The sequence below is a fragment of the Alexandromys fortis genome, unplaced genomic scaffold (assembly GCF_014885135.2).
Source record: "Alexandromys fortis isolate MF-2015 unplaced genomic scaffold, M_Fortis_MF-2015_v1.1 scaffold_20, whole genome shotgun sequence".
Lineage (NCBI taxonomy): Eukaryota > Metazoa > Chordata > Mammalia > Rodentia > Cricetidae > Alexandromys > Alexandromys fortis.
The window spans coordinates 6698973-6770359 of NW_026067903.1; the positions used below are offsets into that span (position 1 = coordinate 6698973).

Here is a 71387-nt window from a genome sequence, read left to right on the forward strand (position 1 = left end):
GGTCTTAAGACATTTATAGGGCAAGGATACAGTAGATAACAACCCTGCATATGGGTTATGCCTGGGGGCCATGCAGTTGGGTTGACTATTACAGCAGAACATCTCAGTAGACGTATGGGCAAGAGTTTAGGGGTAGAGGGGTTCGATGGTCACAACCTACCTTCAGATAGCTCGGGAAGTGTGCATGTGTAGATGGAAGAGAGAGCACTGAGCCAACAGTGTGATAAATATTACCTCACTGAACTCTTTGGGTTTGCCGTGGCTTCAATATAATTGGGATATCCCCTAAGTCTCCATGTATGTATTAATCCACAGTGGGAAGGAGAAAAAGGGTGGGGACTCCCTCTGACTTTGGTGTTCAGAGGTGGGCCCACTTGGGAAGTGATTAGGATTAGAGATCATGAGAGTGATCCCATGAAGTCCTATGGCTTTATTAGAGGACACATATATGTATGCTTCTTTCATTTTGTCTGCATCTATGAGCGAGCATGTGGTCTGTGCGCATGTGCACGTGCGGTTGGGGAGCCCAGAAGATAATCCCAGCTGCCGTTCCTCAGGTGCTATCCACCTTGTTGTTTTAAGTCAGGGTCTCTCAGTGGACTGGAACTCAGCACGCAGGCTAGGCTGGCTGGCTGTGTATGTCTCCTCAGTACCAGGGTGTTAAGTACGCCACCACGTATGGCTTTTGTTGGTCTGAATGTAGGTTCTGCACATTAAACTCATGTCCTTCCAATTACAAGGCCAGTGCTTTAGCAACTGAACTACCTTCCCAGACTTTCATGTTGTTTTAGCCAGGGTTTCACCATGCAGCTCAGGCTGGCTTAGAACCAGTGACTTTCCTGAGGGCTGTCTGTATGTCCTGAGGGCTGGGATACCAGGTAGACTATGGGACTGCATCACGCTTGGCTCACCTGTCTCAGGCAGAAAGGGCTCTACCAGTAAGGACACCACAAGCAGTCCCTCTACTGTGGATCAAATCCGTGAGCCAGAAGTGAAAGCGATCCCTTTTTCCTTCTGCTGGGATTACTGACGTGTCACCATGCCTGGCAAACCTTTGTCCTTCGTAAGTTACTGGCAACAGGTAAGGGACTCACAAGGAGCTGATGGTCTCTAAGAACAGTCCTTGCTCTTTCAACATAAAACCTTTAAGACTTTTTTTTTTTTTTAATGTACATTGCTGGTTTGCCTGTATGTGTGAGGGTGTCAGATCCCCTGGAACTAGAATTATAGACAGTTGTGAGTTTCCATGTGGGTGCTGGGAATTGAACCCGGGTCCTTTGAAAGAACAGCCAGTGCTCTCCACCACTGAGTTCTCTCTCCAGCCCCCGAAATCTTTTCCATTCATTTGTAGTTTCTTATAAAGAGGAAGCTTAGTTTCACTGAGACAGGACTTATTGTCACCAAGGATGACCTTGAATCAAACCTAGGCTTCCAGCATGCCAAACACCCCGCCAATGAGCCACGCCCTTAGAGCCATCTTTTCCTTTGCCATCTGAAAAATTTCCAAGTTAAAGCTGAGCAGAGGAGGCCGTGGCAGATGGCATTGGCACCGCTGTTGGTGGCAGCCCCCCTTTCAGCCCCCCCCCTTCACCTGGCGTCACCTGTCCACATGCTGCAACAAATGGTGACTGTTTCTACCCTTTGTGGTTTGAGTGTGTGTGCCTACTCACCCAGCACCTCACTTTGTGCCGGGTCACCTGCACCCATGCAGCAGCATGCTAAACTAATAAAACAAAAAAAAAAAAAAAGGGGGGGGGAAGCCCAGCACACAGCACACGGGAGCACAGCACACGGTGACCTTTTCAGGGTTTATTTCATCGGCTAGTGTTCATTCTCCACCTAGACACAGACAATTAGAAGACAACCAGCTGCTTTCCCATCATCAATCCATTGCTCTGTATGGATAACCGGGAGATTCCTTCCCAACGCTTTTTATTTTTTTAATAAGAAGCTATAAATAAATAAAGCTTTAAAGCTCCCGGGTTCAAGTCAAACAGTTCCAGTTCAGACGTGACACCTGGACAGTTCCGTGGTCCCCGCTTCCCACTCCAGGAGGGGCGGTGGTTGGGCTGCAGGGTGCCTCGGCTTGCTTGCTGCGTGTGCATGGCCTCTCAGCCCCAGGGGATAGGCAGAGTCCTTGGAGCCAGAGGGACAGGGAAGCACCCTGTTCTGAGATGCTATGAGTACCAGGAAGCTGAGCCCCAAAGCTGGTGGCCTGAGCCTTAGGCAGGGTGGACAGTCGAGGGACTGAGGCTTCCTCAGCCTGGCGCTGGCCTGAGATGGGAGGGACTAGTTTTCAAATGCAGCAGAGAGAAATGACCAGTGCTTCCGTGTGAGTCGGGATGGCAGGGCGTTAAGTTAAAAAATATTCCAATATGTATAGAACAGATCCTATATTTGAGCCATGTACACAGGAAGTTGTGAAGAGGGGCCATACGGAGCTAGGGTACTTCCTGACAGTAACCAATGTGACCTGTGAAAGACCTCAGGGTTCCCCAAATATGCCCCCACGCTCCTCTCAGAAGTATATTTGCTCTAGTGACCTTGACCTCCAAACTCATCTTGCAACCTACCTCCTCGGTGTGACCATTCACCATGAGCAGGCCCTGGACTGGGCTGGACAGTGCCCAACAGAACTTATCCTGCCTAAGGACTCCAAGCCTGGTGTTTAAGCATAGACCCTATTCCACACACGTGTGAAGATTAAGCCATCGCTCTGGGCAGCAGCTATACCTGCCAACATCTGAAATATTGCTAGGCTACATATGGCCCACACTCTTTCGTCTGTGCTGAACCACCCCTTCTTAGCCTGAGTGCTGAGTGAAGCGGACACAGGGAGTAGGCCCCCGTCCTGCCTCAGGGTCAGCTCGCAACCCCCGTCTGCATGCATACGGACTATAAAAGCCACAACCCCTCTACTTAATGGGGGGCATCCCAGGGCCTCTAGAACACACAAGGGACACGGCACTAGGCAAGTTCTGAAAAACAGATATGCAACATGGCTTCTAGTAGGGCCACTGGCTGGCCCACGGGGCTGCTGGAAATAGCCTGGCAGAAAGATGCAGGAAGAGCCAGGTAGGGAGGGTTGTGCATACAGGCCCCAGGAAGGACCATTCAGAGCTGTTCCTTCGACCCTTAGTGGAGAAAGGGAAAGTCCCCATCCTGGCCATCCAGTATCAACTCAGGCTGGTGTGGCCCTGTATCCCACCCAGCCAACGGATGCTTTAATGCATGGGACCAAAGAATTGCTGGCACGGTGGGAACAGTGGCACAGGAGCCGTTGTATAAGTGTCCCAGTGATAGGGCTGGGGGCAGTGGATCAGAAAGCATAGGGATTTGTGTGTGAGGGGGACGACTCTTGATGTCCCTTTTCTGCCTGAGCCTGGCTCCCTCAAAGCCAGTATGGACTGTGACTTTTGATCATGGCCCAGACAGTACAGGGGCCAGGTGCCAGACTTGAGTCTTCTCTGCAACAGCTGCGCCGACCCCGACCATGACAGCAGCCTTGATGGGTAAGAAGGGGAGACTCCAGGTCTGAGGACTGACGCCTCAGAGGTACGCTTGGGTTCTCAAGGAAGAGGCTCCCCACCATTCTGGGTTATTAGGGTCCCCAGAGGCCAAGGAGCTTCAGAGGAACTATTAGGAACCAGTCATATGTTCCTAGAGGGGCTGGGTCAGTGGGGCCAGTGCGTGCATAGTAGGTGTGGGACTCTCGGCTGAACAGACATGTCCCCTCAACAGTCTTCGCTCAAAATCAGTTTGAAGTGTGACACGGGGGCCGGGAGAGCAGGGAGGCCACCTGCCTCAGAGGTCCTACCCTGCCCGTCAAGGTCTGGGGTATACACTACTAGCACGCTTCCCTCTCCACCAAACAGCAAGAACTGTCGGCCCCATTTCTTTCCCCGTTAAATCTTGCCCATCACTCTCCGCCCTTGCTCCCACTACCACTTCTCGATGATATGGCTCATGTAGTCCTCGGTGGGCACGCGGCCTGGCTCTTCTGCGTCCTCCCGCGGCAGCGCCTCCTTGGAGCGATGCAGGAGGCGCTCCTCGCGATTGCGCAGGCGCTGCTCCCTGCGCTCCAGCTGTCTTTTGTACTGGTAGCGCTGCTGGAAGAGGTCCTTGGCATAGTCATACAGCTGCATGTCCAGGTCGTTGAGCTCCTCGATGTGCCGGATGGTGTCCTCATCCACCTCCACTCCGCCCGCCCGCGTGCTGTTGTACTGCATGAAGGGCCGGATGAACTTGAGGTTGAACGTCCGCTCAAAAAGGTACTGCGTCTTGCGCTGGAACTCTGTGAGGCCGAAGAAGGCCATCCCACGCAGGTTCTTCTTGGCACTCTCCAGCAGCAGCTGGGCTCGCTTGCTCTCGGGGATGAAGGACAGGTTGTAGCAGCCCACCAGGCTGAGGTCGGCCAGCATGCGCACCTGCCGGTTGTTGGCCAGGTTGTAGGGGCAATCCATGAACTCCTGCAGCGTACAGCCTGACCAGTCTGTGCCCTCGTAGCAGGGCGGCAGCTCCTCTGGGGTTGGTGTGCGCCCGTCACACATGTGCAGTGAGGTCTTCCACGTGGCTCCGCGCTGTACATGTCGCCACTCACTCAGGTAGCGGGATACTGGGTCTCGCAGCAGGGTGATGTAATAGAACTTCCTACAATGAAAACGGGGGAAAAAGATCAGTACTCTGGGAGGAAGAGGGGATAGAGCTGTGCCTGTTGCTGCCACTGTGGCTCTTCAGCATGGACCCTGGGGCAAGCGACACCGCCGATTCTAGTCGCAGCACAAGTTCTCAGCCCTACCATTCATTTCTGAGTAGAAAACCCTAGGTATGAGGGAACGAACTTGCCAAGAGCGTGCCTTCTAAGTGGGGCTGCGGAATGATGCCCTGTAGTGCCTGCCTTCAGGTCCCTCTTGCCCCAGTCCCCAGTGGGTGCCAACGTACACCCTGAAGGTTACAGGAGTGATAATTCTGACAAAAGAGGGCTGGCCCCTTACTATCTGTAGAGTGCAGAGGAAGCCTCTACAGTAGCTCCTGGTCCTCCACGGTCCTGTGCCCTGGAAGGCTCCCAGGATGGAGAACATTCTGGATGCTTGGGTTGCACAAGCCATAGGGGGGAGGGAACGGCTGTTTCTCTCAGTGGGTCAGATGGTGGCTGCACCCCTCGAAGACTGGAACTGAATGAGGCACACACAGCCTGTGCCTGGGACCTGTATACCTTGTTGCCCTCTTGTGTGGTGGCCTCTGCCCCTTGCAAGCCTTCTGTGTCCTTGGTGTCAGATGCCCATCAGTACTGAACAGATGGTAGCTCCAGGGCCAGGCCATGGCAGGTCGACAGGAGTGCCTTCTTCCTGGATGAGCCCTGTGCCACCTCCACCCCACCCCAAGAATCTGCCATGGCCCATCCCATGGCTCATGTCACTCTGACTTCAGATGCAAGCCAGGCACTTTGAAAAGTCCCACCATCCCCTCTAGGGTCCTGTAAAGTGTGACACCTCCTATCTGCACGGTCACCCGGCTTACTGTACAGATTGGCCTCAGAGGCCGGGTTTTCCCACAGATTGTTTTCAAAAATAAAGTCAGTCCTACCGTTAGAGAGATGATGGATCAGTGGTTAAAGGCATTTGCTGTTCTTCCAGAGGACCCAAGTTCAGTCCTCAGGACTTACTCCTGTGAGGTGGCTCACAACTGCCAGGAACCCCAACTCCAAGAGTTCAGAGAGCCTTTCCTGGCGTTCTCAGTTACCCCCACACAGGCACACATATATACCCCACACAGGCACACATATATACCGAGACACATGCATACAAATAAATAACAAAATAACAAAACAAATGTTAAGAGAAACTGCAGAAACTGTCTTTAGTGATAGGTGCTTATGTTGGAAGCATTGTAAGTGATTTCCCTGTAGTGATATGGTATACTTGGAAATTCAAGGCAGAGGCTAGAGCTGCTGTGTTCTGGGGTGGAGGCCCAGGTGTTTACAGTGGTCCTAAGACACCATCCTTATGGGATGCCCTAAGGGCAGCAAGGGTTTAAGTCTCACTACTATGAATTATTTCTCATAGACATGATACAAGTTCTTATGTGTCCCAGACACTTCAGAAAAAGAAAAGGAACAGGGGCAACAGAGATGGCTCAGTGGTTAAAAAGTTCTTGCTGTTCTTGTGGAGGACCTGGTCAGTTCCCAACACACATGTCCTGACTCACTCTGGCATCAGTGGGACACCCACACATAAACATAACCTCTATTTAAAAAGAAAACAGGAATTCGAAGCCAGTCAGAAAACAGAGAGCGTTCCAGGACCTCCAGAGTTGTTACACAGAGAAACCTGTCTTGAAAAACCAAAAAAGAGGTAGTGGTGGTGAGTGGGCTAGAGATGGCTCAGTGGTTATGAGCATTTACTGCTATTCCAGAGGACTTGAATTCAGTTCCCAGCACCCACATCAGGTGGCTCACAAACTGTCTCTTGTATCTGGCCTTCAACACACACACACACACACACCCCTCACTTGCTCCCTTGAAGGAAACCACATGTCCTGCTGAGTCCAGCATCTGGATGATGGCTGGCTTTGTCACACAGAGAGCCTTAGGGGTGGGGTGTATACAGAAGCAGCTCTGTTCTCAGGGACTCACCCACAAATTGTGCTCTCTCAGGGTGGCTGACCACTTGACATGTGCTCTCGTGAGCACAGTGTAAACCACTGTCCTACCCTATAAGGTGCCCATGGCACACTGACCTCGAGGGCATATCCCTGGATATATACTCCACACAGGGACAAGTCTAGGGCTCATGGTAGTCAGCAGAATGGGGCATGTGGTGGTCACGCAGTAGGAGACCTTCCTAAACCTGTAGCTGCAAGCGTGAGCCACAGCCGGGCCCCCAGGCAGTAACTGGCAGTGATAATGTGCCCTGGAGCCCTCTGGGAAAACACACCTCTGCAGTTAAGTGTTGCAATTGATATCTCCAGACCGTGTTCCACTTTCTTCTTCTACTTCTGGGAAAGTTGGTCTGTTCCCACTAGTCTAGGTCATTCTAGGCAGCTAACACAGCCTAGGGCCCTGGGGTGGGGTGGAAAGGTGAGGGACAAGGAGACTGTGAGGTGGCTCCTTTCTTCCTTTGTAGCCCCGCCCACACCATGCTGGGTGGAACCATCATAGATTGCAAAGTGTGTTCAGTACCTGTCAACCAGAGGGGTGGCCCAGGACTGGACTCTATCTCACCTCCCCTCGTCTTCACGTTGCCAGCTTTCTGGTCCCGCTTGGGATCTGGTAGGGGTGAGGGCTGGTGGGATTGAAGAGGACGAGGGAAATGGCAAGCTTTAACATTAGTATGATTGACAAGCTTACTTAGGAAATATCAGGGGACACCAGAATAAGAACACAGAACAGGAACCCCGCCTGATCTGAGACAACAGCGCTAAACCCACCCTGCTGACTTCTGCTTGTGTGAACATGCCTGCCACTTCCTCTTTTCTGGAAGCAGCATCTTCTCCCTTGCACAGTGACCACCACCCACACCTGCCTAGACAGCAGGTCTCAGCTTCAGCCAAACGCGATCGGCTCGGGAAAATCACCTCCAGAAAAACTGTGAGGGAGATGGCCCTCAAATGGTCATTTAGATACGATTATAACAATCGCTATCTATCTCTGTATAGACCATGCAATACCTCTGACCAAGGCTGGGTCTCTAGCTAGCTAGTACAGAGTTCTCTAGCCTGGGGAGGTAGCAGTCCCCAACAGGGCGGTGCATCTTAGAGGACTGTGGACCTGTAGTTTCAACTTTAGGAGAGCCTGCTGCAGTGAAGATCAGAGGCCAAGGCAAGGCCAGAGCAGAGTATCTTCCTAGTTTGTAGACAAAGTAGGAGGGCTGGGAGACACTCAGAGAGCCCATCGCTTGCTGTGCAATCACGAGGATTCAAGCTTGGGTCCCTAGCACCTACACTAAGAAGCCAAGCTTGGCAGCATACATCTATGAGCCCAGCACTTGGGTTACAGGGGACGGGAGAGAGACAGGTGTGTGTCCCAGGGCTCAGGAGGTTGAGCTGAAGGGATGGCTAGTTCCGTGAGAGGTCCTATCTCAAAATGTGAGCTGGAGTATCCCAGAGGAAGACATTCTGGTGTCCGACTTGGCCTCCATAAGCACCCACGCACTGAGAACCTGGAGACCCACACACACCATGGGTGTGGTGGGCAGGGATCAGACAGAGGTGAGAGAGGCTCAGTCAGGAAGATAAAACTTACAGGTAAGGCAGGCCTCAAAGGACTCTCGCCTAGGGATAATAATTCCGGTCCTTCAGACTGCAATTCCCTACCGGCCCTGGCATTACCACTTAGAGTCTTATTAAGTGGCTTGGCTGGCCTGGAACTTGTTTAGGAGACTCAGACTCTACCAAATGCTGGGGTTAACGCTGTGCACCATCATGCCTGGCTTACTTAAGTATCTAATCATGGCTGGGTTAATCTTTTTTTTGAGACATACAGTCATCTTAACGCTAATTTTTATTTTTTAATTTTGTGGGGACTGGTTTGGTGGGCCCCCCAATCATGTACCATCAGGGCAAGGAAGGCAACTGTTTTTGGAGCCTCTTAAGTAAAAATTAGAGGAGAGGAGGAGGGATGGCAAGATGTCTTGGTGGGTAAAGTTGTTCACTGACCTCTACATGTGTCCTCTGGCATATACACACACAGATTCACACAGACACACACACATGAGGGGAGATGGCTTGTAAGCACAAATATGAGAGAACCTGAGTTCAGATACGAAGGCACTGATATAAAACTAGTTGTGGCAGCATGTGCCTGTAATCTCAGTGCTGGGAAGCCTGAGAGGAAGATCACTGGGGTGGGGGGAAATGCTGGTTAGCCTAGTCTACCTAAACTGGTGAGCTCCAGGTTCAGTGAGAGACCGTCCCAAAAAAGAGACCAGAGAGTGATTGGACGCTTGTTGTCAACATTCCCTTCCCTTCAATCCCCATGCAAAACCACAGGAGGCCTTTGGGGCTGGGCCCCTGCTCTGGACCCAGCTACCCCACTAAAAATCAGTGGACACCAGGAGAAATCAGGAGAGAAAGTGAACATATTTTCCAAGCAGGCCTGGTCAAAGGGCATGATAAAAAGTTCCCAGAGGTGGAGATGTGGCTCAGTAGATAAACTCCTTGCCATGCAGGTATGAGGACTCTGGAACACCAAACTCCACTAAGGAAAGTCATAGGTCAGGCCACCCATTACCCAGCACTTGAGAGATGGATGACGGAGATCCCCGAGGTAGGCTGGCTAGCTAAATCAGCTAATCCGTGAGCTCTGGGTTCAACTGAGGCTGTCTTAACAGATGAAGACGAGAGATCAGTGAGGATACCTGATGCCTACCTGAGGCTTCCACACACACTGTGCACACAAGCAAGCATATACACACAACCAAGTTTCACACTCACACAAAACTAACAAGGTTCTCTTTGCCTTAATCTTAAAAGAAAAGTAACCCAAAGGGGATCATTCAAAGCCAGACTCAGTTACATGACACTTTCCCTGTTAGCCCTGAGGGGACAGAGCAAACCAGGATCCGATCCCAAATGAGTTCAGGTGACTCTAACAATACTTATAAATGACTGGGGACTGGTCTCAGAGGCAGGGGGCCGACCTTGCCAGAGCAAAGTCCTCTGCTGACAACCCAAGGAACAACAGCCCCAACGTGTTCTTAATCTACTTAAAAGAGGTAGACGAGGCTGCGAGAAACCGGAGAAGGGGGGAGTAAATTAGGTAACAGCTTCGGGAAAACTCACTATTTTTACATTTCTAAATGAATACTGAAATCTTGACTCAGATTTCAATGCAGAGATGGCAGTCACTCGCCTTCATGCCTTATTTACATATAAATCCCAGAACTACTAACCTAACCAGTTCAGTAGTCACAAGCTCCTCCCTCAATAGACTGCCCTCCCTCTCCTGTGTAACTCCTCTAGTTAGTATAATCCTGCTCCTCTCATCTACAGAAAAGCCCAGACTCCCTACTGAGCTAAGGATGGCCTTGAACAGCTCTTCAAAAAGCTGAGCAAGGGGGTCTTAGTGAGGTAAGGGATTTTTCCCTAATAGTTTATTACAAATATTTTCAAACTTAGGTAACTTTACAGGTCAGTACAATCTGGTAAACCTGATAATTATACTCTTCTTTTTCCTCCCTCCCTCCCAATTTATTTTACTTTTTGAAACAGGGTCTCACACTGTAGCTTCTGGGTGGCTTCAGATTCACGGTGGTCCTCCCATCCTAGCCTCCTAAGTGCTTAGATCACAGACAAGCAACCATGCCCAGATAGATGGGGTCTACTATACAGTCCTGGTTGGCCTTAAGCCCCAAATTCTCTGCAGTGCTAGAATTAAAGGTGTATGACACCTCACTGGCTTCTTTAAAAAACAATTATCTTTTGACAATTTCATCATGTATATAACACATTTTGCCATCTTCACTCCTCTCTAATCCCTGAATTTCTTCTTCCCACTTCCTCCCACTGTTTCCACGCATTTTTCTGTGACCTACTAGGCACAAGCACAATTAGTTTAATCGGGCGGGGTGGCTTGCATGAGTACGGGTGTGGCCCACCGACCAGGGCTACACCGTGAGGAATATGACCCCCCCTTCCAAAACAGGTTCATCAGAGCAGGGCGGGGGGAGGCTTCATGGCCCTCCCACCCATGCTGGAATGTTGGGAGCGCAGGCTTGAGCTGAGTTCATGGTGCAGTGGCCAGGCCACGTTCAGAAGACGGTGTTTCACATTGCTCCTCTCCATCCTCTAGCTCTTAGATGTTTTCAGCACCTCCCTGTTCCCGGTTTCTTTATATTTCTGAGTTGTTTGTCATGCATTAGAGGCTGAACATCCCAAATCTGAAGACCGGGCATGCTTCAAAATCTGAAACAGTATTGACATGACACCACACATCCATCCGACTCAATGTTACAAATACAGCATTCAGTTACCTCCGTATTACATGTACACAGAGGGTAATGTTTGCCCTCGGACCCATGGCCAACATACTTCATTAATGTTATTATTTATTTATTAATAAAATCAGAAAAAGATCTCCCACAAAATTCAATATCCCAGGCATTTGGATAGAAGATCCTCAACCTGTAAGTAAACAGCTGAGTCAATGTCACAATTGGGGGATGAGGTGTTGGGGCGCAAAGGCCTCAGAGAGAAAAGGCATTACAAGATCTGCCTTCCTTTGTCCTTTGTGAGAACACAGCTTGGGCCGGTCAGAAAACTGCTTGGCATGCAAGCAGAGGCCTTGAGTGTGATCTCTAGAAATCATATAGAAAGCCTGGCATGCAGGCTGCCATGAGGGCTCAGTGAGTACACACACTTCTGCCAAACCTGACCTCCTGGGCTTGATCCCCAGAACCCACATGGCGGAAGGAGAGAACCGACTCTAGCAAATGGTCCATTGACATCCACGGTGCACTGTGGCGTGCCTGCATGCACTTCCCAACATGTATGTTATGTTAAAAAGGCTGGGGCCCAGAACCAGGGATACAGAAACAGGTAAACCTCTGAGGTGTGATGGGTAGCAGTCTAGTCTGCTTGGTGAGTTCCACTCCAGTGAGAGACCCCGTCCCCCTGTCTAAAAAACCCAAGGTGGACAACTCTTTAAGAATCATACCTGAGCTTGACTTCTGGCTTCTACATGCAGTATACATGTGTACCCATACACCTACGAACATGAGAAAACAATCTCTCTCTCCCTCCATCTCTCTCTCTCAGCAGTTGAGTGTCCAGTCTTGCAGAGAACCTAGGTTTGGTTCACAGCACCCACAGGGCAGCTCAGAACCACCCGCAACTTCAGTTCCAGGGGATCTGACTTCCTCTTCTGGCTTCTGGAGGCTCCTGCCTGCATGTGGTGTACATAGCTCACAGAGGCACACACACATGTATGCATAGCTCACAGAGGCACACACACACACACACACATATATGGACAGCTCACAGAGGCACACACACATACACACATAAATAGATTAATTAACAACCTTTAAGACACCTGACTCAAGTTCAGAAGGTCCCACATACTCAGGACACTGGGGAAGGGTTCTCCTTCCCCGGACCTGTTCTGACTACTGTCACTACCCCAGGCTCATGGGGCGTCAGAGGGCTGGACAGTGCCTCTTTGTGAGACAAGCAGACCTTGCCCTAGGTCCCTGATAGGGAAGAGAACACTGTGGAGGTTGCCGAAGCTGGGGAGTCCCTGACACAAAGTACCTTGGCTAGCATCCTGCCACTGGCTCCCCAGGTGCCAGCTGCTTCCTACCCCACAGTGGCTCCTGGGTTCCTGCTAGGACTTTAGAAAAATGAAGTGTGATTTTGGCTTCAAGTCCCACCGTGGGGCAGAGGCCATGTGGGGTTGGCTGCTTTCTCCATTTTCCAGGAGCAGAATGGCTGTGGGCAAGGCTTCTTGAGAATGTACTATGTGGCCTCCCCTCCTAGAGGGCACAGCTGCAGGCTGAGGGGTAAAGGATCAAGTGGATGGCCCAGTCATGGAGACACAAGAGGGTGCCTAGCAAGCAAACAGGTTCCCAGGGGCTTGCCCCTCATCACCTTGCCCCTGACCCTGTATGCAGGGCCAACTAGCCTACTTGGTACCTGTGGGACCCCCTCCCCCCCAGCCCATCGTCTGAGCTGCTGTTAGCAGCTGGGGAGGGGTATGTATGGTTTTTCTCTCCAAATGCAGCACAGAAAATGCTGGTCTAAGGCCACCCCTCTCCTAATACCTAAAGAAAAGCAGGGGTGATTTCTGTTGAGTCTGCTTCCAAAAATACACTGGTTCAGGCCCAGGGTTCATGATGTCAGGGGTCAGGTGCAGACACAGGAGCAGGCAGACCCTGCTCACAGCCTTCTTAGGAAGGCTGTTCTACCGATCCCTCTCTTGAACCCACTTGGCCCTCGAGACACCCAGAGCAGGTAGTGCCCACAGCTACCAGCTCGTGGGAAACACAGAATGGAATCCTATCCTGGGCGAGGATGAGGGTGGCTGAGCCCTAGATGGGCCTCTTTGGTGACCTATGCAATCTGCTGATGCAGCCAGCTGGAGAAACGGGAAAGGAATACCCAGGGATGTGAGTGGCTAGTCCAACATAAATCACATGGACACTTCAACAGCCCCAGCCTAAGCTAAATTCTTATAGATAGCAAAAAAGGCAACGCAGATCTAAGGAGCTTCCGCTTGTGTGGATGCTCAAGATGACAGCAACTGCGGAGGAAGCAGCTCGGGAGGTATTTGTAACTCAGTATGGCTATGTGACTAAGCCTGGCCATCAGGATGTCCCCAGACACACTCTTCCTTGTCTTCTTTTCTTCCTGCTGGCTGGAGTGTAGCTGTGACTCCAAGTGTCTGCAGGAACCCTGGACCCTAAGCAGAAGCTCCACTCCAGACAGGTAGAGGAAGAGCCTGGGTCTCTGGTGTTCCCACGGCTGTACTCTTACTGTGCCAGACTGGGTCTGTATCCTTTTAAAGGGAGGGACATAAACTTTCACCCCGTTTGGGTCTCTGAACCTGGTGTATTTCCTCAGGGCTGACACACTGAGGACCTTACACAATGTGAAGCTAAGCTGGATGCTGGGCTACAGGGCCCGGGGTATCAGAGTTGCAGCAATAATCACATAATTACGTTAGTGACCCAGAAGGCCAGCTAAATGTGCCCGCCTGGAATGAGCGCCTGGACAACTCGCTGACAGCTGTCCACATCACAGCCCAGGTGGCAGTGCTTGTAACTCAACTCCGAGCAACAAACAAATCCATCACAGGTCAGTTCTGCTAAGGTCCGTTAGCTGTAAGCCAGAGAGGGCCACGTTTACGTCAGCTTCGCAAGGAAAATGCGGCATCCCAGGTGAGAGACATTAAACAGAAACTGGCACTGTCCTAGGGGCCAGGGCACACACCCTAGTCACTTTTGGCCATGTGTGGATTCTTGGACAGGTCCCCCCAACCCCCATCACACATCTTTCTCACTGTAGAGTCCAAGCTGAGGACAGGAGTCCTAACAGCGGCTCTGCTAGGAAGAGAAGAGGCTAGATGTTTGGGAGACATGGACACAGGGGGGCGGTGTTGACCCTCCCAGTGCCCTTGTGTCCCTGGAAAGGCAGATAGAGTGGGGAGGATGGGGGAAAGGGTTGCTATGAACCCCACTCACTGACACTGTCCTGCCCCTAAGTCTAGCTGCCAGGCAGGGATCACAAATCCAGGGAGGAGGCCTGAGTCATCGCAGAATGCAGCAGCCACTGCTCAGCAAGGCAGGCAGGTGTCTGAACACAAAGGCCCCAGCCCAACAGTCTCGGTGTCCAGGGGCATTTCAAACATAGAGAGGGGAACTCCTGATTTTGTATATGTGTGTGTGTGTGTGTGTGTGTGTGTGTGTGTATGTGTGTATGAAAACCTAGCTATTATTTTAAACCCAGGGCATGACTCCAAGCCTTCAGCTTTCAGATCCTGGGCAGGGCACCTCCTGGGCCCACATTTTTTTGCCTATAAAATGGGGACACGGTCCTCCCAGCTGCCTCTTACACAGTCATGGGGCAAAGCTAAACATGTCCTGGTGCCTCTTGGTGACCGCGATCAGGGCTGTCAGATACACTGGCATCTGTTGGCAGCACGGGCGACTGCAGGCCTGCCATTGGCAACCTAACAGCTCGGGCCTAGAGGGGAAAGGCCCTGGAGTTTCTCTGACCCTCAGGCTCAGCAGCACTATGCCTCTGCATCTCCACCGGGCAGTTCCTACAGTGACAGAACGGTCACAGACATCCCCAGATATGGGCCCTGGTGGGTTAGGTGGGTTACTGTGCAATGAATGACACTGCTGGAAGCTTTGCTCTAAGCTCAGAAGCACAAGTCTCCCCTCACCTGGCCCAGGCCTCCAGAGTGAAGTAGTGTTTTTTAGGGGCCACACTCACACCCAGTACTGTACAAGGGCTGCCAGTGGGGCCTCCTGGGCTTTACTCCTGTGATCAGCCAGCAGGCTGGGTCTATGCTGGGGTGCAGGGGATAATGTCTGTGCCAACGTGGCCTTCGTCCTTCTTGATAAAGTCTTGGGATCCCTAGGCTGCTCCCCGGGCTCACTCAGGCAAGCTCTACTGCAGATGCTCCTCCTAGGGTTGCAGGAAACTTACATACGGAAAGGGCAAAACCAGACCCTGTGGGCAAGAACTTCGCTTTCTAGGCTGATAGAAGGCAGGCCAGGGAGGCTCCTTACTTACAGAAAACCTGGCCTGAATCAAGCTGGACATGGGCAGGGATCTGCCCCATCCCCACCCCTGAGACAGCCTTGCAACCTCATTCTGAGTCCACTCGCCTCTCTCAGCCAGGTCCACAGCCACCCTTCCTGCTCAACCTTGGCCTCACTGCCAAGAGGCAGGCCGCTTGTCCTGGGCCTTCTTCCAGATTTCTATGGCTATGCCTGCAGCTGGGTGTTGGGAGGATTCAGGGGTCCATGGCTCTGGCATGCTTTGGGCCCTGTGCCCAGGGCCACCAACACTGATGCTCAACCTCCATCTCCAGGGCTACCCATCTGTCCCAGTCACACTTGGCGCAAGGTCTCTGCCATCTGCCTTGCATACCACAGGTGCTCACCCAGCCTGTGCACTGCGCTCTCCTCTTCTTTGTAAGGCCTGGATATATGTCAGTGCCTACACCTTCTCCTTTAACTCAGAGTCTTGAGAGGCTGTGACTTTCCTGGGTTATAGCCAGAATGTAAATGGACAGTAAGGCTAGACCCTTCTCTCAGTCCAGCAAATTTAAGTACAGCCCTTCTGGCCATTGCTGCTCTGGCTAAGTGGGCTCCTGCCCTACCCTGGGCCTTAGATCATTTGCATCAGCAAACCCATCTCTGGTCTCCAGGAGACACAGCGTCCCCCAAGACATGCACAGACAGAGTACCTACTACCTGCTTTGGTCAATCCACTCAGTAGCCTTAGCACCTGGGCCCCTCTCCAGACGGCTCCAGACGGCTGAGGACGCTCATCTGAACTGGGTGCACACTGTCTTCACACACAGATGTGTGTGGTAGGCGCTGCATGGCTACCCTGCAGCGTGGCGGGGGGTAGTCTGTCAAAGGTCCTACCTAGGCAGGCAGTCTGCCGAGGCTGGGGTAAGTGCAACACCTTTAGAGAGAACTAGTTTTCTATGCTTCTCTCTCTTGTGTGTATACAGGAGTGTGCCCATGTATGCATGCCATAACACATATGTGGGGGCCAGAGGACAACCTCGGGTATAGGTTTTTGTTTTTGTTTTTGGAGACAGGGTTTCTCTGTGGCTTTGGAGCCTGTCCTGGAACTAGCTCTGTAGACCAGGTTGGCCTCGAACTCCCAGAGATCCACCTGTCTCTGCCTCCCGAGTGCTGGGATTAAAGGCGTGCGCCACCACCGCCCGGCCAGGTATAGGTTCTTGCCTTTAATTTTGTCTTTCTTATCATTCTCTGATATGTACGTAAGATAGCTGGTCTGCCGTCTCTATTTCTCTGCCAGAGTATATGATGTGGGCAGTTTGAATGTAAGTGGCCTCCATAATCCCAAAAGGAGAGGCACTATTAGGAGGTGTGGCTTTGTTGGAGTGGGTGTAGTCTTGTTGGACAAAGTGTGTCATTGTGGGGTGGGATTTGAGGTTTCCTATGCTCAGGATACCACCCAGTGTCTCAGCTGACATCCTGCTGCCTGCAGGATGGAGGACTCTGGGCTACTCCTCCAGCATGCCACCATGCTTCCCGCCAGGGTCAGGTGCCTCTTCACAGCAATAGGAAGCTTAAGACAGAACGCCAGGATCACAGATGTTCACGCTACACGTCTGGCTTTTGTGGGGACTAAGACTCAGGACCTCATGCTTACATGGTAAGATTTTACGCACTGAGCCATCTCCAGCTCTCTCTCCTTTAATGTTAGCACATTACTTGCAGGAAGCTGTGATCTTAGAAGTTTTGCTGTGAACTTGTGACAGGTTCAGGGGTGAGACTAACCCTGTTTCCTGGAGCCAGGGTAATATGTGACCCAAAGTTATCTGGGGCTCCATCTCTTTATTGTAGCCCTTGGCCTGTTTATTTGATGAGTGTCCATCCCATTGCCCTTGACCAAGGTGTAGAGAGCAGGGAGACCAAGGCAGACCTCAGGTGACTTCTCCAGCCGGCCCTTGTCTGCAGACCCAGTGGGGCCCAACAAGACCTTGTCTGGTACAGACCACAGCACATAAGGTCCGCCTTCTCCTGTGCCAAGCACCTCTGTGCTGGGTCCTCCCCTCAGCTGGAATCATAACCAAGCTGCTTACCAGGCAGGCTTATGGGTGGTAGGCTGGGCAGAGGATGATGCTGCCTTAGCACCCAGTGTGCTGCCTGTCCTGTGTTCTCTTCGGACCAGAGGTCAGATCCTGGCTGGTGGAAGTTGTCAGAAGAAAAGGATGTCCAGGTGAAGCATGGGTGTTTGTTTTTTTCTGGTGTGTGTGTGTGTGTAGGATGTAGGGGAGGGTCAGTCAGCCTGTGGAGAGTGGCTACCAGGCTGAGGGACTGTGTAACCAGACACTGCAGACCTGTAAACCAGCAGAGCCCCTCCACATCAACCTGCCTCACCTCTGCCCACCTCAGGTATGATGCTTAAAGTCAGCTTGGTGGGTTGCAGAGTCACCCGAGACAGGCAGGCCACCGGCTGTGACTGTGAGGCATCACCTAGACTGGGCTGAGGTGAGAAGACTTGCCGTACACGGGGGCAGAGGCATCCTGGGGGCTGCAGCAGCAGACTGAATGAAAGGAGGACGGGCGATGAACACCAGCCCTTATCTCTCTGCAGCTGCAATGTCACCAGCTGCCTGCCTGTGTTCCTGCCACCTGGTCCTCCCTGCCATGCTGGAGTCAACGGAACCAAAGCAACCTCCTTCCTGAAGTTGCTTTAATCTTATCATTCTCTGATATGAAGCTAGCTGGCCTGCCAAGTCTATTTCTCTGTCAGTGTGTGGTAGTCTGAATGTACTTAGTTCCCATAATTCCAAAGGGAGTGGCCTAGTGGGAGGTGTGGCCTTGTTGGAGGCCACAGATAGTTTTTGTCAAGTATTTTGTTTGCAGCAACGAGGAAAGGAACTAACAAATCCTGTCCACGGCAGTCGCCCTGACCTGACGGGCACTGGCTGGCCTCTCTCTGCAGGGTGAATTGGGGAGTATGGGGGTATAGGGGTATGCACACTCATTCCTGCTCTAGCACTCAAGACTGTTTACCTTCACCCCTCCCCAATCCCGGTAATTCTGGCCTGGTGAGTGGGCAGCAGAACAAGATGTCCCAGGGCTAAACTGACAGGAAGGACCTCACTTGGCTAGCTGTCCTCCTACATGGCTTGGGTTGGGGGGAGAGGAGGAAACGGGACACTTAGTCCCAAGGTCTCAGCACTTACATTTGTTAAACAGGCTGACAGAAGATTCATACTTCTAGGCTCACGAAGACTTGATGGAATGGCATCTATTAAAGAGCACCATACTGGGATGAGGGTGGGAGTGGGGGATGAGTTCAATCCGCAGAACCCATGGAAAAAGCTGGGAGGTGGAGACATCCAAGCTATCGAAGCTCACTGGCCAGCTAGCTAAGTCTACCCTGTGAAGCACAGGTGTGGCTGAGTCCGGACGCATGAGGCTTCACCCAGCCTCAGGGAGCATTACCCTCTCAGCTCTGGTTTGTTGATCCCTCTCCTACTTCATGGGATTCACGGAGCATCTCCTGGATGCACGAAGGGAGAGGGCCCTGTCGTGAGCAAAATGTAATCTCTCATTCTTGTTTCAAAATATCAAACTATTTAAAAAAAACACTGAGAGTGCAGTGTTCCTCGGTTAGCTGTGGGATCTTGATGGTCGACCTCCTGCTGGCAACACCCAGTGGCTCAGTGGGAGTGTAAAAAATCTCTGCTCATTTTATAAATGAGGTTGGCTGCTTCACCAAGAGGCCTTCCTGCCAAAGAGCTGCACCCACAGAGAAACTGAGCTATTTGTGCGGGTATCTGGGTGGCAGCATGAGGGTCCCCCAAAGTCCCTCTTCTCTCTAGGATAAGGAGGGTAACTTACCAGAAGTAGTGGCCTACCCTCGGAGAAGTTCAAGCTATTTCAGAGTACCTAAGCCATACAGATCCCATGAAGACCAGACAAGGACCAGCGAGCTCAGGGTGGCCTCCTGGCGCAGCTTGTGTGCTGACTGGACAAGCTGAGGCACAGGTGAGGCCCCTTCTCCTTGATATATTTCCTAGTTACCTGTTCCAGTGCCAACCCTGCGTGATAACACCCGTGGCAACTACAGGGCAACCTAGGGAACTGGGCGGGGCTAGGATACTAGGCCCAGGATGGTTTTAAGGAGGCTGGGGGCTGGGTCGGTATGGCTATTAGGGACTCAGGGGAGGCTCTGGGTAAGCCCCACCCAGGAGGAGTTATAGGAGGAGGCCCTATCAATGCCTTCAAGCAGCACAGCCCACTGAACCAGGCCTATAAGCTATCAACTCTTTAGAGAAGAGGGGACAAGTGACTGGATTTAGGGTTCTCATTGTGCCCTGCCAGTTTGGCTGCAGGATTTTTCTGCAGACATCCTAAGCAGTGATCTACTTGGAGCCTTCTGCATACAGGGAGGGCCTTGTCTTGGCATCCATCTGAGTCATCTAGGCAGGGCTCCAGTGAGTGGGCCTCTCTAGTGAGAGGAGAGGCTGCCTGGGGGCAGCATGCCAGGGAAGAGGGGAGAAGGGGTTGCCTGTTGTAACTCATTCATATTTCACGCCCACCTGCCTGGTACTTTCTGGCTTTTAATGCTGGGCAGGCAAGACGTCACTTCTGCCTGAACCCATGAATGCACTCCCACTCTGGGGTCAAGAGAAGGGGACAGAACACTGCTCATCTGCTGGGTGTGTGCAGGAAGGAAGTGGCATGGACCTAATCCAGATATGGGGACCAGGGTAGCAAGGGCAACTCAACTCTTCTGGCCTCCTTGCTCCTGTGGGCGCAGGTGGTCAGAACTCCAGACTTCTTCACATCCCCACCGTCTGTAACTGGCTTCTACCCCCACCATGAGTACCAGGCCAGAGAGGAGAAATAGAGGCCCGTAAGGAGGGTAGTGCTGGGCTCTGCCAATGTGTGCAGTACGTATGCTTGGATGGGCTGAGGCGCCCACCCTCCCATAGCCAGTCTCTACCTGCTTCTGCCACTAACCAGGCAGCACCCACCTCTGGCTATCTGTGCCAGGCACGTATGCTACACACAGTCATAAGCACAAAAAACCACCATGCAATATGTCCCACCTTGATGGAAACCATCCCTGCCAGGACTGGAAGTGCACAGGGCCTACAAGCCAGAGTCAATGACACGCTGTACCTAGAGACTACAAGGCAGCCGTGAGGGCACAGCTTACGCTGGGGGCTTCATCTAATGTCCTGGGTAGATTTTCCTTTGCTTTCCTCATAGTTTTCCAATCTTTTTTTTATAACCAAAGAAACACAGCCATGTGTAACATCTAACAGAGAGGTGTCCTCTGATTCACAAGTGCACCACAGATACGATGTTCAAAGCTGGAAGGCTACTTTGTGTCTTTACTTTTGGAGGAGAAGGGTCCACCCTCCAGGCTCACCTTGCTGAACTTAAAGATAACAGTCTTCTCAAAAGGAGGCCACCACCTCCACCCACCCCACAGTAGAGACCTCCCCGCAAAGAGATCAGAACCTTGACAGCCGGTCCAGAGAGAACCACTGCAATGTCCCAGTGTTGGTCAGCCTGTGGCCCTGCTGACCCAGCTTCACAAGGGAAGGAGCTGACACCTTTGCTGGACACAATGGGAAAGCTGTCACCTGTAATGACCTGGGTCCAGAGGACTACAGGTTGTTCTAGCGTCAGGAACCCTCCCCCACCCGCCTGGCTACTTTAGCTTCTCCACAGGTGCTTGTTGGCTCTGCTCCTGGTCACTATTAGAGCCCCCTGTGGATCGGTAAACTGAGGCTCACAGAGGCATGTGACATCACAGGTCACATGTGCTCTATCACTGAGTCTACTCAAGGCACCTGGCAGGAACCAGGTGTGCCATAGCCAACACTGGGATTCAGGTCTCCCACTTGCCAAGGGCTCTGACATTGAGTAGCTGTGTGGCTGGAACAGGGTCCCCATGGAACACCCCTGACTTGTTTCTTCCTTGTGAAACGTAGACACCGCATCTCCTGAGGTTCACAACATGGCACCTAGCAGGAGGAGTGACACGGGCAGGCTCAGCCCAGCCCAGCATGAGGAAGGAGAAGCAGCTGAAACGCACTTGCCTGCTCTCACCCATCACCCGAGGCAGAGGTGCCAGGACATGCAAGAGAAAGAGAGAAACCATTTGTCAAATATGTTGTAGAAAGTGTCCGGATGTAAGATCACAGACTGCCCTATAATATCAAAAATGAAGTCAGAACTGGGCCACGCAGGTGGCTCAGTCAGTAAAGGGCTTGTCTTGCATGAGAGATTGTGAGTCCCATCCCCAGAACTCACATAAAAAGGCCAGATATGGGGCTCAGTAGGTGAGAACACTTGCTCTGTAAGCCTTAGGACCAGAGTCTGACCCCCTAGCACCATGTAACAGTACTGAGCGGCAGGGACAGGCAGGTCCTGACGGTTTGCTGGCTAGCCAACTTAGGACTAAACTGTGAACATCTGCTCCGTGAGAGACCCTGTCAATAAAGTGAAGCTACTAATGCCCTGCTCTGGCCTCCACATATGCATGTGTGTGTATTCCTGCATACTTGTGTGTGCACATGCACACAAACTGCATGATGACAAGAACACAAACACACGTGCACGCACACACCCACACATGCACAGCACGGTGGCACACATTCATAATCTCAGCACTGGGGATATAAAAACAAGTGGATCCCTAGGGAGTTCTGGCCAGCTAGACTAGCCTATCTGATGAGTTCGAGACTCCATCTCAAAATCAAGGTGGACAGTGCCTGAGGAATAACACGGGAGGTTGTCTTCTGGTCTCCACACACAAATGTGCAATCGCATATATACACGCATACCCCCATCCCGACACACAAAGTAACTGAGGATAACCCTACAAATGCTGGGTGTGGTGATGCTTAGCAGAAGAATCACTAGTTTGAGGCCAACCTAGACTAATATAGAGGGACGAATTTACTTCAGAACAAAATTTTCTAAATGTCTAACAACATATACCAAAGAAGAGCTACAGCTTACTCTTACCTAAAGCAACTACACACATATGCAGTCATGCGCGCGCACACGTAAGTGTACATGTATCTACAAGTCCATGTGTGTATTTAGAAACTGAGTTTTCATATATGAGCACAAATAAAATACTGACAGTTAAGTGAAAGACCATCTCGGCTCATTATTTCAACTGTTTGAAGATCTGATTTTGTGCGTGCACGTGTGCGTGTATGTGTGTGTGTGTGTACAGGTATCCTCCTCAATCACTCTCTACCTTATCCTTTTGAGACAGTCTTTCACTGAGTCTGGAGCTTACCAATGTGGCTAGAGTAACTGGCGAGTATGACCCAGGGATCCTTCTGCCTCTGTGTTCCCTATGCTGCTCTGGATGCTGAGGGCAGGAACTCACTCGTGTTGGGTGGTAAGAACTTTACCCATTAAGCCATCTTCTCAGCTCTGATTTGGTATTTTCAAAATAAAGTGTGTGTGGGTGGGGAAATTGTTATAAAAATGCCAATTTCTACCAAAACTTAAAGCAATAGATTATTCAATAGTGGGGTGGTGGTGGTGGCACACGTCTTTAATCCCAGGAGGCAGAGGCAGGCGGATCTCTGAGAGTTTGTCAGCCTGGTCTACAGAGTGAGTTCCAGGATTGTTCCAGGATTGGTTCTAAAGCTATAGAGAAGCCCTATCTTGGAAATCAACAAACAAACAAACAAATGCTCTCTCTTAGACAAGAAAGGAACAAGTTCCAGGACAGGCTCTAAAGTTACAGAGAAACCTGGCTCAAAAAACAAACAAGCAAGCAAACAAACAAATAGAGCTTTCTCTCTCTCCTAGACAGGAAAGGTGGAGCCAATGGACCTGCAACACTGCAAAGCTCAGACAAACCAAAGAGGACGGCACAGTCAATTTCATCAAACACAGATGCCAAGCATCCCCAACAAAACTCTGGCCCACTCTTCATGTCCAAGAGAACGTGCTGACATTGTACTGTGTGACTGGGTCAGGTCTGACAGGCAAAAGCAACAGGTTGACTTTGGCGCATGGTCCGCAGGCACAGTCAGTCAAGGTGGGGCAGGCACGGGCAGCGGGAGGCAGCGGGAGTGGGAGGCAGCAGGTCAAGTCACGTCCGCAGTCAGGAAGCAGCGATGAATGCTGCAGCCCAGCTCCCTTTCTCCTTTCCCTCATTCTAGGACATGGGCCTATGGGACGGGGCCACCTACACTGAGGATGGCTCTTTCCCACCTCAGCGATCCTAACCTAGAAACTCCCTCACGGACACATGCAACCATTTATTTCCATAGCGATTCTAGATCAACAGCCTGACAATCAAGATTAAGTATCTCACCAGGTGTGCCCGATGATCTGCAATGAGAAAACTCCCCTGTGGTGGGCTCTGCACTCAGCGGATTATAGATCTCCATAGGCACTCAGGAGTGTTTGCTGAAATGGAGTACCTCTTCAGTTTAAGCCCCCAGTAAAGCAGGCATACAGAAATCCCACCATGTGAGAATTCCTCAGACACAGGACCCAGGGGCACCACTGTCCAGGTGCAGACACTGCTGGTCAGCAGGAAGTCCTCTCACAGGGTGGAGAACTTCACGCCCCACAGTCCTTGCCTGGGGTCCAAGCAGTCAAGGTCGCATCTGGTTCAGAGACTGTGTGTCCTGGAGGTCGGAGGTGGAAGGGGCAGTGGCCTTCTTAGTCATCTCCTCCTTGTACTGGCCTGGCCTCCGGGGTACCAGTGAGCTCAGTAGTGCGTCAGCCAGGGCACAGTTCAGCACCCTCAGGGAGATTCTGGCTGCAGCACGAGGCCTTGGGGCCTTGGAGCCTCCAGGGACCAGTACCCTGCCTGGAGGAGGGTGGGCCTCTCCAAGAAGCCGTGCTGTATGCGCTCTGCCTACAGAGTGTTTATTCACGTATGTGTATATGTGTGTGTGTGTGTGTGTGTGTGTGTGTGTGTGTGTGTGTGTGTTAGAGGGCAGGTGTGGAGGTCAGTTCTCGCCTTCTACCATATGGGGCCCAGGGATCAGCTTCAGATCATCAGGTCTGCGGGCCAGCACCTTTGCCCAGTGAACGTCTCACTAGCCCATGGCAGGTGTCTGAGGACACGCAAATGGGCAAGGCTGGGCCTCTCCAGTCCTCGGGTGCCTTCCTTCCCTTTCTGTGGGAGGCTTCAGATAGACATGGGGGACGGGGCTTGGCTGCGTGCCCACAGGTTCTTCTGTCTGAGAACAGACTTAATTGTCCTCCACGGTGTCCTCAGTCCTCCTCCCCTGCCCAACCTTGGCCTTAGGCCACACCTAAGCTCCTTTATCCCAGGGTAGTTGTAGGAGACAGCACAGCCTGTAAGGCTCAGGCATCTTGGATATCTGGAGAAGTCCGGCTTGCACTAACAAGGCTGGGGCAGTCCACACACAGAAAAGAGTTAACGGGGAGCAGCTAGGATTGGGAAGTGGGAGGGGGGCTGAGCAAACACAATAAGGATTTAGCCCAAGGAGTGCCCCAAGCCCTCCTACTGCACTAAGACAGGCCAAGAGGATCTAGGGGATCATCCTGGCTGGTCTGGACAGGCACAGGCTTGGGTGGCTTTGGCCTGCTCTGGCTGGGAGCGGCTAGGTTCCTGCAGTGGCAGGAGTGCTCCAGACATTTCTGTCAGGGGCGGCACAACCGCACCCAGCAGGGTAGAGACACCCAGGTTTGAGGCTCACTCAGGAAAAAGGGCCTTCCCTTCTGGCAGCTACGGGACTACACTTTCTGGGAGTAGCCATCACAGTGCACTTTAACCAGGCATTTGGGTAGGCTGCTGGGCCCTCAATGCCTTGGGGAAGCTAAAGTTTAGTGGGGAGTTTGTGGCACAGGGCTGTGTCAATATGCAATGGCAGCAAAGAGGGCTTAGCCATCCTGGTGGGTATAGGGAAGGACAAGCAACAGGGGCTAGACCGCAGACACGTCATGCACAGGGCCTCTTTCATAAGGGGGCTCTGGGGGAGGGCAACTAGGGTGGTGTCAACTGACAGGTTCCCAGTGGAAATGAAGGCTTGACCCAGAAGCCAGAAGATGGCTGAAACAGAGAGGGAGGGCAACCTGCAGGGAGCTGTGGCCTAGCTGTCACCTGCTTGTCACACTGCTCCTCCTGCGGTAGGGACACGCCCATCAGCATCTACAGGGTGCTACCATGCTTCCTAAAGAGGAGGTGACAGCAGAGTAAGAGCTGAGTCCCCGGGCCATTCAGAGATGTGTGAGGCCACGGAGTGGGGCACCATGAGGCTTGTGTGGCAGAGTGTGAGGCATCCAAGTGTCCACCCCATGCAAGATGACCACAGAGCCATGCCATGCTCTGGTCACATGATCCCACTGCGTCTGTCACTGGCCTTGTCTCCTTATGCTTCCTAAGGTTCTTGTGGTCCTCAGATCTATCTCCTGTGCATAGGGTGCCCACGGGAACACGCAGACCCTTCAGTACCCCAGACTGGGTGCAGGTGGCACTGAGGTCACATGACCCTTTGTGGAAACACCACCTCAACACTGACCTTGCCAGCACTTCTGAGGGGCTCTGGAAGGATGGTCCCAGCTCTGCCACTGGGACACCATTGAACCTCATGTAATTTTTCTTTTTAATTAAGTCTACGCTATTTATTATGACATGCACTTGTGAATGGATGTGTGTGCAGGCCACGGCATGTATACAGAGGGCAAAGGAAAACTGTGTGAAGTCAGTTATCTCTTTTCCACCTGTATGGTAGTTCTCTCTCTCTCTCTCTCTCTAAGAGAGCCCTGCAGATCACCCAGGGGACCCCTGGATCTGCAATTGCAGCCCCTTGGCTATGCACAGTCTCCATGGTTTCCCTCGAGGGCCCACCCCAGCATTGCACACACCATATCACAGCGACATACCTCATCACACTATTTTGAAGCCAGCACGGGCCACACACGCCAGTGACCCACCTTACACCTGTCTCCATAAGGGAGTGCTGCTCTGGCCATGGCCTACTTGGGCCCCCATGCACACCAGGCAGAGCTGCTGTTTTTCTCTCTTGCTTTGTTTCTCCACTAGTCTGGCCCCATGGGGCCTGGGCAGAATGAGGCCTCAGTTAAGCCTCTGAGGTGAGGCTTGGCAGGAAGCCCACTGGCTAACAATCCCAAAGCCACTCCCTAAAACTGAGAGCCAAAGACTGGCAGAGACCACACTGTATTCAGCAAGCAGTGGGTGGGGGTAGGGAGGCTCTGGGTGGTCAGAGAAAGATCTGGAGACTAGAAACTGTATGCAGAAGGGTCTCCAGGTGGAGACAGAGAGAGAGAGACAGACAGACAGACAGAGACAGAGAGACCACGCGGGTGGGGCAATCCACATCTCCTAAGGTCACAGTCTCTGGGTACTTGCATCCTGGGCCTGTGAAACAGGGAGGGCCTGGGTGCAGAGGGAGCTCAGGAGTAGAAGGCAGGGCTGCAGTGAGGTGTCAAATTCCCTTCCCTGAGATACTCTTTCTGTACTGTGACCATCCCTGGCCTGAGGCTCTAAAGGAAGCAAGAACTGACTAGCCAACACAAACACACAGATAGACAGGCAGGCAGGCAGACATGCACATACGCGCACGTGCAAGCGCTCTCACACACACACACACATGCACGAATGCACACGCTCGCGCGTGCACACACACAAAGTTTTTTCACAAAGATGAAGAAGACAACAATGATTCCTGCAGAGGCTGTGGCTACCACCCCTCTAGGATCCTCCTGGCTGATGGAGGTCCCCAATAGGGGAGTGTCTGCTGTGAGTGTGCAAAGGGGGCTCTGCACTGGTTCCTGACTACCTTAGAACTTGGCTGTGAGCAGTGCTGTTGGCTGGGTTAGAGACCCTGTGCAGTGTCCAGGCCAGCAGCCCAGGACTCAGAAGCCTCTACAGCCCTGCCCACCCTGCACAGGGCTCTTTGAGGCTGAGAACAGAGGTGGCCTGCCTGTGTGCAATTCTAGCCTTTGGAGAGCAATAGCTAGGCGAGGACATGAAGATGGGTTCCGGCTACCAGTATTGTCTGACTACTGGCTTCTGAGACTCCTAGCGACCAGTGAGGGGGCGGGGAAGCTCAGGGACATCAGAAATAAACACAACACCCACTTGCCAGGTCTAGTCAACATAATCCTAGAAACAGAGATCCTAGAAATAGACAAGAAGAAGAAATAAAAGACATCCAAACAGGAAAAGACAATAAAATTATGTTTGCAGAGCAACGAGTTTATATGTATATGACCCCAAACGGCAGGGGAGGGGAGAGAACATTACAACTAATTAACTCGGCAGTGTTGTAGGATATAAATTCACAAACCGGATGAATATACTGGCAATAAAGAATCTGAAAAGGAAATTAGCAAAACAACTATATTTTCAGTGGCATTAAGGGTAAGCTCAAAGCAAGGAGGAAAAAGATGTGTATCCTGAAAACTATAGGCCTCGAATGGAAGAGATGAAAACTGACACGGACAGATGTTCATGTCGATGGGTGAGAAGACCTAACCAAGAACTACAGAACTGCAGTCTGCAGATGTGGGAGCCACAGTTCAATTTTCATTACCATGCCTTAGAGATCCACGAAACAAAAATGCCTCCGACCTGAGAGCCTCGTGCCCAAGGACAGGTAGTTCCTGAGATGCTGGAGGCTATTGGAGATAACAAGCCACACATTCTCATTCTCCTAAACAAGTTTGACCCACATGCACCGGATGTGCTGGAGCACATGTGGGCAAGAGGAGGCTCACAGGCAGGAAACACATCAGGATGTGTGCTGGCCAGAATGGACCCACTGGGAAATACTTAAGCCGCTGCAAAACTCGATAGGGGCCATTTCCCAGAATGAAGGTAAGGCCCTGGCCAGAGCCCGTTCACCTGGCCAATTTTTATTTAAAGCTTGCTATAAATTTGGCTTTAAAGCGTGGTAATGGTCTTATTTTCGACCGGTGGGATTAACACAGATCGTTATGCCTGTCATAACAACAGAGTATTTTCCGTGTAGACAGAGCTCATCTTAAGAGTCTTATGGAAGGATCTCAAATCACCAAAGTGTGTGTCATAAAGAGCAAAATTAAAGGTCACACATTTCAAAACTTACTAGAAAACAGAAGCAATCACAACAGTGTGGTAGCGGGCAGTGGTGGCAGGCAGTGGTGGTGCACGCCATTAAACCCAGCGCTGCTCAGGAGGCAGAGGTAAGCGGATCTCTGTGAGTTCAAGGCCAGCCTGGTCTACAAAGTGAGTTCCAGCACAGCCAGAGCTGTTATACAGAGAAACCTTGTCTCAAAAAAACAAACAAAAACCAACACCACTAAAAACCAAACAACTAGTTTGGTACCAGCACAAAGAAGGACAGAGCCAAAACAGAGTAAGGAGTCCTTGAAGTAAGTAAGCACTTAGAGTTGCATATTCATCCCCCACCCCCTTCCAGTTTAACAAAGATCAGTCTACAGGGGAAGGGATGGAGAACTAGACAGCCATAGTCTACAGAATGAGCCTGGAACCTCATCACCCCACCTGGTGGCACTGCGATCGGATCCAGGGCTAGACAAGTGCTCAGTCTGTACCTTGAGCCCTTGGGCCCCTGTCTTACTTCAGGTAACAGAACACGCTGAATGATCAGTCAACTGAAAGGTAGAGTTAAAAAGCAAATGAACATTGGGAGAAGCTTTGAGGGTGGACTGGATGATGATTTCTTGGAAAGAAAAAGGAGACACACTGGGCTTCATTGCAATTTAAAACTCTTGTGTGTCAAAGTCATCAACAGTGAAAAGACAACTCACAGAATAGGAGAAAATATTTGTTGCGGATGTTGTATTTGGTAATAGATACATATCTAGATATCCATAATATATAAGGAACTCTTACAACTTAATAAAACACCAAACGGTCCATTGAAAGATAGGTAAGGAAGATGAAGAGCCAGTTTCCCAAAGATATACAAACGGCGAAGACGCTCACAAGATGCTCACCACGACTGAGCACAAGAGGACTGCAAATCTAAACCAGAACCAGGAAGCTGGGGAGACGGCTGGATGGCAAAGCATATGACCTAACCACAACGAGGAAGCAGGGGAGACGGTCCAATGGCAAAGCATGTGACGTACAAACAAGAGGACTGAGAATTAGGGCATGGTGGCGCAGCCTGTAACCCCAGCACTGGGAGTGGCAGGGTGGAGCGACAGGAGGATCTGGGGCTTGCTCGTGAGACAGTCCATTCAAATAGGCGAGCCCCAGATGCAGTGAGAAACTCTGTCTCTGAAAATGAGGTGGAGGCTGGGCCTGGCAGACGCCACTTTAATCCCACTACTCAGGAGTGGAGACAGGAAGCTCTGTGAGTTGGCGGTAGCCTGGTTTCCATAGCAGGTTCTAAGCTAGCCATGTACACACCCTGGTCTCAAGAAAGCAAAAAACAACAAAACTAAACAAACAGAAAGGTGAGAGGGATGGGAGGAGACCCCTGATGCAGACAGGCGGCCTTCACACCTGCACACACACACCTGCACACACCCATGAAAGCACAGACCGTACTCAACGCCATTAGTGAATTAGGTACCACTTCATATGCGCCAGCATGGCTATTAGAAAACAACCAGGCCTGGTGGTATGTAGTAGTCCCAGCCGCTTTGGAAGCCAAGGCAGAGGAATGCTTGAGCCCAGAGTCTGAGGCTGTAGCCTGCAGTGAGTAACAATAGTGGGATTAGGCTATGAATAGCTATTGTACACCAGCCTGGGCGAGGGGAGACATTATCCCAAAACAAAGCAACCCAGAAAATAAGAGCTGGCAAGTGAGAGGAGAATCCTGTACATTCCTGTTAGGAACATGACGAAGCCCTGCACACAGATTGACCACAATATCCAGCATTCACCTCTTGGATCATACCAAAGAATTGAGAAGACATTTGCACACCCATGTGGATGATGGCGTCATCCCCAAGAGAGGAAAGCAACCACATAGCTACTGACGGATGAACAAGCCAGCAGCATGAAGCATATTCACACAGCGGAATATTATTCAGCCTTGAAAAGGGAATTTAGGGTCAGGGAGATGGCTCGGTGGATTAAGTGCTTGCCTCACTGCCTCACAGGTATGAAGATGAATTCAGATCCCCAGCAACCACATAAAAAGCTGGGCAGGCGGCAGTGTGTCTGTAATCGTGGTACTCGGGAGATGGGATCCCTGGATAAGCTGGCAAGGCAGACGAGCTAATCAGTGGCCCTGGGTTCAGTGAGAAGCCATGCCTCAGAAAATGAAGCTGAGAGTGACTGAATGAGACACTTAGGTTTTATGCAGTGAGAAATCCCGTTGTCAGTCACTGGCTTACACATGGGTATGCATTCACACCTGCACATTCAAACATGTGAGAACATGTACAAACACATACATGTGCAAAAAGTTTTAAAAGGCTGGGTGGTGGTGGTACCTGCCTTTAATCCCAGCACGCAGGAGGCAGAGGCAGAGGCAGGCGGCTCTCTGTGAGCTCAAGGCCAGCTTCCTCTACAAGAGCTAGTTCCAGGACAGACAGCTAGGATTGTTACACAGAGAAACCCTGTCTCAAAAAACCAAAATGAAAAAAGAAAAGAAAAGAAAAAAAGAAAAAAAATTACAAAGTACCAATATCAGATAGTCCCACTTATATAAGGCACCACACTAGGCTGGTTCCTTCAGAGTCAAATTGTGGTTGCTAGAGGCCAGAGAGGAGGCCCAGAGAGTTGGGATTGGAAGAAGATGGGACCTCAGTTCAGGAAGGAGATGCTCTGGAGGTGGGCAGTGAGAAAAGGTGGCACACAGAGGCACAGAGATGCCAAAGTGGTTGATGCAATTTTATGCCGTGTAAACAAAACCAGGTATTGCAAGAGAGAGGTGGTTACAGCCAGCCCTGGGCAAGATTTGTCTCCTGGAGCCCTCTGGGCAGCACAGGAAAGGAAGTACCCTTCTCCAGGAACTGCATTCCGGGGAACCTCAGTGACAGGAACACAGGGGACCTGTCTATGCTAGCCCCACCTCCTACTGTCCAACATAGGTGAGATGGGGAACTACTGGGACCAGGCAGAGGCATCATAGGGTGCCCACTTATACACACACTTGCATACCTCCATTGGTTTGTTCTTGGAGACCACTCCCCAACGAGAAAGAAGGGCAGCTGATTCTGTGACTCCCCACCCAGGGTCCCGCTGGTAATGACTATGTGCCAGGGTAAAAACCGCCTGGAAGGAAGGGGCAGGCTGGCACCGGTGAAAGCACTCTGACATCATACACCGTACCCTCTTCCTCATGTCCATGCCTCAGGTCTCTGTGCTGAGAGCTGCCTTCCAACCATCCCAATAGGAGGAGCCGAAGGTGGGACCACACGCCTGTCCTCTAGGCTGCCAGGGCAGAGGCTCAGTGCCTTCTTCAGTCTCTTCCAGGTGATGGCCCTTGTCATTTCCAAAGGAGGGTCACAGCAAGCACTGGCTGTGAGGACAGGCGTGAAAGCAGAGCACACATGTCACCTAAGACATAAGGTTTGCCATTCTCCTAGATGAGCGCCTCTCTCCCAGGAGGGCACAAGGGAAGAAGGGGAACCATCTTAGTCCCAGCTTTCAGACCCACAGACGTACTAGCAACAGACTTCTGCATGGCCAGAGGACCCAACCCTGGGCTGAGACTTCAGTCCACCTCAGCAGCGAGGTCACCCTTGAGACATATCCTCCCACATCCTAGAGCCAGGATGCAGAAAGGGCCTGGCCACCAAGTGGAAAATTGCTCAGCTCTTAGCGGGCACTCGCGGGAAGGAATTCCAAGCAGGAGAAAATGTGTGAGTGCCAAGCGCTTGTAAGGAAAAATGGGATTCTTGATCCGGAATGTCTGAGCCACCACAGGCTTCCAAGCATGAGCTGTCGTGGGTGCATGTGTGAGGAAACACACACACACACACACACACACACACACACACACACACACACACACACAAAGGCATGAAGGTGGCTGTGTATGTCGAGAGCAGGCTTCCTGCCCTCTGAGCCTCTGTTTTAGTCCAGGAGGCTCGCAGACTTGCACTGGGGGTACGTATGGGCAGGTGAGACCTGTGGCTCAGCTGCCACAGTCCAGACTCCAGCAGGATCCCAGGGAATCACAGCTGTGTCCTCAAGGCTTGACGAGTCTATTTCTACACTGGCTCACAGGAGCAGCTGAGTGAGGCAGCCAGGGCACGCTTCTGGCACCTCAGAGGTCCAAATGGCACGGGTCTTGGCTGGGTCTGAAAGGATAAGGGCACGTACCCATGCCCAGGTCTAATCAACCTGAGAGTAGGATCCTGAGGAGGGGCCCCCTCCCACATACACACACCCCCCAGTTAGTGCCTTAAAGTCAGGCCACACTGCAGAAAGACATGGGAACCACTGTGTATAATAGGGGTGGGTACAGACCCTGGGCTCTGGGGTTCTATGTTACTGCTCTTCCCTTAAGAACCTCTCATGCATGGCAAAGGAGAACACTTGCTCCTGGGACCTGCCACTCAAAGGCTAGCTTCGGGGCTGCTGGACCCAAGGTCACAAATGTTGACCAGGAGCTGAGGGTGCGGCTGGGCCCAGGCAGGGTTAGGTCTGCTTCCCTCAAGGCTAGGAAAATATACAAACATGCCTACTTCCTCACTGAGCCTACAGTTAAGAATGCCTGCACCCACAATACCTCTGTCCCTCTGCGGCTCCTAAGGAATGCATGCTCCCTAGGGGTCCAAGTCCCTCTCTAGTTCAAGAAGGGCCCTGCAGAGGCGGCTGGTGACCAAGCAGAAGCTCTCCACAATATACATTATTTCCACCCCAGCCTCTTCACCCAACCAACTCATCCTGCCTCCTCCGTCCACGGACCACCTCATAGGGAGTCACTGCTCTCTGTGTATTTCTTTAGCCTCGGAGGGCAAACAGAACCAACCTCCTGACACGTGACAGCACTTAATTCCATCAGCACAGCACAGGGAAGCCACAGGCAGCCTGGGGAAGTCTGGAGAACATCTGTGTTGTGCTGACACCTGGCCTTATTATCATCCTCGCTACAGTTCGGGGTGTGCAACCCCATTCTGCAATGCCCAGCTTGTCCTTTGGGGACATCAAGTAGGTGCCTGGAAATAATGGCCATTTTGATTGGGCACTTGCCATTGCCTCTGGTCTGGGGCATGTGTCAAAGGGTACTAAGTTATGGTTAACTTTAGGTGTCACCTGTTTGCACTAAGGACTCCAAAAGGACTGGAAAAGAATGCTTGGCATTGGAATTAGGGAACTAAGTAACACTCGCTCCCCAAGTGTGGGCAGGCACCACAAGAACAACCAAGGAGTCTGCACACAAGGAAATTTGTCGTATGTGGGCTAAGTAGGAAAAATAGGTACCTACCACAGACTGCAAAGTGTCCCTCAGGGGTGGCCCTGGAAACAGAGGCCTTTGGAAAGACCCCTGGGCTAGCACATTGTCTGGAGACCTCAACTCTGAGTGGTTTTCCCGTCTGCAGCTGGGATATGAAGTGAGGAAGGCTGTGTACTGGCTGGGCCCTTGAAATACAGCAGCGCAGGAGCTGCACCCTGGTGCCCAGCTCAGTTAGAGCACCCCACATTGGGACAGCTCGGCATCTGTCTCCTCAAGGGATGGCTGCCTGCTTCCCTTCTTGGCCAAGCACCACCACGCCCTCCCTGCAGGGCATCGCCCCCATGGCTCTGTAGTAAGCCCTCCTATTGACCTGGCAAAGTTGCTGTGATTATCACCAGGGGAGGGTCACTCACAGTTCATTCCTTCCACCTGTCGGCTGCACACTACGAAAGAGAACGAAAGCCAAGACCACACACAGTCCCATCCTGACCAGAAAAACACATGGGGGAAGGGGTCAGGGGACAAAGTGACTGACGTAGTAGGGCTGAGGTTAAGGGAGGATACAGAGGATAATGAGGGTGGCTGGCAGGGCCTGGAGTCAGCGCAGGTTCAAATCCCCCCATCCCAGTTTCTTGTCTGGGAGCGTGTGCCAGGTGGAGAAGGTACGGTGCTCACTGTGGGTAGTATCGAGTGCAGGGAGATTGCAGCAGTGTGGGAGGAGACCCACAGCCCCAGCTGCATATAGCGGGTCACACCCTCTACCCCTCAAGTCTTCTGGACATCTGTGAGCAATGTGAGGAACCCACAGGCAAAAGGGGGCCTGGCCTTGATGCAGACTGAGCCAGAAGAAAGACACCTGTGATGGCTATCTTGATTGTCAACAAGATCGCATCTGGAATCAACTAAGGGACACACCTCTGAGTATTGGCTTCTGAGCTCAAACTGCCAGCACCCATTGAAAGGTTGAAACACACACACACACACACACACACACACACACACACACACACTCCTAACCCCAGCACTGTAGAGGGTGGAGACGGGATCACCAGGGCTTGTTGGCTGCCAGGCTCAACAAGAGCCCCTGCCTTAGAGGAGTGATTGGAGACCGATGGATGTCTTCCTCTGGCCTCAGCAGTGTGCACAGAGACGGACAACTTCACACACACTTGCACTTACCCACCGCACACACAATTCTTTTTAAAGCCAGGTTTGGTGGCTTGTAATTACACACTAGTAATCCCAGCACTGGGGAGGCGAGGTGGAGCCAAGCAGATCCCTCAGGCTCTCTGGCTGGCCTAGCCTACTTATGGAGCTACAGGTGAGTGAGAGACTTATCAATTAAAAGGCAGCTAAGGCAGACAGAACCCAAGGAACAGCAGCCGAGGTTGACCTAAGGCACACACCCACACTGCAGACTAAGCCAGAAGACCTTTCTTCCGGGATGGCTATCTCGATTGTCAAGGTGATTGCATATGGAATCAACTGAGAGACACATCTCTGGGTGGGTCTGTGAAGGCATTTCCAGGAACTGCGGAAGAAGACCATCCCATCGTCCTCCAGTGAGGGCTTAGCTGCAGGGAGGTCGGAGGGGGAAGCATGGCTGCTGGCTGGTCTGCCCCCTTGGTCAAGGGTACATGCATTCCTTGTAGGGCTGCCATTCTTCACTGCATCAGCACCCAGCACAGACTGAAGACCTAGAAGCTCTAGGAATCTTCTAGGCCTTCAGAGGCATCTGCACACCCAGACCAAGTGTGCTACTGGGTTCTTAGCCTCTCCAGCATGCAGTGTCTGATGTCGACTGCCCAGACATTCTAATAAATCCTCTTTATTACACACACACACACACACACACACACACACACACACACACACATCAGTTCTGCTCCTCTAAAAACCCTACTGAACACAACAATCCCAGGCTGCTGGGATGTGCTCTGGATTCTACAAGGCCGAGGGCCTGCGGTGCATTCCATGGAGGACTGTCAGGTCTGAGTCTACCCGGGTCCCTTTCCAAGCCAGCTCCCTGAGAGCTGAGGATGTGAGCTTCAGACGGTCCACTGCTCCCACTTCTGCCTTCTACCCATGGGACTAAAACCGGCTGGTCCCCTACAGAAGCTGCATTTCCTGCTGGGCACAGCGCCAGCCCAGCTTCCAGGAAAGCAAAGGCCCAAGCCTGTCCTTACAGGACTCACCTTCCCGAGGGCTGCAAACAGCATGATGGGGGAGGCAGTGAACCTTCTCGGAGTTCAGGAGGTGGGCTGGAAAGCAGCCTCGCCTGAACTTCCATGAGTAAATCCACACCTGGCACAGGGACAGAGGAGGCAGAGGAAGCCCCAAGCTCCTCCAGGCAGAGAAGGGCATGGCCACCAAAGTCTACCTGTAGCCCATTCTCTCCCCACCTCTGCCTGGGCAGGGCCTGTCTTTCCCTCACAAACCTCTAGGCTCAGTCTCCCAAGGCGACTGAGCAGGTAAACACTCGTCCACCAGGCCTGACCGCTGGAGCTCGATTCCTGGAACCCTCAGGGTGGACGGAGGGACCCACTTTTGCAAGTTGTCCCCCTTCACATTCGGCACATAATAAGATTAAAAATTAAACGAGAGGTTAGAGATGGCTCAGCAGCTCAGAGCCTTTGCTGCTCTTGCAGAGGACCTGGGTTTGGTTCCTAGCACCCCACACTGGGCAGTTCACAGCCACCTCTGTAACTCCAGATCCAGGGGATCTAAGGCCTCCCCCTGGCCTCCAAAGCGACTCACACATACACTCCCACAAAAACAGACGTCATCTACATAAACAAAAACAACATAAAAATAAATCTTTAACAATTATACTTTAAAAGGCCTCTAGGGAGCCCATCTGCTTATCCCACCCCACTGATTCTGATCTCTGGGGAGCCCCCATGCCACAGTTAATGAACCTGCACAACCAACCATTCATTTAGCCAGGCTGTGTGGGAACCTCCATCCAGGTCCTTCACATCACAGGCCTACCGTGACCAGCTACATTTACCCCCCATTGCAGACAGGCAGCAAGGTAGGTCCAAGACCCTGGCTTGAGCCAGACTCCTAGATCCCCTGGTGGGAGGCCCCCTCCTGCCTGTCACTAAAGAGGTAGGAGAGGGACATAGGGGTCTTTGGAACCATAGGCATTTGGCTCTGCCATGGGTGACCTTATGTGACAATTTATTCATGCTCTCTGTCCTCAGTTTCCTGTCTGCAGAACGGGGTCCCTAATGATGAGAGGTCTGAATGAAGAAAGCCTGGTGCTGAGTGAGGGTTGTAGTGGGTCAGTACCATCTGCCCTGGCAAAGCCCGCCTTGGCTCCCCTACAGTTCATTCTTTGGTACCTTCCCCTAGTCCTCCATTTCCAGTAGAGCTGTGACAAAGCGTTCCCTAAGGTCTCGGACTCAAGAAGGCTCATATTATCCCCTACACCCCCAATTTTCCTGCTTCAAAGGACGCTCACCTCGTTTTTCACCATGGTGACATAAACACCAAAACTCAGTCGTCTACAGTCTTTATTTCCCAAGGACACCAAAGCTCCAGAGAGGTAAATATTTACACGGGAATTTTAGTGCCGACTTGGAGGGAGCTGCTCGCCTTTGCTGCCCGTGAGCTAGAAGCAACTGTCTACATCTGTCCCCTGGGCTGTGCAAGCCCAGTGTTCTAATTCTCAGTTAGAAAGAGACCCAGGGGGGCTGCGCTGGTGGGGTGAGGAGGCATCAGGGGCTGGGGCTGAGTGTGTAGGGGCATCTGTGATAAGCTCCTCCCCCTGGGAGGGCAGAGCTAGGAGCTCGTCCACAGAACAGCATCAAGCGGAGGACAGCCCTGGGTGTGGCTGCAGCAGATGGTGCTGACTGTGGATGGGGAGGGGCGTGGGGCCAGGTACCAGATGCAGACAAGTGGTGTCCAAGGTCCTGGTCAGGCTGCAAGTAACAGGGATGGGTCTTTGGGGCCCACTTTCCTGTGCACAGAGATGGAGCCTGGGTGTTTTCCAAGCAGCAGCCTCCAGGCTCTGGTTTTAGCTGTAAGGCCCTGTCTTCCAACTGTCTGAGACCCTGCTAATGTGGCCTGCAGCACTTGCCTTCCTGGGCTCAGCTTGTGTACCCTGGCCCTAGTGGGCACCTCTGAAGGTAGACTGGAGTGTCCACATTGGTGGGAAGACAGTAATAAGACAGTCATCTATCTACTCCCTTGGCTATCAAGGTCTATGGTGGAAACTGCCTCTATCAGCAAGGTCCCAGAGGGGTCAGAGGTCAGCAGGCACATCCCCTCCATGTGTACACATGGTCCCAGTGACAGGACAGAGGGTGCTCGAGCCATTTTAGTTCTAGCCACTGCAGTGCCCAAGTAAGCCAGAGCCTAGAGCCACATTAAAGGTGGATGGGCATGCTGCAGGTGACATCTGCTGGGCAGATCACCCATGGAACTTGGCCCTAAGACACACAGAGGCTCCTACCAGCCACCAGGGAGAGAATAAACAACCCCATAGAGGAAAACCAAGGCCAAATACACAAACAGATAACAGCAGAGAAAACCTCAGCGGACAACACACAGGAGAGATTACCCAGTTACCCAGCGGAGGCAGGCAGATGGGCACCCAGGCCACCAGGGCTTATTTCATAGCAGCTAAAAGACATGCCTAAATCTGCAGAGCCTGCTGTGCTGAGATGGACCACCCTGTCTTACTAGACAAGGTGTACAGGACCACGGACATGTGCAGTTTTAATAACCTGGACCGTGGCAAGCAACATGAAATGAAGCTCCCTCCAGGCTGCTCGCAGAACAAAGCCGAGAAAACAGGAGCTGTGTCTAGACAGCCATGGGGCTGAATTGGGAGGTGGGTGGATTATATATGCATGTCATGGACCAGCAAGGATATACCTCAGAGACAGGCTGAGCACAGACTGCAGGCTGGGGGAGGCCAAGCACAGTTGGATAAAGGGCCTAGCAAGTTTGCAACATTGAAACAGCTTGGTGTTTGGTTTAGAGGAGATGTAGCCTAGCTGCTGATTAGTAAAGGAAAGACAGGAGCCGGGCAGTGGTGGCCCACGCCTTTAATCCCAGCACTCCTTTAATCCCAGCACTCGGGAAGCAGAGGCAGGCCTCTATGAGCTCGAGGACAGCCTGGCGTACAAAAAGTTCCAGGACAGGCTCCAAAAGCTACCCAGAAAAACACTGTCTCAAAAAACAAAACAACAACAAAAAAAGGAAGATAGAATCATGAAATAGCAGAGAGCAGGGTGGGGCAGATATGGAGAGACTCCACCTTGGGACTACAATGGGGTAGAAGCGAACATACCCCCAGACTCTCCACTGGACCCTTGCACACTCCTCTGTGTGTGTGTGTGTGTGTGTGTGTGTGTGTGTGTGTGTGTGTGCGTGCGTGCGTGTGTGCCTGGAGCCTGGGCTTGACCCAATGCCACATCTCAAGGAGCAAGCCCCATGCCATGCTCACTCTTCCTGCCCTTGCTTTTTAGTTCCTGTGGGTCCAGCAAAGTGTCTCAGAGGAACAGAGGGGAGTCAGTCCGTGGACACCACTACCAGGCTCAACATTTGGGCTGGGGATGGAGCTCAGTTGACAGAATACCTGCCTAGCACCCACAGAGGCCTGAGTTCAGTCGGCAATGCTGAATAAATTACACATAGTGGAGTATGGCTCCAATCTCAACATCCAGAGAGCAGAGTTCAAGATCACCCTCTGCTACATAAGGGAGTTCAAGGACAACTTAGACCCTGCCGAGGCTTTAGCTGCTGGCCTCAGGTCCCACCAGGTCACAGAGTAAGGTCGAGAGCTGGCTCTGGAGGTCCCTTTTTTCTGTCCCCAGAAGTGGCAAAACTCTGTTTTTTTTTACAGTGAGTAACCTCTCAAAGGAACGGACAGGCACGTGGGGGAATTGTAGGTGCAGGTTGGTCCTGGTCTCTATCCCTGAGGCAGGCACAGTCAAGGTGACCATTTACAGAAGGGGAAACTGGGCACAAATGTTGCAAAGGCGAAGCTGGGATTGTACTTTGTTGGACCAGCTTCAAGGCCACTTACTCTGGGCCACTTCAGATTGGCCCTGGAGTTGCCTGCCACTCCCAGCTCCTGCTCCCCTCTATTTTCCTAGCTGGCTTCCTTGCTGTTGGGCAGCCACAGTATCTCTTATCCTTACCTAGCCCCCTGCACTGAGTGGAGCTTACCACCCTGTTGCGTCCTAGACTCTCACCATTCCACAAGAGTGAAGACAGAAAATGAGACTCTGAGCAGTCCAGACAGAGAGCAGCCCAAACTAAACCCCATACTGTTCTGACTCCAGATGCAGGCCCAGCAGGGTCCCCAGGGTAAGCACAGTTTCTGAGGAATGGCCTGACATTTGCGGGAGTAGCCTGACCCACGGAGGCAGAGGCTTGAGCCTGCCATGAGAGGGAAGGAACCTGCTCCTGCCCATGACCAGAGGGGTAGATGACTTTGGCCATTGACCCCTGTGCTTTACAGTTCTGTAAACCATTAATCCCCCAGTCTAAGCGGTCCAATGATTATCTCCAGCTACTGATCCGTTCTGAGGTCCCTGCTGCTGAACCTTTTAGCAATCTCCATGTAAACAAACAGAGGCAGCTGCATGGCTCATGGCCTTCCCAAACCAGATGCAGGGCTGTGGGGAGTGAATTCTCTCTGCAGCCCCATGCATATGTACAAGGTCCTGCTCAGCAGTGCCCACCAGGGTACCACAGACAGCCTGCTAACCAGATGGGGAGCTGGGCCCTCCCTGCTGGCACACGGCGGAATTTTCAAGTGGTCACGAATGGCTATGGCTCCCACAAGACTTGGGCACAGTCTGGAGCTGGATACACCATGAACTCATCTGTCCTTCTCTAGACCCCAGTGGTGGCCCGATACCTCCATCATAAAGATGGGGATGTGTCTACTGAATCCCAGGGTTACACGCTGGCTCTGGCCACAAGGCAGAAGAGACTGGCTCAGAGGCTCCCTCTAGCCCTGAGGATCCATTCTGGAACCCTCCTTAGCACATGTCCCCAGGACACGAGCGGGCAGGCACACAGGCAGGCCACTGTGTGCTCCCTCCCCTGGTGCCAAGTACTGTTTGTAGAAAGGATCGAAACATTCCTAGAACTTGAGGGCTGTTTCCTGCGACAGGCTGCCAGGACCAAAGTCTCAGGGAATCCATGAATGAATAACTGGGGTAGCTGGGAATCCGGGGGAAGCCTCCAAACGGTCCCTGAAGGGCATCTCACTCAGGCAGAACACCAGCTAGCCACAGAGGGTCGAGAAGCCTCCGCTACATGACAAGTTTTCCGGGCTCAATAGGAGTATAGGAAAAGGGTGTGGATCAGCCAAGCTCCCAGTGCCCACACAATGGGCCTGCCTCAGAAGGGCCTGCAACAGAGGGAAGAGAGCTCACCCAGACTGGGTTTGCCAGGCCCCGGTGTCCCACTAAGGCTGAAGTAGGGTGTACCGTCTCCAGTGGAAGCTATCTGGAAGCAGGAGAGACTTTTCCCTGGGTCTTTTAGCCCTCTCCTGTGTGTGAAAATGTACGTGCCATGTCTGCAAAGTGACAGACCCTGGAGACTGGGGACAATGCCACAGCAGGAAGGGGCACTTTATGCAGGGACAAACAAGACCAGAAGTCCAACAGGCAGCCAATGACAGGCCGGAATTCTAAGGCAGATGAGACAATAACACCTGGGCTATCTCTCTCCAATGGGGCTATCTCCAAGTACCTCTCTTGCTCCCATTCATCCCTGTGACCGGCTTTGGGCAACATGCCTGCACCAGAAAAAACGGCCCTCTGGAACCAGTTATACCTCTCTCTGACCTGGGAAACCCTACACATGGGAGAGGGTTTTCCACCCACTCAGACGCTGCCCACATCACTTCCCACGGGCACTACACACACCTCTGCCTGTCCCTGAGTCTCGAGCTTATTCCTCTCCCCGTCCCCGTCAGTCTAACCCTCTCTCTCTTCAAAACAAAAGCAAAATAATGAGGTCTTACTTGGAAGAGAAAGACAGAGTTCCCCAGAAGCCGAAAAGAAAAAAAAAAAAATCTCACAAGATGACAGACACTTAGTAACATGCATTTCGTCACCTTGCCGATGGGTCCTGAAACAGGGGCAGAGGTACTTATTCAGTAGGTCGGGAGAGCCGGGGTTCAACGCTTCAGCCTGGAGCCTGGACTGATGAACCGACCCGCCCCTCACTCTGTAACCGGTCTCCTAAGCATGGCATCTGTGCTTTATTGACTCTTTTCAAACCTAGTAGGTGAGTGGAGAGCCCTAGCGACAGCCCCTTCCTACTCTCTCTGTGGCTTCATGTCTGCTCTGGAAACATCTCTCAAGTCCTCTGCACTGGGGACAAGAGAGGCTGGGTGAAAAGGCACCTGGCTTCTAGCTTCCTTACTCTGTGTAGAGTGACAAGCAGTTAGAGATGAGCTGGCCATGTCCCCATAGTGCTGCCCCTGACCCTGCCCATCCTCCCCAGGAGAGGTGGCAGAGTGGGCAGCCTAAGGACTGAGAAACTCCTGGAGAACGTCCAGCCATACAGGGTAGGCTACTCGAAGCTGCCCTGTGCCACTGCGGATGGTCAGTCAGCAGACCTTGCCAGTGTTCCCTTTCAGAGCCAAGAGAACATGGCTTGATTCCTGCCCTGCAGCTACGGGTGAAGGCTGTCGGATGGCTTCTAGTAGGCCTGATGACTCAGGTTTCATGTAATATTGTACATTTCTACCTAGGGATGGACAGCCTATATGGCCCGAAGCTACAGCTGCCTTTTTTTTACCTGGAGACAGTAATTCTCACTGGGGCAGGAGACAGTAAAGGGCCAGTTGAGGTACAGGGCTCAGGATGGACAGATGTCCAAATACTGCCCCAAGCCTTCCAGGCTTAGCCACTCGGATGAGTTTAAATGGGCCAATCTTCAAACACCTACTTTATGGGGGTGTTGAGGACTTATCTCATTCTCTCTTCCATTGTAATAAAAACCCCAAGGCTCGGTGCTTTCCAAAGCAGAGGTGACTAATTTAGTTCTTAGAGGTTCAAGGACATGATGCCAGCCGCAGCTCAGATTTTGTGAGGGCCTTGTGGTGCACAGATGACATCACGGTGGGGCAGTGTGAGAGAGAGATCACATGGCAGGACTGGAAGCCACAGGGCAACCACGGTCCAGATTCAGTCTTTCAGGAACTAAGTGGGGTGGATCTCCCCCTCCCTCGGGAAGGTGTCCTCAGATAACCGAATCACCTAAGCTCTCCTCTTAAAGGCTTAGAGCCTCAAAATCATTATATTGAGGACCGAACTCCCAGCAAGCCACAGGGCCCACTGAGATCACTGCAGTAGACACCCTAAGCAGGTGGGGAAGCAACGGGGATGGGGGGATAACAGGACACAACCATGGCCCATTCCGTTCCCTACAAGGTATGAGTATGGCAGGGCTTTACATTTAAAAACATACGTACTGCTTGCTTAAACAAAAAACCCAAACACACACACATTTCAGGGAACCAGTAAGATGGATGGTTCAATAGATAAAAGACGCCAGCCATAAAACCTGATCCCCTGGACCCACATGGTGGGAAGGAGAGAACTGACTTCTGCAAGTTGGTCTCTAACCTCTGATACAGGTCCAAGGCAGGTACATACAAACACAGACAGACAGACAGACACGCTAAAGCAAAATGTAGTAATAGTTTTTTTTTTTTTTAAGTGAGAGTGGCTTCCAAGTTGGAGCTGAGTTTTAAATGGAAAAGAAAAGAAAAACTTTGTTGTTACTGTTGTTTTTGAGACCTGGTTTTATGTAGTGTAAGCTGGAACTCACTCTACAGCCAAGGATGACAGTGACCTTCCGGTCCCCCTGCTCCCATGCCCTGGGATGCTGGAGGTAGAGGGGTACACTCCCACGTCTGGTTTGATGTGGTACTGGGGCTAGAACCCAGGACCTCCTGCATGCTAAGCTAGCACTCTGCCAACTGAGCCACATTCCTAGCCCCAGGAAAGTTTTTAAAAGCACAAATGTGATCCTAGTGAGGTGGCAGCTGGGAACTCTGATGGCACAGGCTGGAAAGCATGAAGCGTGGATAAACTAATGCCCCGAGGGCAAACTTACACGGACGGCCTCCAGAGCTGCAGAGTGTTCGGATTTCCTACCCAGACGAACTAGCAAAGGAAACCAAAGCTATGTGAAATATTTGCACATGGTGGTGTCCACTCGGCGCTCATTCTTTACCCAAGTGAAGTAAGGGAAACCTTAAACTCTCCACATGTGGCGCTAACGGCCTGGCTACAGCTGCCACACTCTGAGCTTCTCACAACACTGGGGCTTTCAACACAAAAACCATGGAGGGGGAGTACGGGCTTGGCTTTTCAACCCTGCCCCCTTTTCCTGCCCAGTCACAGAAATCACCACTACAACAGAAGGGGGCCTGTGAGAGGAAGACTCCAGGCCTCTTACTATCATGCCAGACTCCTCTTCCTCCCACTACTTGACCCTGGAAGACTCCAGCCCCATTAGGTACCACCCCAGAATGGCATACAAACCTCCCACCCTCACCCCTAGCCACTAAGGAAATCATAAACTGAGTCCAGAGCCACCAACGGTGGGCTTCACTGGCTCCCAGAGGTACGCTGTGTTCATCAGAAAGAGTTCTCTGGCCCAGGTGCCAGTGGTCCTTGGTAACGATCAGCCCCTGGCACTTCCACCTGCCCAAGGTCAGCCAGCAACCCCTGTCTCTCTAGGCTGGTCTTGTAAGTACACCGGCTGATGCTGGCAGATATGAAACATCTGTAGTAAACCGAGGCCACAGAAACCTCCAACGCTTTGCTCACACACCTGTTCCCTACCAAGGCAGGAAGTACCAGAGACTCCGTAAGTCACAAACCTAGGAAGGAGCGGAAGAAGCACCCATCCCCATTAGTCACCCAAACATGTGCCTGGTTCAGTGCAGCCACAGGCAGAAGTCCCACGGGGAGGTTGGGAGGCGCTGGGCAGAGTTATCTGTCCAAGCACTACCAAAACCCTGAGGGCAGAGAGAAGAGGAAGACCCAGCCCACCCAGTTCACAAGCCATCTGGGAGGGAACAGCCTTCAAGGGTTCCATCTCACAGCATCCAGGATGGGTAGGCTCTGGCTTCTCTATTGCTCCAAGAGTGCCATGCACCGTTTGCCTGGACCACCTATAAATAGGATGCTCTCCCTGTCCCAACTCCCACATCCCGCAGACAGAGAGGGCCTCCCTGGGCCTGCTGGGGTCTGTCAGGGCCCAACACTGGGCACCCACAGCCTTGGCTGGTTGACAAGTGGACAGCTGCTATGGCCAGCCCCAGCCCAATCAAAAGAGCATGGCTGAACCACGGAATGGGTGCTGCACCTGGAACATAATACATGTGTGAGTTAGCAGAGCTAGTGCTGGGCAGGAAGCAGTTTCAAGGGCCTGGAAAGGAGACTCTGGGTCTCGGTTAGGGTCCTGGAACAGCTCACTTTGAGACCTGGAACTGCCAGGGGTGCGGTGCAGGGTGTATGGCAAAATAGGTAGATCTATTACCCAACTCTCATATCTTAGTGTCCTTGCAGTTTGAGAAATAGACCTGGTGCTCTAAGGCAGGAAGTACTGGGGACCCTAAACAGCTTCCAGGCTGGCTGGACCCTGGAGGCTCCCAACCCCATCAGAAAGCCAGCACCTTCCGGCCCCAAGTGTACCAAAGAAAACACCGACATCAGTCAAGACATGCCCAAGCCTACTTCCTAGCTCATCTGTAAATTCAGTCCCACAGTGACTATGGAAGAGAAACAAAGGCAGGCTAGAAGCCCTAATTCCTGGCCCTTCCAGGGGTGGGGTGGGGGAGACGATCCCGGAAGGTTCAGCGGGCACCAAACAGGAACAGGACTACAATCTCAACTTTACAAAGTGCTTCCTGAGGTGCTGCCCCAACCCCACTGGCCCTCACCTGCATCCCTCAAACAAGGAGAAGATCGAATGGCCCTTGGCTGATGGAAGGTCCCTTGCTGCCCAAGTAGCCCTAACTGCCTCAGCTATCCCTAATCTGAATGGTGGAGACATTTCTAGGGAAGGCAGTCCCCAACCCGAGGCTTTTGTTCCACTTTTGTGGCTGGGGTGGCCAGGTAGTGCTGCCTTCTCCCCTCCTTCAGCCCGGGTCACACAGGCCTTTGTTCTACCTGCACACACCGGCAGGCAGAGCCCACCCCTTTCCTGGCAGCTCCTCCCCAGGCTGGCAGGCACTGGAGGGCCTGAAGACACCACAGGTGAAAGGGAAGAGGGACCTCATTTCTCATGCTCCACTTTTGGTACTAGACAGGCATGGGCTACACACACACACACACACACACACACACACACACACACACACACACACACACCTATTTTTCTGCCTCTAGACCCAACGCTGGACCTTTAGTCCCGGAGGTTTATCTTTTAGGCTAGCCAGCAGTACGACGCCGCAGGTGGGGTGGACAGAGGGCAGCGGGCGGTGACCCAGGAGGAAGTCTGGGCACTGCGCAGTCAGGGCAATGGTGAGGAAAGGCAGAGAAGAGGGTGAAACGAGGGATCAGAGGTCAGGAATGGCAGCTGCAGGGACAGATGAGCCGGCAGATCGGAAGGGGCCCCAAGAGAGCAAGGAGGGCTGATCTGGCCCGGCGTTTAAGGTACTAACCCCCCCACCCCCGCCTCCCGCCGACACACTCGCCCGCAGCGGGCGCTCACCTGGGCGAACGCAGACCAGCTGGGTCGCGGCGGTCCAGCACACCGGGCACACAGTTGGTGAGTTCGGTCCAGTCAGCGTGCAGCCCGCAGCTCCAGCCCGTGGAGAAGCGAGAGAAGAGCCACGTCTCGCGGCGGTTGGGCCGATAGCAGGTGCACTTCTTCTGGCCCGGCCGACAGTCGCAGGGCACCTCGAGGCGCACGTTCTGCACAAGGTGGCGGCCGAAGGTGGTGCCGCCAGTCTTCTGGATGTGCAGGAAAACGATCACATCGTCGCCCTTCATGTCGAAGCGCAGCGAGCGCTCTAGTTCGCGCACCGGGAAGTAGTACTTTTTCTCGTAATGTGGGTCCGGTGTGGGGAAGAGATCCAGGTCGTCGGGTGGCGCACGGCCACCGGGCGCGCCCAGGCTCAGCCCCGGGCCCGCGTACTGGTACAGGATGAGCATGAAGCACGCCGAGCCCGCCACCACCAGCACGAACTTGCTGGCGCGCTCAACCATGGTCCTGCCGCCGGCGCGCCGCCGCCGCATGTGTCACCATCGCCGGCGGCCCGGGCGCCGGGCCTGGGAGGGCGGGGGGCGCAGCTGCTCCGCCACCGCCGCCGCCGCCGCCGCCGCCGCTGCCCGCACTCCGGCCCGGCCCGGCTACTCGGCGCCCAGGCTGTGCACAGCGTCGCGGGCCCCGGGCCTCCGCGGCGCCGTGGTTGCTTCCCGCCCCGGTCCCCGGCTTGGCTAGCGTACAGCCCGGCCCCCGCCACAGCGCCCCACAGCCGCGCGAGCCCGCACCCGCCCGCAAAGCTCAGCGGCCAGAACGCTCTGCACCGCCCCGTGCGCCGCCGCGTCTCCGCAGTCCGTCGCGGCCCCGCCCCGACCCGCCCCCGGCCCGCCCTCGCGGCGCCTCTTGCTGTCGCCGCCCGCTCCGATCCTCCGCTCCGCCTCTGGAGCGCCCTGGGGGGGGAGGGGCTGGAGGAGGCCGGGGCGCAGGCCAGTGCTGGGCGCGGGGTCGCGTGTCTCTCACACTGTGTCTCCAATGATGGCTACGGAAAGGGAATTGGTTTCTGCTCGCAGGCCTGTAGGTGGCGACAAGGCTGTCCCGAGTCCAGGAATGGGTGGTTCATTTGGGCCTCGGCCAAGGCTTTGGGAGCCTGAGTCTCTTCACCTTCTCAGGACAGTTTGTCTTAACCTGCACTCCCACGGGAATATGGGGGCCTTGACCTTCACAGCGAAGGATCTGAAGTTCCAAGTTTGAGAGCTCTGGGAGTTGGGACCACCATTCAGTTTGGGGCTAGCAGCAAGGCTGGGGAAGGAAAAGAGAGGTCGAGGGCGGCATGGATCTAGGTCTTAGGTGGACTTCCCCATTCCCCAGTGGCATTGGACGATGACCCGAAGCCCTTAGTGAAGATGAGCTAAATGTCTGCAAAAACCCTCTCCTCCCGCATGCACTGTTTTGATCCTGGTCATTCTCAAAAAAAAAAAAAAAAAAAAAAACAAAACAGTAGTTTTTAAAAAATTGAACCAACATTAAAAGATGTTTAAAATTCCCACTTCCTTGATTTTTTTTTTTTTAAGGGTTGGTGGCAGGACCTGCAGCCTTGACTGGTGTTCTACCCGCAGTGGCGTGTATCATGGGTCCTCGACCCAATCCCGGGCCCTAGCCTGCAGAGTGGAGGCTCCAGCGAGCCCTCCGTGCAGCCTGTGCGGTTCTGTACTCTGTACTGGGCCCCTAGCTATACTTAGGCCACCGGAGCAGCTGGCGGTGGGCCGTGAGATAATCGGTCCAGAATTCCACACCCTAGGGCAGCTGGGATGGGCTCTCTCGTTTGGATACAGGCCAGCTTGGCCTCTGGGAGAGACGCCTGCTGTCGGGCTCAGGTGCCCACATCATACTGCCAGGTGAGGCCCTGGTTCAGGCCTTCTAAGGGGGGGGGGAGAATCAAGGGAGTGGGGGAGGGGACGACACTCGGGGTCCTGGACAGTTATTGCACGTCCAAAAAGACTGTTGAAAATAAGGTCAAACCAGGAAGTCCCCGACCCAAGCAAACAGAAAAGGAGAGAATGCAGACACGCTTAAATGTAGCTCCTCAGGAACCACGCAGAAACTGGGCCGGTAGCTGTGTTGGTAAAGTGATTGTCATGCAAGAAGGGGGGCCTGCGTTCAGTACTCAAAACCCACGTTTAAAACACCAGACGTGTTTGCATCTGTTTGCAATGCCAGGACCGGGGAGGAAGACAAGATGGGCAGATCCCCGGGGTTTGCAAGCCAAGCCAGTTTACCCTATTTGGTGAGTAGCAGGCCAATGTGAGACACTGTCTCAAAAAGCAAGGTGGGCACCTCTCAAAGGACAATATCCAAGGTTGTCCTCTATCCTACACACGCACACACACGCGCACACACACACACACACACACACACACACATGAAGTTTTGCAGACAGATCAAAGAAGTAACCACTGTGGTCAGATGGGTGCATGGCCCTGAACACACTATGTGTGACAAGATTGTGGGGAAGGGGTACCCTTGGTGAGATCCAGGGCCCTTTGCCCCTGCCCATTTTATAAGCTGGAACTGTCCTGGGCCCAGAGAAAACCTGAGGACAGCTTGTTCCAGTAACGATTTCTTCTGGACAGGTGTGAGGACACAGCAGTGTGCTGAGGGAGCTCCCTTTTAGTAGCAGACCAGGATTCTATTCCTGCGTGGGACTTGGTTGGCCCAGCAGTCCCGACTTACAGGGCATTGCTGCAAACGAGCCCATTGGATGGTTTTTGCCCAGATGCTAAGGTTCTGCCAAGAGGCAAATCCCAAATAGGGCTGCTCTGGCGCCCGGCACAGCCCGGCACAGCCCGGCACAGCCCGGCACAGCCCGGCACAGCCCGGCACAGCCTGGCACAGCAGAGACGTTATTTCCAACCGCACCAGCAAGCACAAGAAAATACTGAGGTTTGGGGTGTGGGGAAGCACTCCAGAGCCAGAACTTCACACTCCGTTCCTGGCCAGGAGAAACTCCTTCCGGAGCTCTGTCCTTGGCCAGCCTGTGTTCATCTCTGCTCTCCAGGCCAGAGGCTGAAGCCTTCAGGATCTAGAGGGCCACCACAATGGTATCTATTGCCAAGTGGCCCCAGAGCAGTCAAGAGAAAACCTCGGATGCTCGGCTGGGCGGATGGGAAAACTGAAAGCCCATGGAGGCTGATGAGTCTGGCATGGGTGCGCCGTGGATGGCTGTCCCTGTGACAAACTGCGGTGGTAGCCACAGCGCTCTGGCTCAAGGGTCGACAGCATCTCATCTAGCCGAGGCTGTTTCTTCAAACTTCATTCTTGCCACAATGGCTGAAGAGCCCTCTCCTTAGCCAGGAAGGCCTCTCTTACAAGGAAGGCTTTCCTAAACCACCCTCTTTAAGCCCAGCGGGTGCTTCTTGATACTCCCGAGGCAATCACGTGAACTGCCCCGAAATCAAGTGCCCGAAGTCTGAAGTCAAGGAGTAAAGCTTTTGCAACCCGACTAGCCAGGCTTCCCCGGGCTCTTGCCCCTGAAAAAATTGGCTGAAATGTGACCCTGAGAGTTTGCTGTGGATTGCCAGCGAGATCGATGAGGCCCAGCTGTCATATGGCACTCAGTACGGGTTCTATTTGCTGTTTCCTTTCTCTCCCTGGTAGCCAGGGTTCCCCATAGCCCTAGGAGAGTGCTTGAGCTGAGTGTTTGCTGGAGGCAGCGGCAGCCTTAGTGTTTCAAATACTAGTTTGTCCCTACCTTGGTCCTCAGAAGGCTTACTTCAGAGCTCTTAGCTCTGGGCTAATATGGAGGAAAAAGAAAAGACACTGTTAGTGGTAGGAAGTGATGACCCAATAAAACAACTTCTGTTGGTGAAAAGATTAAGATTTCGTCTTTAGCAAGCTAACATAATTCCTTACCCACCATACTCCCTCATAGTCTGAGAACCAGAAGATCAATCTCCCCGCTCCCCTCCATCCCCGGGAGTGCAGTCCCGCGGGCGGACACGCGGGGGCACAGCCTCTGGCTGCTACCTCCTTCAGCAGTTGACATTGTAAAATTGGGGGATTTTCCACACTTGCTTCCCTGGTTCTCCCTCGGCTGTCTGCCCATTGTTTCCGAAGGAGTGGAGGAGGCAGTCGCGTTGTCTTTAGAGCCTCCCATGGGGCTGCGGGCGGAAGCCCGGAGAGGTTTTGCTTGAGGACAAACTTTTAAAGGTGACTCCGTGTAGCGATGGAATCTCAGACCCTCCAGTAGCCAATGGACTGAGTCCAGAGCTGGTTCTGTAGGGGTCAGGGGAGCGGAGCTGGACCACTCTCGTGGACCTGAGCCCATCAGTCTCTGTAGACCCTGTCGGCCCCATTTACCCCATATTGTCGCCTGGTCTCCCGAATGGTTCTTTCTTGGAGTGCCCTGCCTCCTCCACCAGCACAGCCTTCTCTGCTGTTCCCTTTTCTCCCATGGCAGAATTGTCCTATGGCTGGCTAAGTGGGCCTCTGCTCAAGAACTTTGCAGTACCCTTCCAAACCCTCCCGCAAAGGCCTGCCTAGGGTGAACATGCGTGATCTAGTTGTCACCTAGAAAATACTCCACCTCCGGTGGTTTGAAGGACTCAGACTTGAAGCAGCCACCAGAGCCTCTGGGATGCTGATGCCTGCCCCCCACTCCCCCGAGCGCGCTTCTGCCTACTTCACCTGAGAGTCTAAAGAGTCTGCCTCATGCTCGTGACACTCTGAAGAGGGCCACCCACTGAACTACCCCACCTGGAGGCTGCCTGTGTAAGGGAAACTTTGCTCCTTGGCATCATTCACTGGCAGTGCATCCAGTAGCCTAAACTTAATTTCAAGTCCCTCTTTCTCTTGACTTTTCTGCCCCTCAACGCCCCCCACTTCCCAGGGCATTCCTGAGACTAGCTGGTGACCCCATAGTGGCAGGCTGGGCAAGGCAGATCCCCACAGCTTGATGAGATGCCAGCAGACTTACTGTCCAAAGGGTTACCCAAAGGGTTTTGCCTCCTTGTGCCTGTGTGCATGTGCTTGCACATATGTGTGAGTGTTGTGCAGGTGTGTGTGTTTCACATGTGTGTAAATAGGCAAGCACATGGGTTTGAGTGTGTGTGAAGATCAGGGGTTCACAACTCATGTCTTCCTTGATGTCTTTTTGTCTAATTTACTGAGTCAGGGTCCCTTGCTGTTCCTGGAGTTTTGCTAATCTTGCTAACCCCTTGCTCTGGAGATCCCCAGTCTCTGCCTCCCAGCAAGTGCTTTATCTGCTGAGCCATCTCCCCAGACCTCTCTCTGGTCCTTTCTGCTTGGAAAGTCTGCCAGGACCTGCCTTGAGAAATTTCAGAGCACAATGGAGTCATAGGCCCACCTGCTGGGAGTGTGGGGGACATCTCCTTCCAGCTTTCCTTTTTCCAAAAGGGTCCCTGACCTAGCTGGAGTAGGGAGAGCCACAGGAGAGGCCAGCAGATGGTTTGGGAAGACACATAGGGCTATCTATGCCCCTGGGCAGAGTTCATGGCTCTGTGGATGGTTGAATCCTACAGGCTGAGACAAGCCACCTGGTCCAGAAAGTCTTGTTGTTCTATTGGTGCCTCGCCCTCCTTGAGCCACCCTGGGTAGGCAGAGAAGTCCTCTGTCCTGGTCCTATGCCAAACAGAACCCCATGAGGATAGTAGCATTCAGCATCCTGAATCAGCCTCCCTTCACATGTGGCTTCTTGCAGTTCATCTCCTTTGTTTCCTTCGTGGAGGTGACTCCTCTTTCGCCTGTGACACCCTGTGCCTCTCCCGTGGTGGGAGCAGCCCTTGCCAGAAGATAACAGAGCCCCTCCCTTATGTGGCCGGGTCTTTTTAGCTGCCCAACTCCATTGACATTAATATGTGTGTGCATGCACAAGAAAGCCAGAACTCAGGCTCCAGGATTGTTCCTCAAAAGACATACACTGTGTTTTTGGAGACAGGGTCTTTTACCGGGTCCTGGGGCTTGCTGTCAGCTAGGCTGGGTGGCCAGAGAGGATCCCTTAGCTTCACTCCAGTGTAGGTTTGTGAACATGCCTGGCTTTTCATGGAGGTGCTAGAGATAGAAGCTAGGCCCTCATTCTTGGGTGGCAAGTGTGTTTACCAACTGAGCTATCTCTCTAGAGCTCCAAATATTAATGTCCTTGCTGCCCATTTCTGTCCCTTGACCTCATAAAGAAGGGGATTCCAGGTGAAGTAGGCCTGGTCCAGGGGCACATAGCAGTTTGGGGTAGAGGGGAAGGCTGGCAACCCACTCTGGGACTAAGAGAAGAACACAGGCATATAGGAGGCCCCAACATAATCCCACAGCAGCCAGGAAACAGGACACTACCCACCTGGCTAAGGACTGTGCTTTTAACAGATTCTTGTAGCACTGGTAGCCCCAGCGGGGGCCACCAGGAGGAGGTCAGCTCCTGAAGGAGTGGCAGGGCATGGGCTCCCTTTCAGCAGTTGGGGATGGGTGCTTAGACCTGTCAGGTCTGGGGGAAGTTATTCAGCTCAGAGCCCTGTGTATCCTGTCACAACACTGGCTCTCTGGTCAGACTGGGCCGGCTGTGTTCAGCCCCCACACTGGCAGTGGTTCCCCACCTTCCTAATGCTGTGACCCTTTAATACACAGTGTCACGTCGTGTTGTGGTGACCCCAACCATAAAATTATTTCCTTGCTACTTCATAGCTGTAATTTTGCTACTGTTATGAATCGTAAATATATGATTCTGATGTAGAGACCCACAGGTTGAGAACTGCTACCTCACAGGTAGCATCGCTGGAGCTGCACAGGGCCTTCTTTGGTGCTTCCTTTCCAATGGCTAGGGAGAGCCTGGGAGTCGTTCATTGGCCAGACCATGAGCTTCAAGCTAAATTGACAGCTCAAGGGCCTATAGACACAAAGGCCTCCTGGTAGGCGCTCTGGCCCCAGTGGCTTTGTGTATTTCTTCCACCTCCTCAGATAGACTAGGGGGTCTAAGAATAGTCTTGGTCTCAGCTTATGGAAAGCCAAGTCTGAGGTGCGTGTGTGTAGATGAGCTGGTTCAATGATTGCCTGACACGCAGGAATCCAGTGCTTCAGTTAGGTTTCCATTGTTATGATGGAGCACCGTGTCCCAGAGCAACTAGGGGAGAAAAGGCCTTATTTTAGCTTACAGTTCCACATCATAGTCCATCACCGAGGAAAGGCCAGAAGGTTAAACACATGGTTCTTTGGTTGGGAGAGGAGGGTCCAGCAGGCACTCTAAGCCATTCTGAATCTTTGGTGCAGAGATAGGGCCCAGAGGCTATTATGTCGCAAATGGGGGGGATGCAGAACCCAAAGACCCAGGTTAAGACAGGATGGATGCTGGAGACACATGGGCCAGGTTATCCCCTTGACAGTCAAATCTGGGGGTGCCCCTGGAGTCTCAGACCTGTTGCCTGTACACACCCCCCCCCCCCCCCGCACACCTCTGCAGGCCCAGAGCCTCACCATACTGAATTGTGGCCTTACACCCCAGGAATATGCTTCCCCTTAACCCCTTAAGTCACACAACTCTGTCTTGTTGGGGGTCCTGTAAGATCCCCTAAATTTAGAAATTTCAAAGACCATAAATGCTTGAACTGTGCAAATAGATAACAGACTGTCGAAAGAGGTGAGTGACTGGGCACTGTCCGAGATAAGGCACAAGCTCTCTGTGAGAGGAATGTGATATCTGGGGTTTGCTTAAATTGTCCCCAAGGCCTGGGACTGTAGGGAACCCGATGAGCTTCTAGCTAAGGGAGGACTGGGAGAGAGCGAGTACCATTATGAAGCCACCTGCTTGATGTCCGCATTCGGTTGAACTTATCATAAACAAAAGCTAAGACACAGAAAGAAAGCTTCAGCAATTACAGGCTCAGTCAGATCCCTGGGTGGGATTATGTCAGGTCTTTTTCCTCCTTCACAATGGATTGGCTCTCAGGCAGGTGGGAGCAGGTAAAGACAGACACGGCTGTGGTTCAACTCTGGTCTGTTTGTATGTTGTTCTTTGCCGAGTGTTTGGACAATGAAACCAGCATCAGAGGCAGGCAAAGGAGGCCAGTGGAAGGCGGGGGAGATGGTGAAACTGATCCAAACTCGGGCCTGGGGAAAAAAGAGGAAGGTGAGTCAGGTGTGTCTCCTCTCGGGGTGTGTCTCCCTGGGTGTAACTTCCCTGGCGAGCCTCTCAAGGTGAACAGCCAAGGATGGATTATCTGGTGTGTTCCTTTCTAGGTAGGCCAGCGACGCCGTTGGGAATTCCAGGTGAGCCCTGCAGCTCCTTCCTGGAAGAGTTGGGACTAGCCTGGGGGAATTTTCTTTCCCCAGCTTCCAGTCCTGTCCCCACGTGTCACCAGCAAAGAGCACACCCCACCCATTTACCCTCCTTCCCACACCCACTTGCACTCAGAGTGGCCTAGCCTGTACAGGAGTAAATGGCATGAGGAGTTCTGAGAGATCATTAAAGAACCACAGATAAGCAGGAGGGCTCTGCCCCACACTTCCCTAGCTGGTGGCTGCTTGTCTCAGAACTCTGAAAGATGGAAAATTGCAGGCAGTTGGGGGAGAGGAAGCCCGCTATTAGTAAAGGGGGAAGTCTCAAGGCCCAGAACATTAGTTAGATAAAGCTTGGCATCCTGAACCAATAGGATGGGGAGCTGGGGAAGGGAGTAGGCTGCTGGAAGAGCTGATTGTAACTGTGAACCACCAGCCTGGGTGTGTGGGGGGGGAGGGGGGAGCACAAGGGTTTCTTGCAATCAGGGGCTTCCAAAGTCATTTTCACCGTTTCTCTAGGCTGGTGACCCTTTTGATTTTTTTGTGGAGTTGAACTAGAAACTGTTCACTCTCGACTTCCTTGCTGGAGAATGGGGTTTTGTTTCTTACACGGGGAAGCCCCTGAAGCTCCACTGACTGGAACATTTCTCCACCTCCTGGAGGACTAGCTGATTCACTTGGCCCTCAGTCACCAGCTGCAGCCCATGGAAGGACCAGAAGAACCAGATAAACCACACGTGGACAGAAGGGGGGGGGCACTTCAGAAATGAGATTCTCCTGGAGTCACAGCCCACCATACAGGCTGGGACTTGCCTGCTCTGCCTGATGGGGCCTGGCTGCTGAAAGACAACACTCCCTAAGCACTCATTGTTTCTTTCTTTTCTTTTCTTTTTTTTTTTTTTTTTTTTTAGTTTTTAGAGACAGGGTTTCTCTGTGGTTTTGGAGCCTGTCCTGGAACTAGCTCTTGTAGACCAGGCTGGTCTCGAACTCACAGAGATCCGCCTGCCTCTGCCTCCCGAGTGCTGGGATTAAAGGCATGTGCCACCACCACCGCCCGGCATCATTGTTTCTTAATGTAATAGAAAACACGTCAGGGATAAAACAACAACCAAAAAGCACTCATCCTTCCCCCAAACTGGGCAAACTGCAGCTTGGGCATGAAAAGAAAATCAGCTGATGCCAACACACAGTTAAGTCAGGTGTTGGAATTATCTGGAAGGATTTTCAAGTAGCCATCTTTAAAAAAAAAATGCCTCAACAAGCAATTAGAAATTCTCTTGAAACACATTTTAAAAATAGAAAATCTTAGGCAAGAAATAGAAGCTGCAAGGGTTGGGAAGATTACGGAGGGGCTAAGGCTCTCGCTCGGCAAGCAGGAGGTCTGGATGGCCATCTCCAGGGTGTGTGTAATGCGTCTGTAATCCCAGCATGCCTATGGGGAGATGGGGCGTGGAGACAGGAGTCTCTGGAGCTGTGGACCACCTAATCTAGTGGATGCCTGCAGTGATGAAGAACAAAAGACCCTGTCTCTAACAAGGGAGAAAGCAAAGACCTACACTCGAGGTGGTCCTTTGTCCTCCACACTTGCACTCCTGCACACACACACACAGAGTGCACACAAACTCACACACACACACAGCAAATACACATATGAAATAGTAATAAATTAAAGAAATAGAAGTTATATACTGTGCATGGACCCAACTTAGCTCTTCCCTGTGACACACTTGAGCACGCACACACACACACACACACACACCACATACACACATGAAATAGTAATAAAGAAATAGAAGTTATATACTGTACCTGGACCCCGCTTAGTTCTTCCTTGGGGACCCTCTCAGCCTTCCTTTCTAGTTCAGCGCCATTCCCTGGTGTCAACTGCCAATCCTCAGTCCACACCTTCTACTAGGGACCCCAGTGACCACACCAGGCTGAGACTCAGGTCACTACCTCAAATTAGCCATCATCAGAGAAGCTGCTTCTTGTGCTGAAGGAGAACAGAACCACACACAGGCATCCCAAAACAAACAGAAAGTATGTCTGAGCAAAAAGTCAGAACCGTGTTGGTGTGTACTGATTCCAATGTCCTGGACCTGTGAGCCTCTTCCATGGCCTCAACCCTGCTGTACCAAGCTCTGCTCACTCCCTGTGTAATCAGCACGTATCAAAGGAGGTGGTGGTGACGTCGGGAACCGGGGCTTGTGCTTCTTTTACTTGGCTTGAACTCCCTGTGACCATAGCACAACATAGGCCAGTTCATGTCCAGTTTACCCTGGAAGACCAGCATGGTTCCAACCCCCTGTGATGGCAGAGACCGGGCTATCCTGCTCCCAGGCCTAGAAAGGAGCCTTGATAGAGGGACAGGAGCTCTTATCTTGAGAGTCCTGGGATTCGAGCTCAGGTTGTGAAGCTTGGCAGCAGAGCCCCTACCTGCTTGACCATCTTGAAGGTTCAATCTTCCTTTTAAAGATATGGTCTCTCACTTTTCCAGAGCTCCCCGAATTTAGCCCAGCTGGCTACTGGTGAGACCCAGGGATCCCTCTTATGGCTGCCTCTCCTCTTCAGTATTGGGGTTACAGGCACATGCTACCACACATGGCTTAACTGTGGGTTTAGGGCATTAAACTCTGGTCTTGCATTAACCATCTGAGCTGTTTCCCCAGTCAACTTTACGTTTTCTACAAGAATCAGACTGCTATAGTTTCTACAGTGGAAGCTTCCGACACTGGTAATGTTGGGAAATGAACCCAGGAGAGATACTGAGGCTTTGAGGGCAGAACTCCCAGGAAGAGACGGGGGATCTGAAGGGAGTGGGCAGCCATGCTGGTGAGTCTGAACCTTGTGCTTTCTCTTTCTGTGAATAATTTGCCCCCCTTCTGTTCTCCAGCAATGGTGGAAGCTGGGGTCCTGCTGCAAATGGTGGTGCCATGCGAGATAGCTTCTAGCCTTCGGGATCAGGAGGTACACAAACCTTCCACCACAACACACCACGTGAGGGGACAGATGCGGCTCAGCCGGTAAACTGCTCGTCTAGCACGGGCAAAGCCCTGGGTCCATCCCCAGCACTTAGAACCTAGACAGGGCGGTGCTTTCCTTCGATCAAAGCACTTGGGAGGTAGGGGCAGGAGGATCAGAATCCAAAGTCATCTTCAGCTGCAGGAGATACTGCCTCAAAAACAGACAGACAGACAGACAAGCCCACCCAATCTGGTGTTCTGTTGTAGAAGAAGAAAGTAACAAGACAGACATTATTCTGTCAATTTTGGAAGAAAATTTAAATACAGAAAAGTAGGAAACTTTCGTAAAGTAAAAAAGACATTCGCTTAGTTTTGTTACCTAGAATTGACTGTAATGCATTTTTATTTCTTTTGGGCAGTGTTTGTTCGCACATATTAAGTCAGAGGTTGAAAGCATGCTGTTCGTGTGGTGTGGAACCGTGAAGATTTCAACTCATATTTTATCTCAAGAAATTTTACAAATTATCAAGGACTGTTTGAGAATGTGCTTGCCTGCCTTAGTATGCCCAGTTTTGGATATGTCGTAGTTTGCTTCATAGCTTTTTTATTGTTGAACTTTCTGCTTTTTAAAAATAAAAATTTTGGATTGCATTGTGGTGTGTGTGTGTGTGTGTGTGTGTGTGTGTGTGTGTGTGTACACACGCGCATGTGCACCCACCAGGAAAGCGAGTGGGTCCCAGGGACTAAACTCGGCAGCTTCACCTGCTCAGCCATCTCTGCGCTACTTTTTATTTTCTTCACTTCCCCTGGTTGACATCACATGACCATTTCTTTATTTTTATTTTGTGTATGTAGAAGTTTTGCCTGCATGTCTGTCAGTGCCCCAGACGTCAGAAGAGGGCATCAAATCTGGAATTACAGGTGGTGGTGAGTCACCTTGTGGGTGCTGGGAATTGAACTCAGGTCCTCCAGAAGAGCATCAAGTGCTCTTTAACCACCGAGCTATCTCTCCAGGCTCCAAATGAACGCTTGAATTCACAAATTGTCAGCATTTCAGATTTTCCTAATGCTTCTGAGACAGACTTGCATAGCAGGTCAGCAGGCTGAAGCAGGAAAGCCAGCTAGTCCTTCTACTCAAAAGTGCTGCCCTCTGGATCTCTCTCTACTCCTTCTTCGTGGCCTAAAGTATGTACGGCGGAAACCACCAACTTCCACCTACCACCTAGGGTTCATTATCTCCGCTGTTAAAGTAAGCACAACTTACCTCTAACATATTCAGAAAGATACTTAAGCCTCAAGGTCCCCAATAATTTGGAGTACTGAACTCGATTCACCCTGACACTTCTGTCAGAAGTAACACGTTACTTAATGAGAGGTCTCCACACCCTGCTGTTAGAACCTAGGCGTACACAACGCCTGATAGCCAGTCACTGTTCACGTGGTTTGCTCTTCAGGCCGTCCTTCGCCATTAGTCAGCTCTAATTAGGCCGGAGTCCAGCAGGAAAGTGCACGGTGCGCCAGGTCCACCGTCTCTTAGGTTGCTACTGTTTTCTCTTTTTTGTTGAAAGGTTGTACTGAGCCAGGCTTTAGCCATGACAGGCCAGCAACATGAACCCTTTTTTTATTTTTATTTTTATTTATTTATTAAAGATTTCTGATTCTTCCCCGCCACTTACCGTGCTCTTCGTCAGGCTGTTCTGAGTCAGCCTCTTCTCTCTGACGTCATCATGTACAGGAGGGTTCCATGGAAAATGCTAATTGCGTAGGGGTCGTCTATTTTCCGTTGGTTAAACAAACAAGGGGTACCTACCTTACTACTGTCAACCACTTTACCTTTAAAAAGCCGGATGTCTTTCTCATACAGAACCACAGCCTCAGGGTTTAGGGAACTTGTCATGTCGATCCTGTAGAAGACTCTCCTTGCATACGTTACGACCGGCCATAAGTGATTAAGGGTCCGCCTCCAATTTGCGCATGCTCTCTTCACATTCACACCTGAGGCGGAATCAGCTAGCAGGTGAAAGACGGGAATATCAAACAGCAGGCGTGGACAATCGCCATCTGGATAGTTGTCAGGAATTCAGGAATACACACACATCGTAAACTTGAATCCGCTATCCTGATACAGTCCGTGTCGTATGAATGTTACTCCAAACCACACTAATGCAGAGCGATACGATGCCTGTACCTAGACACCTGCTAGCTTCTGCTTCACCGCCAAAGTAAATTCTGCAAGAAGCGAATATTCCAGGTGGAAGGGTCCGTAAGAAGGATGGGTGCCATTTCTTGACTGCGCTGTTGGGGCTGGAGATGTAGGCTTCGTTATGGGCAGAGCGATTTTTTGGGGGGAACAGATGGCAGCTGCTTTGTTTTTGGTGCAGTTCGTGGAGGACTGGTTTTCACATCCGCTGGTAATGTCTTCTCTTCACCTGCAGCTCGTCTGCGCACAGAGTTTGCAGACAGGCTCCACAAAGGGTTCGTAACATGTACTCCAAACAAGGAACTTCAATGCTTTGTCATCAGACTCTCTGTCCTCAGCATTCACGCTGGACGCCCTGCCCTCTCCATGTGCAGCTCACGCTACCACTACTCGACTGCATCTCCAGTTGCCGGGCATCTCTCCCACAGAACCCCGCCCTCAGATTTCACAAATAATTTTCATAGTTTTTTTTTAATTTTGGGGGACCATATATAAGTTCTTGTTTTCTATTTAATCAAATCCATACATTTCCTTCATGTTTTATTACCTTACCGTTATACTTTGACTCACATCACATCACACATCAGGACTTTATGACATGTATTTATTGCCTTATTGCCATATTTTGACTATTGCATCTCATAACTATACATTTCTTTAATATAATTATTTTAAATAAATGTGTGTGTTAGTGATCTAGTTCAGGGCTAAACGCATGCTAGCCTCATTCCTATTCTACCTTTTTAATATTTTAAATTCAAATTTAGCTAGAATTTGTTTTGCCACATGGCAAGAATTATGAATCAATTAAAATTATAAATCTATTTCTCAATATCGTTTATTAATTTTACCCTATCTGTGAGAGAAGGTTATGTATGTGTGTATGGTGTGAGTGCATGTGTATGTATGTATGATGTGCATGATATGTATTTGTGCATTGTGTGTACATGCACGATGTGTGTATGTGTGTGTATTGTGTGCATGTATGATGTGCGTATTGTATAGTGTATGTATGATGTGTATGTGTATATTGTGTGTATGTCTGATGTATGTATTATATAGTGTGTGCATATATGATGTAGATGTGTGTATATTGTACCTATTATGATATGTGCATGGGCATGTGTGTGTTATGGTGTGCATGTATGGAGGTCAGAGGACAGACTCAGGCATTTGTCTTTGTCCTTTACCTTGTTTGTGACAGTATCTTGCTCACCTCTGCCATGCACCAGGTCATTTGGCCTAGGGGCTTCTGGGAAGCATCCTGTCTCTATGTCCTGGCTATAGGCGCGCTGATATTACAGAGCATCCAGCTTACACAGGCTCTGGGGATTCAAGCGCTGGTCTGCATATTTGCACGACAAGTATTTCCCCCGTCACAGTCCATAGCTTTAAGAAGCCATTCAGACAGTTGGGGTTATAAAGAAATGATCATGAACTAAACTCCAGAAAGTGGGTGAGGGTCAGGATCGCTTCCCTCTGGGAAGATCAGTGAGGGAAAAATGAACGCTGCAGGGAAGGAGGAGGTGGCCAACACTTTTGTTTGTTTTATGTTGAGACAGGGTCTCACTGTATAGCTCTGGCTGGTTGGAAATACTTTGTAGACCAGGCTGACCTCGAACCCACAGAGATCTGCCTGCTTCTGCCTCCCAAGTCCTGGGACTAAAGGTGTGTGCCACCACAACTGTTGACAGCCGTTTTAATGCAGCGTGTAGCCCCACGTGGCTAGATAGTACCCAAAGCAGACCCCGCAAGGTGAATTCATGTGATCTACCAACTACAGATGACTATAGCCAGGTGTCGCTGATCTCTGCAGGGCTGTGCTACGTCGAAAAGAGGGCTATTTCACTAGAGCTGTTTACTGTTTGCTTCAGTCTCAACTATTTTACAGACAGAATCTGGTATCCACAGCCAGTGGTGAGGAGACAGAGAAATAACAGATGATGACCTCAGCCAAGAGAGGAAGCCATCCACAAAACAGAAGAAGGCCCAGATGTTGGAATTAACAGACAGATTTGAACCCAGTTATGAAACATATGTTAAAGGAATCAACAGAAAATAGAGATAACACGCATGAATACATCTCAGGTATTTTAACCGAGATGTGGAAGCTGTAACAAACCAGAGGTACAGTTTCCTCAGAACTGTGGTCAAGACAGTTAAAATCAGGACACGCTTTGAACCAAAAGAAAGGGATTCTGGAGCATGAAGTTATAAACTCTTCCTTCTGTCTCTCTATGGCATCTGTTTTTTCCCCCCTCCTTTTACAAATGTCTCTTTCGTTTCCTTGGTTCATCTGTCTCTTGAAGACTGTATGACTAAATTTATAATAGCTTTAAAAATATTAATGGCGTGAACGAATGTGGCGGCACACACTTGGAGACAGAGGCATAGGGTTGAGAGTTTAAGCTTAACTGGACCCATGGCCTCTGCTTCGGTTCCTGCCTTGAGTTCCTGCGCTGACACCCCTTCATCATGGATTATAAACTGTGAGGTGGGATAAACCTTCTCCCTGCCAAGTTGCTTTCGGTCATGGTGTTTCGTCACAGTGATAGAAAGCAAACCAAGGCGGTGGGTGAGTCTGTGTGGGTAGCAAGAGGAGAGGAGCGTATGGAAACTTCCTGGGGGGACGGGTGGGAATATTCCAGATCTTGGTTTGCTTGTTTGCTGTGGTCAAAATTTATGGAGTAAAACGGAAAAGACCCAAGCCCACCCTGCTCCTTCTCTGCTTGGCCCCTCTGTGGGAATACTCCTTTTCATCCATCAGTCTCGGTGCCTGGAGTGGTCGCGGTGACTTTAGTTGCTGCTGTGGTAGATAACTCTCTCTCTCTCTCTTTTTTAAAATGGTGTGTGCATGTATATGTGTATCTATGTGCATGTGTATGATGTGTGTGTTCATTTTTTTGTTTGTATGTAGGTGGGCATGTGCCACCGTACATGTGTGGAGGTCAGAGGACTTGAATGTTGGGCCTCATCTTCTACCGTCTCTAAGGGGGGGGGGGTCTCGTGTTCCTGGCTGTAGGTCAGGCTAGCTGGCTGGAAAGCTTCTGGGGCAGTGATTCTCAACCTTCCTAGTGCTGTGACCTTTTATTGCAGTTCCTCATGTAGTGGCGACCCCCAACCATGAAATTATATTCATTGCTACGTCATAACTGTAGTTTTGCTACTGTTATGAGTTGTAATGTCAATATCTGATGCACTACCCATGTAGGAGTCACCACTTACAGGCTGAGACCCGCAGTTCTAGGGGGTTTCCCTGCCTCCATCTCCTGTCTTGCCCTACGCACTCTGGGGTTACAGATGCTTGGGCTGCTATACTCAACGGTAAGTGATGACATCACAGACCTGTGGATATGACACCATCCTCTCATGCTTGTCTGGAAACACTGTACCCCTGGCCCTGTGCTTTGGATCGTAACTTCCACCCGGCCTCCCCGAAGTCCATGTGTCCAAGGTCTGTGACCCTGATGGAACTGGTGAAATCTTTAAGAGGTGGGACCTCATGGGAAGAGTTTAGGCCACTGGGGAAGCCCCTTTGAAAGGGCTACACGGGCACAGTCCCTTCCTGACTTTGTTTCCTGGCCGCAGTGAGGTAAATGGACTTTTTCCAGGAGCTCTCCACATGACATGTTGCTTTGACAGAGTCCAAACCCAAACATCCAACCACCATAGCACCACAACCAGCCTTTCCCGGTTGTTCATTTCTGTGTGTACATCAGTGCCAGCTGTTCTCCTCAGTTGTTTCTCTGCTTTAATTGTTTGAGACAGGGTCTCTCACTGAGCCTGAAGCTCATCCATTTGGCTAGACTGGTTGGCCAGGCGCCCCAGGGATCCTTCTGTCTCTACCGCCTAGAGTAGGGGTTACAGGCGTGCGGTGCTGTGCTAAGCTTCTCACCCGAGTGCTGGGGACCTGAACTCAAGTCTTCATGTTTGCATGGCAAATACTGTACCAGTGTAGCCACCTCCTCACCCCACCACTCCTAGTTTTTTTTTTTTTTTAAAGTGGATTTAACTCACAGTGACAGAAAGCCAACATAATTGCTCTCAGTTGTTGCAAGTAAATTCAACTCATTACCAGTAGGAACAGCACAAGAGAGAAATGGAAATAGTAGGCGTTTAGAACATTAGTGGATTTAAGCATGCAAATCTGGAAGTGGTGATATCTTTCTGAACAGACTTTTTTTTTTCCTTTTGCGATCCAGCAAGTGAAGTTTTCTCCTTGAATGTCAGTTGTTCCGTCTTTCCCTTTAACAGAGTGTTCTGTGCACTGTGAAAAAATTAAACTGTCTAGTGAGCCGGGGGCTCGACACTCAGTTCTAAGTTGCTTCCACACACCTTGCTCCCATACACCTGGACAAAACTTTGGGTCTTATCAAGTTTCACCAAAGGCTGTATGGCCTATATGGACACAGGGTACGGCTTGTGTTCCTACCATCAGGGCCACTGGGGTCCAGCTTCCAGAACTTTCTCATCATCCCTGGCCTCGTCAAACTCCAGGACTTCTACCTTATTCAGGTAGAACTTAGAGCAAACCTGAAGACTTCATCAGTGTTTTTAAAAAAGGTGGAGACTTACTCCTTTTAAATAAAGAAAGACGTACAAGCTGAGGGCTGACAGTGGACTTCTGACCACAGGTTTGTCCCCAGCTCTCCGTTCTGAATGCATTCGACAGCTGTCACCTGTGGAGGGCATGTCATGGTGATTGTGAGCTCCACTGGACAGTGTGTTTCTTGGACTGGTTGAGGCCATCTCCTGCTGTTTTCTTTTAATGATACCTTTTCTTTCTTTAGCCAGTTCCTCTATTGAACCTTTAACCAAGAACACTCCCACTGAAGCCCTGCTGTCTTCCTAGAATCCTGTGGAAACAAATGACCTTGAGGGAAGGAGACGTGAGGATTGAGTGGAAGGGCAGTGACATTGGGAAGAGGGAAAGAGATCCGCTGATCCTCAAGTGGGGTCCTGATATCTTCGGGATCCTGAGGTGAGCTTAAACTTTATGTAGTGTGTTACAGCTATGCACATCTAAGCAGTCCTGGGCAAATTGTGGTCATACCCATCAGTGACACACTGTTGTCTTTTCTGTAGGTGGTCTGCTAAGATGTCTTGGTGGTTAAGAGCACTGGCTGTTCTTTCAGAGGACCTGGGTTCAATTCCCAGGACCCACATGGCAGCTCACAGCTGTCTATAACTCCTCATGCAGATATTCTTGCAGGCAAAACACCAATGTATGTAAGATAAATAAGTTATTAAGAAAGACGGTACAATAAAAGGGAAATCTTTGAGTGGAAACTTACCTGACTGACTCAGGCTTTTGGCAATTTCGTCTCCCAGCATGAGATACCTGGAGGAATTCTAATTTCTCTTTCATTTTTAATAGGTAGCTTTGCTGGGTATAATATTCTGGGTTAAAATTGTTGTTTTTCAGAACTTGGAATACATTTTTTTTCCAGGCCTTCCTGGCTTTAAAAAGTTTCTGTTGAATAAGCAGGTGATATTCTGGTGGGTTTGTCTTTATAAGTGATTTGACCTTTCTCTCTTGCAGTTTTTAATATCCTTTATTCTGTGTTTTTAACATTTTAATTATAATAATATAATCAGATGGAGTTTCTTTTCTGGTCCTTTCTATTTGGAGTTCTGTGCCTTTGTACCCGTTCGGGCATATCTTTCTCTGGATTTGGATTTTTTTCTTCAATGATCTTATTTAAGGCATTCTCTGTACCCTCCTCACTATGGTGTTCTCCTTCTTCTGTGCCCACAATCCACAGATTAGGTCTTCTCATGGCATCCCAGAGCCCTCACGCTTTCTGTTCCTATTTCCTTTCCAATGTCTCATTGACCAGGACTGTGTGACCCATTTCCTTCTCCTTGTTCTCTGACTCTATTACCTACACATTCCATTCTGTTGGTGTGGTTTACCACTGAGGTTTTTATTTCGCTTTTTATTGAGTTTTCATTTTGCCATCATTTCAGTTTGGGTTTTGTTCAGCAATTTTATCTCAACTTTCATAGATTGACTTCATCATTATATTCATCCCTTTGTTTTTAATCTTTTGAGCTATATTTGTGTCTTCTTGAATACGCTGATTGTTTGAACATCCTTATAATCATTCTTTTGAATTCTTTGGTAGTTTTTTTTTTTTTCAAGTCATTTCCATTGGTTCATGAAGCAGATGACTTGTCTCTGTTCTTATTGCTTCTGTTTCTTCAATGGGACTTGCATGTCTGGAGTTAGTTCATGGGTTTTTCTTTTTTTTTTTTTTTTACTTTCTTTTGTTTTGTTTTTACTAGTGAGCTTTAAAATATTTTGTCCTTTCGGTATTGGCTTCTGCAGTGTTCAGTTGAGAACTAAGTCCTAAGTAGCATTTGTTAAGTTGGGAGTGTAGACCCCAGCCCCTCACATCTATCTCAGCCCTCAGACCTGAGAGTTGTATTAGTCTGAACTCCAAATCCCAGCATGCCAGATCCTGACCCCTCTCTCTGAGGACGGGGGTGGGGGGGGAGGGTAGGACCATTCCCACAGGGTATTTAAGTGAGCTCCCAAAAGAGGAACACGTGGTCTCTTTCCTCGTGGCCTCTTTGTTCCTCCTTGGGTCCACTGAGAACACAGGAATCCCATTAAACCTGGATATACTTTAATTTGGCTTGTTGTGATTTGGCTTGATTGGGATTTTTGCATTGGCAGAGAGCTCGCATTAGGAAAAATTCCTAACAGGGTTGACATGTCCCTCCCCCCGTAGGGCTGTTATTTTAGGGCAGGGACTCTTACCTTGAGTCTTCCTCTGAGGGTCAGATATTGACCTATGTCAGCAAGAACTTTGTCCTGGTGTTTGCAGGCTTCCCTGAGAATTATGGAACTCTCCACACGCCTGTGAGCTTTACCCAGAGCCAGATAAGGCCCTCACCTTTGGTCTGTAGCTTCCACCGAAGCTACCGGGAGATGAGGAACTTCTGTTTACCGATAGACTTCACTGTAACTTAGGAATGATCTGTCTCCTAAATCCACTGCCAATGAAGGTACTGGGGGATATGGAACTTTCCCTGCCTTTGGTTCTAATTTGGAGTTCCACCTTGGTTTTCTGAGACAGGGTCTTTTCACTGGACTGACCGGCCAATGACTCCTAAGAATCATTTTGTCTCCACCTCCCTAGTGCTGGGATTACAAGTGTTCTTAAAAAAAAAATGTATGGGTTCCTGGGATTGATTCTCATATTTGTTAGACAACCATCTTACTGACTGGGCATCTTCCCAGCCGGCTGTCTAGCTTTTCTAAGGTAACTCATCATACGAAGTGTCTGGAGGCCAAAGTCTTATTTTGTAGTTTCTTACATCTCTTGCTCTTGATGGCAGACTCTCTCTGTGTTCTGTAACTTTGATGAGAGAGTCCATATGTGCCCAGAGTATACCCGTGGACGTTCTTTGTGACCCTGACTGGGAAGACATTCACTGTCAGATAGTCACCAAGTGTTAGGGTGACCAAAGATGATTTCCTGGTTCATGTGACACCTTTCCTGGGTAATCAGGAGCAATACCCAGGAAGGCCTCAAGCCTTCAGTGATGCGCAAATTTTATTGCTTCCTCCAGAACTCAGCCCGGCAGCAACTTTGCTTCAGTGCGGTCAGCTCCTTCACCAAGAACAGGCATTCCGGAGGTGCAGCCTTCTGTAAGGGTCTTTGAGCTTGAATTTTCAATTAGGAGTAGGCATTTTTATCATTTAACATCTACAGGAACCTTACTAAATTGCATTACAATTCTCCTGTAGAAAGAAAATTATGTTAAGACTAGAGAGATGGCTCAGCAGTCAAGAGCATTTGCTACACTTGTAACTCCAGCACCTGAAGATTTAGGGCCTTCTTACCTCAGCAGGCACAGCGCTCACACGCATTTGTCTACCCCACTATCCATAATTAAGAAATAGAAAAAATCTGATAAAAAAAAGAAAAAAATGGAGTGATAAAATGCTTTTGACATACTTTTGTTTCATTTGAAAAACAGGTATTTACATGTCAATGTGTGTGCCATGGTGCCCGTGAAGAGGTCAAGAAGACAATTGTGGAAGTCAGTTCTCTCCTTCTACCATGTGGATTCTGGGACTTGAACTCGGGTCATCAGCCTTGATGGCAAACATCTTTACCCGCTGAGCCATTACACTGGCCTAGGCTTTAACTTGAAAACAACAAGAAAGCCAGGCATGGGGGAGCATGCCTTTAATCCCAGCACTCGGGAGACAGAGGGAGGTCAGTCTCTGAGTTCGAGGCTAGCCTGGTCTACCAAGCAAGTTTCAGGACAGCCAGGGTTACACAGAGATACCCTGTATTGAAAAACCAAAAACCAACCAACCAAACAAAAAAAACCCAAGAAAGTTCTATGGGGAAAAAATAAAAATACAGGGAAAAGATACAAGGAGGATGAACAGACAACAGTAGGTGAGGTTGCATTTAGATGGGGTACAGGTAACTCCCCCCTGCCTGTACTTTTGCTGTCTAGGTTATTGCGTTCCTGGGGCGTGAGGCAGGGCCTTTCTCTTGCTTGGCAAACATGTGAACAATGAATTGCACTTTTGTCCTTTCAAAAATGTTTAACAGAGACATAAAGTGGCTTCTTGCAGTACCACTCTGGTCACCAAATCTTACTATGTGGATCTTTCGGAGTGCACTACTTCAAACCATAGGAAATACTATATGATAACCATATATGCCAGGGTTCTGTAACATCCTGGTTCAGGTCCTGAGCCAGGGAAGGGGCACCAGTACACAAAAAAAGTCTGGCCACCAGATGAGTTTCACTCAAGTGGTGGCAGAAATAGCTCAAGCTATCTTTATTTATACTTAAGAAAAACACACGTTCCCCCCCCCCCAACTTTGAAATCAAAACAACTTTTAAACCGAAAACAATGTTCAGCATTTTGCTAGCTTGGTTAAATATCGAGCCAGGCTCACCCTGTCCTTACAAAGCTAAAAGGTGGTAGACATAGGCAACGATATTATTCAGAACATAACAAAACATATTTGCAGACTTAGGGGTGATTTGCCACAGGCTGCTTTCATACAGTTGGCTTGTATTTCTATAACTGTTCCCTTGTCCAACAAAAGGGTCCTGCAAGTCTAAGCCTCTCTATGAAGGACAGAATCTGATAAGACGCTCATTTTCCATCCTGCCACACCAGTCTTAATGGGTTTTCTCCCCTGGGATTGGGAGACATAGTTAATGTCCCTGTGTTGCTTCATTATATGTGTCCATTAACTTTTATCATCTCAGATTCTGTCAACGCTGAATCAGAAAAGTTCCCAGGGTCTGGATTAACAGCTGGTATTTCCAGATAAGAAACCTGAGAAGCATCATTTCCCAAAGAATTTTAGGGGAAAAATAATTGAGAAAAAAAATGGGGTTTCCAGGAATGATCACATCTGTCCAATGCCTGACTGGCAAAGAGAAACTAGAAACCATCAGGAGAATCATCAATATTGTGAGAGAGAAGAGAGCATGCAGGCTGCACAGTCCACAGCCATATTCTGCACTGTCCTGAGGTCCACTGTTTTTGCCAAGTGAGAGACTGTCTTCGCATGATGTCTCAGACTCATAGATGACAATGTCAGGCAAACATATTAGAATAAGACATACAATGCTTTCAAATGTTGTATCATTTAGGAAAGTGCTGTGGGATAATGCTCTTAGACACTGTAAAGATTGTCGTTCATATTAGTTTAGTAAAACACTGATTGGTTGGTAGCCAGGCAGGTAGTATAAGCAGGGCAACCAGACTAAGAGAATTCTGGGAAGAGGAAAGGCAGAGAGTAAGGCACAAACCAGATGCAGAGGAAGTAAGATGAAAATGCCTTACTGAGAAAAAGTACTAAGCCATGTGGCTAACATAGATAAAAATTACAGGTTAATTTAAGTTGTAAGAGCTAGTTAGTAATAAGCCTGAGCTAATAGGCCAAACAGTTTAGAATTGATATAAGCCTCTGTGTATTTCTTTGGCTGTGGGACCAAGAGGGACAGAAACTTCTGTCTATAGGAAAGACCTCGGTGTGGTGCTATAACAACGGTAATGGCCTGGCTCTGCCCCTTTAAGAGACAAGCCACACCCACTCCCTCCCTGTCCACTGAGGCAAGCTGATCTTCAGCTTCCAGCCTGAGTCCCTTCCTTTTCCATCTCCCTCTGGAAGAGGCAGCTTCTGTCTCTCCCCACTTCTCCCCTTCCCCCTTCTGTTTCTCTCTCTCTCCCTCTGCCCCTCTCTCTGCTCTTCTCCCCTTCTCTTCCATAACCTACTAAATAAATATCTACTCTCACTCTGCATGGGGTGCCTATCTGTCTGTCTCTCCTTGTGGGACTTGCTGCCCCTCATGGCCCACTGCAACCTCTTGGGGAATTGCGTCATCCTTGCCTGGGACTGCCTGCTTTCAGGACCCACCGCCTGCTGCCTGTCCCCTGCCCCCCCAGCCTGAGGACTTGCACGGACCTGCCGTGTGGTCTCATGGCTCGCTGCCTGCTGCAGCCACTTGGGAACCTGCAGCATTTTACTTAATCCATTGCAACAACCCCCACCAAGTCTCATCAACTAAAACTGGTACATTTCTCCCTTTTATGTGGTCCTTATGGATCAGCTGGGGCTTTTCTTCCAGATGCCAACACCCTGACTTCATGATTGCCCAATGGACTAGTTACATCCCTTGTTGCCGTAATAAAATGCCTGAGAAAAGCAGCGTAAGGACTAAAGGATTCATTTGGCTCACAGTTGAGTGGTTCAGTCAGTCATGGTGGGAGATGTAAAGTCAGGAGCCCGAGGCAGCTGGTCACAGAGAGACAGGAATGCTGGCTCTCAGCTCACTCTTTCCTTTCTATTCAGTTTAGGACCACAGCCTATGGGGTAGGAGGGTCTTCCCAAATCAATTAACCTAACCTGGAGACTCACAAAGATGTGCCCAGGGGTTTATCTCCTAACCTAACCAAAAGACCTGCCAAGTTGATGATCACCATTAACTGTCACACTCAGCAAGACAAGAGGCCATGGGTCTGCTGTGACCTGGCTCTTGCAATTTTTTTTTTTTTTTTTTACAGAATAGGCACAGGTTCCTTCTGCTTTTGTCCAGTAAGCCACCTGGTGATGTTATCTGACCATAAGGTCAGAGAAATAGACTCCCCTCCCCATCCCACGCATGGAAAGGAGACAGTGCAAATGACTTCCATAGTCATCAAATTTGACCCTCATAAAATCTGATTTTTATTTTATCCATGTTAAAATAAGGAAGGGACTTCCTAAAAGGGTCTATCCCAATGTGTGTATGTGTGTGCCCGTGTGTGTGTCTGATAGAGCCACTATCTTGCTTATATCTAAGATTTGTAGGATGGTTGCAGTCACTGCAAGAGTCACCCTGAGGTGGGCCTCCATCACTATCACCCTGTGTTGCCTGCAGGATCAGGAAGTGAAATGAGAAACTGGAAGTGACTTGAGCTTGTGTGAGACCTCAAAGCCCGCCTCCACAGTGACACACTTCCTCCAACAAGACCACTCCTACTCTAATAAGGCCATACCTCCTAATAATGCCCAGGGCCTTCACCCTAGTAGTTAGTATCAAGCCCCTGCCACTGAGTCACCGCCTCTATGGAGGCATCTTTCTTTCTTCCTCACCGCCATTTCCTGTTATAGATTAAAGGCCTTCTAGAACTTTCTACAGACCCAGCTAGCCAGTGGAAAAGCAAGGGCGGGAATTCACAGAT

The 71387-nt window shown here is 50.9% G+C and overlaps 1 protein-coding gene and 1 pseudogene across 1 annotated transcript; both read right to left on the minus strand.

Annotated features, from left to right (window-relative positions):
• Positions 1-1794: 1794 nt before the first annotated feature.
• Hs6st1 (heparan sulfate 6-O-sulfotransferase 1) lies at positions 1795-47106 on the minus strand. Its single transcript, XM_050134664.1, has 2 exons — positions 46238-47106; positions 1795-4650 (listed from the first exon to the last, which is right to left on the minus strand). The coding sequence occupies exons 1-2, from the start codon at positions 46762-46764 to the stop codon at positions 3942-3944; spliced, it is 1236 nt and encodes a 411-aa protein (XP_049990621.1). The 5' UTR covers positions 46765-47106; the 3' UTR covers positions 1795-3941.
• Positions 47107-59001: 11895 nt separating this feature from the next.
• LOC126496918 (AKT-interacting protein-like) lies at positions 59002-64365 on the minus strand (annotated as a pseudogene).
• Between the last annotated feature and the right edge of the window lie 7022 nt (positions 64366-71387).

Coding starts and splice junctions, on each gene's coding strand:
- Hs6st1 (XM_050134664.1), bottom strand. CDS start 46,764: ATGCGGCGGCGGCGCGCCGGCGGCAGGACCATGGTTGAGCGCGCCAGC. Junction 4,651..46,237: donor GCTGGTCTGCGTTCGCCCAG/GTGAGCGCCCGC, acceptor TTTTCATTGTAG/GAAGTTCTATTACATCACCC.